This window comes from Malania oleifera, chromosome 5 (assembly GCF_029873635.1).
Source record: "Malania oleifera isolate guangnan ecotype guangnan chromosome 5, ASM2987363v1, whole genome shotgun sequence".
Classification (NCBI taxonomy): domain Eukaryota; kingdom Viridiplantae; phylum Streptophyta; class Magnoliopsida; order Santalales; family Ximeniaceae; genus Malania; species Malania oleifera.
Genome location: NC_080421.1, coordinates 39,752,866 through 39,824,954, shown reverse-complemented (window position 1 = coordinate 39,824,954; position 72,089 = coordinate 39,752,866). Strand labels below are relative to the sequence as shown.

The 72,089-nt window shown below is 37.2% G+C and overlaps 1 long non-coding RNA gene and 2 pseudogenes across 1 annotated transcript; 2 read left to right on the top strand and 1 right to left on the bottom strand.

Moving 5' to 3' along the window:
• Positions 1 to 12,881: 12,881 nt before the first annotated feature.
• Positions 12,882 to 39,931, top strand: LOC131155935 (serine/threonine-protein kinase BRI1-like 1; annotated as a pseudogene).
• Positions 39,932 to 58,972: 19,041 nt separating this feature from the next.
• Positions 58,973 to 61,899, top strand: LOC131155934 (serine/threonine-protein kinase BRI1-like 1; annotated as a pseudogene).
• An 8,240-nt stretch (positions 61,900 to 70,139) lies between these two features.
• Positions 70,140 to 70,760, bottom strand: LOC131155131 (uncharacterized). The gene is made up of 2 exons (XR_009136750.1): positions 70,612 to 70,760; positions 70,140 to 70,501 (listed from the first exon to the last, which is right to left on the bottom strand). It is a non-coding gene; the product is annotated as an uncharacterized LOC131155131 (long non-coding RNA).
• Between the last annotated feature and the right edge of the window lie 1,329 nt (positions 70,761 to 72,089).

Sequence of the window (72,089 nt, the reverse complement as noted above, 5' to 3'; positions counted from 1 at the left end):
TCAAGTCTCTCAACATAGAAACGAAAAAATCGATGGATTTACCATGGTTTTCTTGAAATCATCATTCCCGGAAAAGCATAGAAGACCGTCGAAGGAAATCCCACCTCTAAGCACCAGACTAAAACTCGACTAACTCTCTAACTCTATCTTATTACAACCAATATTCTAGTAATTTACTTACTCACCGTCAAAGTCTACAAAACCTGGAAAACCTAAGCTCTGATACCACTTGTAATGCTCCGGTCCCAACTTACGGCCCGAGTGTTATTGTAGTGACGTTTGTATACCTGTTATACTTCTCAACAAATATATACGTAGCGAAAAACATAAACATCCATCAAACTATTACCAAAGTCTTAACTGTCTGATAGATACATACAACTATTCCAACATTCATATACAATAGTGTATGATACTCAACGCATCCTCTTGTCTTATAACATTTTACAAGTTCTGAAAACCTATAACATAACCTACAAAAATCAAGCTCGTGGAGATGCTCACTCAAAAACAGATCGCTACCCTGCCCTAGTCCTTGCTAATCTTAACCTGGATATGGACTTGAAAAGACAGTTTATATGATAGGGTGAGACACCTCTCAGTAAGAGACGATTAAGCTAATAATAGTGTGTGGCCAGCATGCTTTAAGTGTTTAACAAAAACATGAACGTATATATTCATCATTTCCATAATTGTAAATACGTAGTGTAACGACCCCAAAAATAAATGCATGGAAATGTAAAATAATAATAATAATAATAATAATAATAATAATAATAATAAATAAATAAATAAAAATAAAAATAAAAATAAATGTATAGATATATATTAATTATTAATTAATTAATATTATTAAACTAAATTAATTAATTAAACATTATTAAATTGAATTTATTAAATAAATAAATAAAATGATAAACGTACATAAATGTATGTATATATATATATGGATAAAGGTAATACAAATATAAATAAATAAATATATATATATATATATATATATATATATATATATATATATATGTTTAACATTTTATAATATTATAACTATTATAATAGTTAACATATATATGTTAGTCATCTGGAAGTCTGAGACTTCCAGAGGACCAAATTCATTTGGGATTTCAATCCCAGCACCAAGCTTCTCACAGTCTCTCTCCTTGTTTCCTTCCCACTCTCTTCAATTTCTTTTCCAATATTCGGTCGATCGGAAAACTAAAGATCTCGTTGGATTCTTAGCTCCGCCACCGACATTTCTACCGGAGCGGATTTGTCGTGGGAGCGGCGCAGGCACCACTCCTGGGAAAAGATAAACCATCACTTTTTACTCAATTTCTCCTTAGATCTTCAGCTAAAATGACGATCATACACCATCACGGGGTCCTAGTCTTGATTGTCGTCATTTTGGCCAGAGTAAAATTTCAATTTGGGTATCTTAGGCACCACTTCAAAGCGAGAGTGGGATTTGAGGGATTAAGTAAATTGGATATATTTGGAAGTTTAAATATTTATTGGGAATTTATGGGCCTAAGAAATGTTAAAACAATATTTTATTTAGGTTTGATTTGATTAAATTAGGGTTATTGAATTCAAGGTTCGAGTGAGCGCCGCGGGTATAATTTTGGGATCTCTCTAGGCGTAGTTTAGGAAACCAAGTAAGAGTATTATTTGGGTATTTTTGGATTGATTATTAATTTATTGAAGGTATAAGTTTAGATATGAATGTATTTTTGAGGTTAAATTGAGAAATTGAGATTTTATGCAATTCAGGGTTGGTACATACACGACAGGCAGGCTAGGTTTTTAGTGGGTGTTCCTAGGAATACAAGTAAGAAAATGAATAGTTTATAATTCAGGAAAGGTGAGTATGAGATTATTCTAAGAATTTAGTCATTTCACAGGAATATATATACATATATATATATATGTATATATGTGTGTGTGTGTGTGCGCGCGCGCGCGCGCGCGTGTGTGTGCGTGTGTGCATGTATGATATTTTCAGGGAAATAGAGTTATGAACAACGTGGGCATGAGTTAGAATCGATAGACGAGTTTAGTTAGCCATGATAAGGGAAATATGCTAAGTTAGGAAATTCAAGAAATTTAACAGTAAAATATGGTATTTTTTTAACAAGGTATAGAATATTAATTATATTGCTTTATGGATCTCAGAACATGTGTTTTATTAATTATGTGACCTGAGTAGACATTTTTTTAGTATAGAGTTTATATAATTTTTCATAATACCATGGCTTATAAGTATTTATGCACAGAAATATGTTTTATCAGATTTTACAAAACTATAAATTACAGTGTATATATATAGACAGATATTTTATAGATAGATATTTTACAAATATTTTACACATAGATATTTTATAGCATTTACAAAATTCCATGATTTCCAAAACCATAACACTCAGACATTACAGATTATTCAATTAGATATTAAAGATTATTCAATCAGATATTTCAGTTAGATATTACAGTTATTTCAGTCAAATATTTCAATATTTCAAATCATATTTATAGGGATTAAATCATGACATACAGATTTTTAGGAATATTTCTCAATTATATATATATATATATATATATATATAGATTTATAAAAGAACAACAGATATATATTATATTCTTACCAGTATGGATAAATAGGAAACTTAGATAATACAATTGTATTTTAAGCCATGTAGGTGTAAGTTGCACAGTATTTACATGATATCTCAGTTCGGTTATTTATCAGTAAATTATTTATTAACTTAGTTACCACACACTAGTAATAGCATATTTCTTCTTAATAGGCGTTGTCTCATCACAGTAAATTAACATTTTTCAGGTGATCCAACTAGGCGAGCGGATTAGGCTCGCAGGTAGAGACGTCGTCTACACTACCCTGTCTAAAGGGTAAGTGTTATAAAGGGATTGTATTTTTGAGTAGTATTCAGGAGTGTTGGGGTAGAAGGTGCTAGGATGATGTATGATTATGTATGTATGCTTTTGGTTAATACTGGATTCTAGTATTGTAATTTTGGATGTATGACTTTATGTTTTCTGTTATATAGGTGATTTCAGGGGTATTAGAGTAAAATCATTACTAGTATATTTTATATATTATAAAAAAAAAGGTTGTATGGAATTTCAGGTCGTTACATTTTGGTATCAGAGCTTAGGTTGTTAGGTTCTACAGACTTTAGTAAATAGTGGAATACAATACCAGTGTATAGGAATGGATTGTGAGGAGAATAGGAAATTAGTAGATTGAGATATGAGTCACCTGTTGTTAGAGGATAAGATTGGAGTTTAGGGTTCTATCTTGCATCTTGGAGGCAGGAAATTCTGTGATTGTTTCTATGATTTTCCTGGGGTGACGACTTCAGAAAAACCATAGTAAACTATCGTTGGGTCTTATTTCTGAGGGGTAGGACTGAATCTTAAATTAGGATTGAGGATGATAAAATAAATGGTCATAGAAGATTATCTTTGGATCCTAGAGTGTTAAGTGTATTAGTGGTATTACGTAGCGTCACCTAACAGGTGATAGCAAAAATGGCTAGGACTTTAGGGGAACGGAGCTGTATGATTAAGCAGTTCACGCGTATAAAGCCTCGTCATTTTTTGGAGGGGCCTACTCATTAGTAGCCGAGAATTGGGTTTAGGATATTGAGGACATATTGGCATTGCTCCCTCGTATTGAGGAGCAGAAATTGTCCTTTGCTGCATTCAAGTTGACTGGGGAAGCAAATGCTGGTGGAGATCAGTGAGACTAGTAGAGGAGCAGAGACCTAAGCCTGTAGTGGTGACCTGGAGACGCTTAAGGGAGTTTTTTTTTTAGCGATACTTCCCCGTTACCATTGGAAATGTGAAGGTGATAGAATTTTGCATTTGATGTAGGGCTATATGACGGTATAATAGCAAGCAACTGGATTTATCAAGTTGTTTGGGTTTGTCCCGCCCTTAGTGCCAGATAAGGAAAGAAGGAGAGGAAGTTTGGGGAGGGCTTAAGTTAGGGATTTTATAAGCAGGTTGTAGGCTTCTAGGCCCAGACTTTTTAGAGATAGTTGGTAGAGCCATAGTGATTGAGAGTGGCCTATAGACAGGTGCTGTGACATAGAGTTAGAGGAAGAGACCCACACCTCCAGATTTTCAGGTAGGGTCCAGTCGGGGGGCTATGGAGAAAGTAGGATAGCAGAAGAGGCCAGAGACAAAGGATGGGAGGTCAAGTTGTATGAGATATACCAAAGCCCCCCTCTTTGTTCCATATGCTATAGTAGACACCTGGAACAGTGTCGGGTCATAGAGATGGCATGTTATCGATGCTATCAACCTAGCCACATGGCAAGATATTGCCAAGCACCGCTAGTTTTGTGCCTGCTTCTAGACCATACTGAGGAGGTTGTCAAGCACCTCAAGGCAGACAGCAGAGGAATACCGCCTTAGCATGAGTCTATGCGCTGATACCAGGAGATGTTGAGGTGGCAGAAGATGTTGTGATAGGAACTGTCTAGTTTGAATTTAGGGGAGGTCTTTACTAGCTAATTTGGTAATTTTAGATATATATGAGTTCAAGGTAATTCTAGGGGGATGGACAGGCTAGCTGTTAACTACACCAATATGGACTGTTATCAAAGAGAGATAGTATTTAGACCTCCAGGAGGACAGGAGTATAGATTTGTGGGATCATGTATGCACACCCCACCACAATTGTTACCCACCATTCAGACGAGGGTGTTGTTGCTAGAGGATTGCTAGGGATATTTGGATTGTGTGAAGGCGGTATTAGAAAGAGAGCTGAGGATAAAGGATATCCTAGTAGTGAGAGATTTTCTTGATGTATTCCCTGAGGATTTTCCGAGACTACCTTCTAAATGTGAGATAGAATTGACTATTGATCTAATTCCAAGGATAGCGCTGAATTCTAAAGCATCATATGGAATGACACCGGTAGAACTAAAAGAGTTGAAGGAATAGTTGTAGGAATTGTTGGATAAGGAGTTTATCGGGCCTAGTGTGTCACCCTGGGGGGCGCCACAATTATTTGGGGAAAAGAAAGATGGGTTGATAAGAATGTGCATTGGCTCGGTTGGGGAATTGATTTGTATACAACTTAATGTTAAATCTTTTGTGGTTGGTTGTAATTGATTGTGGCTTTTGAAGTCATCTCCAGAATCTAATCCTTCTACCATTAGTGACTCTCTAGTACAAATAAATGTCACTCTTTCCTTCTTGGTCCATTTTACACAAGATTTATGCTGCCACACAATGTTCAATCATCGACCATAGCTGACTAAACAACTTCAGTAGTGTTGTATTCTGTACCAAAAATCAAGACACATGTGTATTGCATATTTTTCCAGCCACTGAAGCAAGATCAAGGTTGGCTTGAGTTAATATAGTAGGACGTAGATTTGCCATAATTGTAGTCCATGTTTTTCATTGAGGATATTTTCAAACTATACTTTGATATTCAATGTTTACCAACATAGGCTAGAAGTTGAATCTTAAAACTGTTGGAAGAAAGAAAAATCCAGGAACAAATTTGGTAGGAAAATGATACCATACCCTGATTTAAAAGTGTAAGCCTGTGTATTAGTTTGGTATTGAAAGGAATTAGATGATTATAATTCCAGGGAATGCTTGGGAGTTCATATAATTTTTACGCAAACAAATCACAAGTTATGATGAGAGTGTGAAGTGTCTTTTATACAATTGATCTAATGGGTAAATGATTACACATTATGGGTTGAAATGTCCCAGTAGGTATGGCCTTTGAGGAGTATGAGTCATTATTACAAGTTCTCTGTTTAAAGATGAGGCTAACCATTGGTGGTTATCTATTGATTATACACCTAGTTGTTAGTTTTTAAAAGAAAATAGTACTCAGAAATCCAAATGGAGTAAGGCTTTTCTTTCTAACTAATAAGCTCTTATGTTTGACATCTTGAGTGCTTGTGAAAGGATAGAATTTGGGCGCATATATGAGGTTTGTAGTAGCAATGAAAGAAATATACGAGTTAACGAATTCCAAGATGAATTTTTAGATTTTCTTTCCGGATGATTTATCAGGGCTTTCTCCAAGAGGAGATTGAATTTAATATTGATTTGGTGCTAAGAACAGAGCCTATGTCAACTGCTTTATATAGAATGACACTAATTGAACTAAGGTAACATAGGGTGCAATTAGAAGATTTCCTTGACAAGGAATCTGTTCGACCTAGTATATCATTATAGGTTGCACCTGTGTTATTCACTAAGAGACATAATGGGGCCTTGAGGTTATGCATTGATCATTGGAAGTTGAATCACATTACAGTAGGAATTGGTATCGACTTCTAGGGATTGGTAGATTATTAGATTAATTGGTAAATCCCAACATTTTTGAAGATTAATTTGCAATTAAATTATCACTAATTAAGATTTGGGAATTACATATCCTAAAGATAAAATTGAGTACATAGTAGGATCGCTTTAAGTTTCTAGTGTTACCAATTAGGGTTATCAATGCACCTCGCATTTGTATGGATATGATAAATCAAGTAATTCAACCATACTTGGATCAATTCATTATAATTTTATGGATGATTTTTGGGGTATTCAAAGACTCAAGAAGAGCATAAACAACATTTGTGATTAATTTTTCAAATGGTATGAGAGCATCAATTACATGCTAAATAGGAAATGTGGGTTTTGGACAACTAATATGAAATTTTTGGGTCCTGTCATAATTAAAGGATAGTTATCCATTGATTATTCTGAAGTTATGTTAGTGTTAAATCTTTGGAAGACTGGAAATGAAAATTGAAGTTGTTGAGTATTAGTGCTGAAGCAAGGTGTATTAGGACAGGATGTATAATCCATCGATTTATGTTAGTCATCGGTTCTAATAGACTTGCTTAAAAGATTAACTCAAAAGTTGTTAGGTTAACGATGAATTTTATTGGGATTGTATTCAACAAATTTCGAGGACAAAATTTTTATGAGGAGAGAATGTAACAACCCCAAAAATAATATGCATGGAAATATAATAATAATAATAATAATAATAATAATAATAATAATAATAATAATAATAAATAAATAAATAAATAAATAAAAATAAATCTATCTATATATATTAATTATTAATTAATTAATATCATTAAACTGAATTAATTAATTAAACATTATTATATTAAATTTATTACATAAATAAATAAAAAGATAAACATACATAAATGTGTATATATATATATATGTGTGTGTGTGTGTGTGTGTGTGTATACATATATATATATATATATATATTATTAACATTATATAATATTATAACTATTATAATAGTTAACAATATACAATTTAGGGTTGGTATATACATGGCAGGCAAGCTACGTTTTTAGTGGGTGCTCCCAAGAATCCATGTAAGAAAATGAATAGTTTATAATTCGGGAAAGGTGAGTATGGGATTATTTTGGGAATTCAATTATTTGACAGGAATATATATATATATATATATATATATATATATATATATATATCTATGTGTGTGTGTGTGTGTGTGTGTGTGTGTGTGTGTGTGTGATATTTTCAAGGAAATTGAATTATGAAAGTCGTGGGCATGAGTTAGAATCGGTAGATGAGTTCAATTAGCCAAGGTAAGGGAAATATGTTATGCTAGGAAATTCAGGAATTTTATCAGTAAAATGTGGTATTTGTTTAACAAGGTATATAATATTAATTACATAGCTTTATGGATTTCTAAACATGTGGTTTATTAATTGTGTGGCTTGAGTAGATATTTGTTCAGTATAGAGTTTATACAGTTTTTTCAGAATACCATGACTTATCAGTATTTATGCACAAAAATATGTTTTATCAGATTTTACAAAATTATAAATTACAGTGTATATATATAGACAAATATTTTACAGATAGATATTTTACACAGATATTTTACAGCATTTACAGAATTTCATGATTTCCAAAATCATAACACTCAGACATTATAAATTATTCAGTTAGATATTACAAATTATTCAATAAGCTATTTCAGTCGGATATTACAATTATTTTAGTAAGATTTTCAACATTTCAAATCAGATTTATAGTGTAATGATTATTTTGGAATCATGATGAAACAACAAGATAATTATATATATTAGTAGTATACAGTATTAGATCACTCATGAATTATTTCAGACAGATTTAGTCAACAAAGTATGGTACCGTTGCTATTTTTAGATCAGAGTGCAACCACATATCTCAGATAGTGTGTGGATTTTGTCAACCGTGCCTATGGAGAGATTGCAATCTCCCCAGTATTCTGGGTTGAGGAGGCCGGTTCGACAAGGTAGATACCAGTACCGTGCCTTTGGAGAGATTACAGTAAAGTTCGGACTAAGGATTGGTAGAGTATTTAGGTGACTTATCCTGGTAGGCCAACCAGAGTTAAGTCCAGCCTACGGGCTGCATAACCCTATCATAAGGGGTTAAATCATGACATACAAATTTTTAGGGATATTTCTCAGTTATATATATATATACAGATTTACAAAAGAACAGTAGATATATTATATTCTTATCAATATGGATAAATAGAAAACTTAGATAAGACAATTGTATTTTAAGCCATGTAGGTGTGAGTTGCACATTATTTACATGATATCTTAGTTTAGTTATTTATCAGTAAATTATTTATGTAGACTCAGTTGCCACACACTAGTAATAGCATTATTCTTCTTATTGAGCGTTGTCTCATCCCAGTAAATTAACATTTTTCAAGTGATCCAATTAGATGAGCGGATCGGGAGGTAGAAAGGTCGTTTACACTACCCTGTCTAAAGGGTAAGTGTTATGAGGGGATTGTATTTTTGAGTAGTATTCAGGAGTGTTGGGTAGAAGGTGCTGGGATGATGTATGATTATGCATGTATGCTTTGGGTTAATACTAGATTCTAGTATTGTAATTATGGACGTATGACTTTATGTTTTCCATTGTATAGGTGATTTCAGGGGTATCAAAGTAAAATGATTATCAGTATATTTTATATATTATAAAAAAAATGGTATGGAATTTCAGGTCATTACACGTAGCCCATTTTCATCATATGAACATCCCTATAGTATATAACAACAATTCCATAAATATACAGATATGCAGGATAGGACACACCTTCAAACTCTATACCATGTATAAATCCCCATAATCGGGGTTGACCGCCCCTACTGTCTCAATACAGTTTGGGTACACGATCAAGAGGTAAACTCACACTAAGACCGTCCGTATTGTCTCAATACAGCCTGGGTTCATATAGATTAAAAGTATGGTGCCCTCACTGGCAACGGATTCATGCCTACACTATCAGTCCCAAGGGTTCCTAAAGCATATCGTGCAATTTAAGTAATTTAAACACTCTTTCGAAATCATTTCAAAAAAACACATCATTATGTGAAATCAGGCCCGTAGTCGTCAAATAAACTTCCTGCATTTTCACAACGGTTCTAGTGTTGCACAACATCAATACCTGTCACACAGTTTTCCACATTTGAAAACAACCCAAAAGTAAATATGAACAATTAATATCACAATACGAGTTTTAAACAATGAAAACAACATTTTCAACTGGTGAAAAGGTCCAGAATGACAAGTACAACATTCTAAAAATATAACTTTTGAATTTGACCGATTGGTTTTGAAAATAAAGTCGGTTTACTGAACTGAGACCTGAAAACCCTAAAATGTCGTAACTCAATATCTAAAAGTTATTTCAACATTTCAATCGATTCATATTGTATAAATCATTGTATTAACATAACCCCCTTACTTGCGTGTGAATTGGAGTCTAAAACGACCCAAAACTTAAGTCGTAGCTTTCCGAACCCTAAACCTGAATGGTTCAAAACAACGGCACAAAAACCCTGAAACTTAATACTCAAAGAACAACACTTCAGTATAATCTCGTATACTACAGATCTACCAGAACAAAAGCAAAAGCTGACCCTTACCTCGATTTTCAGAAAAAACTCGAAAATCTCTGAAATGAAATTCTGATCCGTAGAACTTGTAGAGATTCCTTTCATGATCCACGTAGCGGCGTCGGATCATCGATTCTGGCAACACACAACCCGAAATCTTAGAGAGAGAGAGAGAGAGATTATAAAGAAAAACCTAACTTAGCCTTTAAGTAATCAAAATAAATATCTCCTCTAAGATATTTATAAATAAATATCTCAAAATATCTCCTCCAAAATATTTATTTATTTATTTATTTATTTATTTATTATTATTATTACTTTTTTTTTGTGATCAGGTTACTACACCACAAGCCATGTGGGGCCCAATGGAGATATGTGGGATCCACAAGTCACGTGAGGGTTATACAAAGATGTGTGGGGTCTACAAGCAGTATGGGACCTACAAAGATGTGTGGGGTCCGCAAGCAACGCAGGAGAGGGTTTGACATGAGGTCTCCTCGGAAAGGCTTGGTTAAAATTGAGGCGTCTACACCCACATTGAAAAATTTGAGTAGATGATGGGTGCTAATATACCGGTTGGACCCAAGACCCACTAAACTTAAACTTTTGGGTCAAGTTGGTGTTCACTCATGTGTATCAAGCCAACCCATAAACTACTCTGATCCTAAGAAGTGGTATCGGAGCCGATGGTCAATGGTAAGGTCCACTTGAGCAACTGTTGGTAAGTTGGGCTTACTTCCACGAGGGAGATGGTTTCTATTCAAGGGGAAGCAATTGAAACTCACAAGTGAGGGGGAGATTGTTGTGAATTCCACTTGTGAGTTTGTCCTACATTAGAAAAATTGAATGGATGATGGGTGCCTAAAAAATAAAATAAATAAAAAAAAAAAAAAAAAAAGGTGGATGATGGGTGCCCTATATACATGGTTGGATTCAAAACCTAATAGGCTTAAACTTTTGAGTCAAGTTAGTGTTTACTCATATGTATCAAGCTCACTTATGGACTCCTCCTGTCCTAACAAGTTAAATGAATATAGAATAATAATAATAAGTGATAAATTTAATTTTGGCCGATTCCATGTTTAGTTTGCAGATGAAATGGGAGTAGGAAAATAATGGAACGAAAATTTGAACGTAAAGTACAATGAAATCAAGTGATAAATTTGATTATATTCCCTTCAATTTCATTCCATCCCTATGCTCAATTCCTTTCAACGATACATGTAGAAAATGGAAAAAGCAACACTGCTTAGTTAAAATGTGATTTTATCTTCAAAAGCAAACATGATAGGAATGAGGGCCTGAATTTTGATTCTATTGCAGCCCTAACTCCAAACACCATACACTATTTAATTCTTATCATACAATCATAAGAAAGCATTATCTTGAATTCTTGATTCTAATCAGCAATCCAACTATGCTACTTAATAACAACAATAGTCATTAATTATTTAAAAAAACAGCAGTATTTTGAATGGACCCAACTATGATACTTAATAACATCAATAGTCATTAATTATATATTAAAAAAAATCCAGCAGTATTTTGAGTGGACTGTCTCCCATAAATAATATTAATGCTGCCATTGTGGTTTCCATGTCTTCCGAGTTGTGAAAGATGACTCCGCTTCCCTCAGAAAGGCAATGACCATGTGATTCCCCACCACCCCAATTTTGAGAAGTTGACCAGGTGATGAATGAGTTGGTTTACATATAAAATAGACGAGTAGGCGAAAGTGTGCTGAGTAATTTGAAATATTAAAAAAAAAAGGTGTTGACTGAGAACAGGTAAACAGAAAATGTTATATATTGGAGATGAGCTTTAGTTATTATTTATTATGTCAACTCTTGTGCCGTCAGCTGCAATTTGGTAGTTATATTTTTAGGCTTTCAAGGAGACAATAACATAGACAATACTGACTTGGATATCTTTTTTCTTTTTTGATCAAAATGGGGTAAAATATATTGATCAAAAGAATACTTACAAATACACTGGGCATTCCCAAGCCAAATAATATATATCATAATTCGGGCATACCCGGAGACCAATCATGGCCAATCCTTTGTAGCTAACAAAATCAATCCTAATACAATACTCCAAGCAAATCAAACAAGAAACATATCAAATTTATCGAAAACAGCCCTATAAATATATTTTTTTTATCACAATTACCAACTCTATAGGGGAGATTACATGATTTTCAAATCTATATCTATTCCTAAAGTGCCATATAAAGTACACCGTCATAGCAAGAGCAATTCTTTTTCCCGCCGCATGGACACCATTACCTGTCACTTATTTATGGATCCATTTGGTGGCAGCCTTAATGGTAGACATAGATCGCCTTAGGCCCATCCACCCTTTAATTTCTCTTCACACTTCTTCCAAAAATTTACATTTGAAGAACAAGTGATCCTGTGTCTCCAACTCTTCCTTATAAAACACATAACTCTGCTCAATTCCTTCACTGGTAGTCTATCACAAGTAGGTAGTTTTCCTTTAACTTCAAGCCAAAGACAAAAGGCATGTTTAGGTAAGCTCCCATTGAACCACACCCCTTTCACCCATGGAACTCTATGGTTTTTTTCCCTCTAGAACTCAGATTTTTTTTTGCATTATTTCACCATTTGTTCATCAATTCAATAGCTAGATCAATGCTACCAGCTATCAGCACAATTTAGTTTTTCAACTCCATTATCTTCTTGAAAAGGCATGAATCTCCTTTGTTTGGAGAGACATCCGAGATCTCGGTTTCCTTCAAATAGTGGTGGTGCACCCATTTTGTCTACAAGCTATCCTTTTTTGAGTGAATATTCCAAAGAGTCTTTGTTAAGAGGGTGCACATAACCCAGAAAGCATCCTATCTCATTACTCTGTAATGGAGAATGCACTGCATGTGGTAGTTGTAGTAGCAGCACAGTAAAAGGAGAGATGGGATGCTTTTGGTCTATACTGCTCACACAGCTGCTTTTTGGCCTTTGTCTGGCGGCTTTGGACAGCAGAGAATTGCCTGCTTCAGGGAAAAACCAACAGCCACAAAGCAAAGAGGATGTGGGAAGATTGGTGACCTTCAAGCAGTTGTCTATTGTGGCTGACCCAAATGACTTTTTGTGGGGTTGGAATGCAGCTTCTACCAGCCCATGCTCTTGGCTAGGCGTCTCGTGCTCTTCCAAGGGACGAGTCACAGCCCTCAACCTCAGCAGCTTTGAGCTCACAGGCCACCTCCATCTCACCCCGCTCTTGGCATTTCCCTATCTTCGCCATCTCGATCTGCACAACAATTCCTTCTCCGATGGTGGTGATGTCTCCGCTAACTCTAGCCTTGGATCATGCAGTCTCGAGACCGTGGACTTGTCTTCCAATGACCTCTCAAACCCTCTAGACACAACACCCATTATAGTACTGTTGCTATCCTGCAATGGCCTTTCTTCCCTTAACCTCTCCGGGAACTCAATCACGGGTGGCTCTCTCAACTTCAGCTCATCTCTCCAACAACTCGACCTTTCTCATAATGACTTCTCCACCAAGTTTTCCAGCCTTGAGTTTGGCGAGTGCAGTAGGCTCAAGTTGCTTAACTTATCTAATAATGGCCTCTCAGGAACTGGGTTCCCAACAGGCTTGACAAAATGTGACAACCTTGAGACACTCGACCTCTCTCACAATAAGCTCCAGTACAAAATCCCTGGAGCCTTGTAGGGGAACCTTAAAAATTTGCGTTGGTTGTCTCTCGCTTATAACCAGTTTTCAGAAGAGATCCCACCCGCGTTAGGATGGACTTGTGGGACTCTTGAAGAGCTTGGCCTCTCTGCAAATGTACTCAATGGTGGGCTACCTTTGACATTTACTGCATGCTCACTTTTGCGGTGCCTCAATCTAGGAAACAATATGCTTTCAGGGGATTTTCTTAATACAGTAATCAGTACTCTTCCAAGTCTAAGGTACCTCTACGTACCTTTTAACAACATCACTGGTTCGGTACCGTTATCTCTGACTAATTGCACTCGACTTCAAGTGCTTGACCTCAGTTCTAATGCCCTTGAAGGGAATATTCCTCTCGGATTTTGCTCAACACCTTCTCCAAACCAATCACTTCCTGCCCTTGAAAATATACTATTGCCCAACAATTTTCTATCTGGAACAGTGCCTCTAGACCTTGCAAACTGCAAGAATCTAAGGACCATTGATCTTAGTCTCAATAACCTAAGTGGCCCAATTCCATCCCTAATTTGGACCCTCCCAAATCTTTCAAGCTTGTTAATGTGGGGAAACAACCTCTCTGGTGAAATTCCCGAGGGTATTTGCAGTAATGGAGGAAATCTGGAGACTTTAGTTCTAAACAACAATCTCATCTCCGGAAAAATTCCATCATCTCTTGCTAACTGCACTAACTTGGCCTGGTTGTCACTTTCCAGCAACAAACTAACTGGAGAAATCCCGTCTGGTCTTGGTAATCTCCACAATCTCACCATTCTCCAACTGGATAACAATATGCTAACTGGTCAGATACCACAGGAGTTGCATCAATGCAAAAGCCTTTTCTGGGTCGACTTAAACAGCAACCATCTAACAGGACCCATACCATCAGAAGTTGCCAAGAAAGATGGAGCGCCCATCCCCGGACGTATCTCCAGCCAGCAGTTTGCAGTCTTGAGAAGTCGGCATGGCACCACCTGCAAGGGTGATGGAGCACTCATCGACTCTAAAGGGATCCGGGAAGAGGCGCTGGTAAATTCCCCTATAATTGTCTCTTGCCCCACAGCAGGAATCTACCCTGCTGACAAGATTTTCCTTTTCACAGCCAATGGAAGCACAGTCTACCTCGACTTATCCTACAATTCCTTATCTGGGACTATCCCAGAAAGCTTTGGTTCAATAAAATGTTTGCGTGTCTTGAATTTGGGACACAACAGATTAAGTGGGAACATTCCCAATAGTTTTGAAAGTTTAATTGAGATTGAAATTTTAGATCTCTCTCACAACTATCTTCAAGGGTACATCCCAGGGTCACTAGAGAAACTTTCGTTTCTTAGTTTCCTTGATGTGTCTGACAACAATCTCACAGGCTCCATACCGTTCGGCCGCCAATTAGCCACTTTTCCAGCGTCCAATTTCGCGAACAACCCTGGCCTTTGTGGGCTTCCCTTACCCCCTTGTGGCTCCAGCCCGTGTCCATCTCCACATTTTAATGGATGTGGTTCAGCATTTACATACCCGAAAGATCATGACTCCGGATTTGAAATCAACAGTTTTATCTGGATAGCAGTGCTAATGGGATATGGATGTGGGGTAGTGATTGGTGTAGCTGTTGGAAATTGCATCATCCAAAGGAAAGAGGAACGGTTTATGAAAATTTTTCATGTGGGACAGCAGCATATGAGAACAAAGAAAGAAAGAAGGCAATTTCGACAAAGATGATCTTCAAAGCAAGGTAAACATAATTAGATAAGCTTCCTTGTGACGCAAATAAGTAGAAAGATGCGGCAAGTTTCCTCCCCACTCTAGCCATCTGTTTGGAAAATAACATGTAATGCATGTAAGTCTTTGATCTCTCTCTCTCTCTCTCCACACGGATGCAAGTGCATATACCATGTCTTTATTCCCATAATCATGAGGCAATCACTATATTTAGATTGCTACAGATTGAAAGTTCAATCACCAGAAACAGCATAACTAAAGAAGAAACGAGTGTCCAATCCCACATGAGAATTCTAATAAACTTTGTCACAACAACAAGAAGCTTTAAGACCTATTTGGTGGGGTTGGCAAAACTATTACAACAAGCAATGGTGATTTTAAATCTTTCCAACAGCCTAAAGAATATGTTCAATACATGCGTAAATCAAATTTGGTAATTGTTATTAAAATTCATATAAAGTAGAAGACTCTCACACCGTCTATAAGGTAGGATATAAGTGAATCAAGCCCACTCAAAAGCTATTCAGTCTCAACTTATCGTGTTGCTCAGCTCAAAACCGCTTTATTCGAGTTCAAGCTACTCAAGTAGCATGACAAATCGAGTTCAAATTTCACAATAATATACACGAGCATAATCCAGCAGAATGTAACATTTTTATTTTAGTATTTCTTAAAATTATCTAAGTTATATATCATATATTTTAAATTTATGTACGTTATATATTTATTTAATTAATTTTATAGACAGATCGAGCTTATTTGAGTTAAACTTGAGTTTTAAAAACTCACAAGCCGAGTTAGAGTTCAACGATCATAAGATGGACCAAGTTTAAGTTGAGTTTCAATTTTAAAATTTCTTAGTCAAGTTCGAGTACCCCTATTTGAAAGCATAAAATTCAAGTTTTGATTTGGAATCATGTGTTGGGCAATGTGCAATTTGAAGAAACTGCATTGTACAGAAAATTCCACACTAATAGGACTACTGTAATGGCTAATGCAACCATTGTCGAGTAGAAGTGTCAAGGAATATGTAGGTAAATAGCTGCCTCTGAGTACTTAACTTTTTTGCTTTTTTTCTTTTTTCTTTTTTTGGTATAGGAGACTCAAGAGTTGGATCCAAAGTGGAAATAGTCATTCTATATAATATAATGGTAATTTTACATTAGGAAGAGAGAATGACAAATCCTCAACAATATTTTATAATATTCCTACACATGAAGAAAACACAAGCCTGCCTTCGGACTTATACTTGCACTTAAATATAAAGTATACTTTGATTTTAACTCATACAATATTGTTTGATTGAGACCACTCCAAAAATTCCTAATTACGGAGAAAATTTAGGATAATTAGGCTGTAACTAATTTAGTTGATATATTTTAGTTTATATTTAGATTGTATATAGCAGAAAATTAGGCTGTAAATATTGCTGAAAATCTGGCAGCATTTAGGTGCCGAAAATGTGCTGAAAATCGGGTAACAACTATATAAATCTCTTCTATATATAATGAAAGCAAACCTGATGGAAAGGGCATTTAGACCAAAATTAACATGGTATTAGAGCCCCTCTTCTGATTATGTCGTTTTGGTCTTAATTACAGGATGCGATTCTCATCGCCGCTTTTAAAAAATAAAAAATAAAAAAATATATTTGTTTTAGCAAGTTCTTTCTTGCTTTTCGTGGGCGTCGACCTTCACTATGGTGTCCACTTTAGTGGTTTTGAGTTTTGTTGGGGGCTGCCGGAATTTTTTATAGCTGCACACGCTATCCTTGGTTGCGGACTACTCATTTCGGTGTTTTTCTCGTGGTTGCTGGGCATTTTGTGGCTGTCGGTAGTTTCTATGGTGGTCAGCAGCTTCGACTCCTCCTGGTGTGATCGACGAAGGTGTTGTGTTTCTTCCTCTACTGTGTCGTTTTTCACACAGGACAGGTATTTCGAGTTAGGCTTCTGTGTTTTGACAGGCCTTCCATGTTTTATCTAGGCTTTTTATTTCTGCAAGGCTTTTGTAATCTGGTTGTGTCTATGGACCTCTTATTATTTGGCTTTGGACCTGATTTAAGTTAGGCTTGCCTTTATTTAGTTGATTGTTTGGCCTTTTTTTTTTTAGTGCCTTTCATCATATGACTGGTAATATGACGGGTCCCCATGGTGTTTGTAAGTATAGAAGCATGCAAAATATTTAAATTGCTTATGGCAATACTCTTCCAATTACTGTTGTTGGTAATTTGAGTTATTCATTGCGTGATGTTTTTGTCTCTCCTGGATTGTCTACCAATTTGATTTCTATTGGACAACTGGTAGATAATAATTGTGATGTTCATTTTTCTTGTGGTGGTTGTCTTGTGCAGGATCAGGTGTCGTAGACGGTGATCGCGAAGGGGCCTAAAGTGGGATGTTTATTTCCTTTACAGTTTTCTATTCCTAATGTTGTTTGTAATAACCTCGAAAATGGTTATATAAGATTAGTGGAGTGATTTCAAAAATAAATAAATAAAATTAATTAAATTAAATAATTATTTATTTTATTTTTATTTTTATTTTATTAATTAAATAAATTAATATTAATATTAATTAAATAGTATAATATTATATTAATATATATGTTATATCCTTGAAGCTTCAGGATTTCAGATTATAGAGAAGGAATGCCCCTTTGGTCTCTCGCACTTTCTCTCTCACTCCTCTGTCTCTCTCTCCCACTCTTTTCAATTTTTCGACTGATATTCGCCCATTGAAAATCAAAAAATACCGCTGGACTTCATTCTCTGACACCGACATTTCTACTGGAGTGGATTTGTCGTAGGAGTAGCATAGGCATATCTCTTAGGGTAAGCTAAATTCTTACTCTTACCTCAATTTCTCGTAAATCTTAAGCCCAATTGACGATCAGACACCACCACGAGAATTTAGGGATAATTTTCTACAAGTCTAGCGGAGTGGATTTCTCGTGGAGTCGTCGTAGGCATAACCCTAAAATTAGGATAAGGGGGTTATTAAGGGGCTAATTATTATTTAATTAATGTAGACTTAAAAATGTTAGAATATTGGGCATTCTGAGGTTGAATTTGAGTTATTGAATTCAGGGCTTGGGTAAGCACCACAGGTGTAATTTTTGGGACCCTGTAGGCATAGTTTAGAAAACCAAGTAAGGGTGTTAAATATTAGTTTAAATGTTAATTTTGAGGAAATGAAACCCACGGAAGGTTATATGGGTATTATTTTAGGAAATTAGTTAATTAAGCTGGGAAAAACGTGAATTGTAGGATTTGAGTTTCAAGCGCCGAGGCGTAGGATTTGGGTTTTAATGAGACTCTTAGTAAGTCAGGTAAGGAGAATAAATTATGGCTGTATTTTGATATTATTGATTGAATGAATATGTGGAAAATAAAGTTATGGTATTTTCCCTATAAAATTAATATATTATGAATATTAGATGAAAACTGTGTGGCATATGATATATACTAAAAAATGTAAGACATAATGATGGGTAATTTCTGAGAAAATAATGAAATGAGAATTATTGATATGTTAGTGGAAAATGAAGAAATGTGGTATTTATATGTGAATAGAAATGATTTCTATGAAAACGAGAATTTGTGAATTACTGATATGGGTATTTTGAGAAATGATGAACTATGTGAAAATGATATATACTATTACGAGGTGATGAAATGTGCACAGAAAAATGATGAGAATATTTTTATTGAGATGAATAGAGATATGCTGATATGAGATTAATTGTGTATATTGATATGAAAATATTGAAACATTAAAATGAAAACATGAATTCTGAAATGTTTATACTAGAATGTGAATATGAGAAATATGAAATGCAATATGAAAATTGAAATGTTATGATTGAAATGAGAATATTGATTGTGAATACTTGGAAAATGTGAATATTGCAAAGTGCAAAAGTTGTAATGAGATCATTGATATATGATTGATGAAATGTCAATACCGCAAAATGATTGCGGGTATGTGGTAATGATAACTGTGATGGATGGATATAGAAACCCTAATGATGGGTTGTGATATTAAGCACGGTACCGTTGCTAGTAGTGTTAGTACAACCACATGAACACGTGGAGCGTGTGGTGTGATAGTCGACTGAACTGTATAGTAGAGTTGTTGTGCCTCCTGAGTCCGGATCAGGGCTATAGGTCGGCCAGTCGTACTATCGATATGTGTTATGATATTTTGATCTAACCAAGTCAGCCAACTGCGGTTAGATCTAACCTTCAGGCCGCACAACCTTGACCATGGAGGGAAGCATGGGATAGTGAATATTCTCAAGGCAACCATGAGTTATAGACATGGGTATAATTGTTACCGAAGACACTCATAAGCTAGATGGAAATGGAAAGGAAATGAAATGAAAACAGAAATGAGAAAGAAAATGAGAAATGAAATTGTGTGAGTTAATAACATAAATAATTAAAGCGAAGTAAAACACACCGCCTAGGGCCTTATTGAGTAAGGTGAGTGTCATGATAAGTATCAATTGTGGTCGAACCCGAGTTCTTTGGGTAAGAATAAAGACGATGTCATGGCAGAGGGAAGCTGCTTATATGGGCGGGTAAGCTTCCCTATCCTAAGGAACTTCGCTGGTAAACAAAAGTTGTGTATGAATGGTTATGGAAACAAAATTAAAAGCTTTTGAAAGCTTGTGTTGTATATCTATATGACTGTATATATGGAATGGTGTATTTTCTAAGAAAATACAATCAATGATATGTTGATATATTATGGTATAAGGAAACTCATACTGCCACACACTATAAATAATTTATTTTGTCTTACTGAGATGTGTCTCACCTAAATTATCAAAACTTTTCAAGGAACAAAGATAGGCCAAGTAAAAGAGCTCTAAGATAGTAGGGAGCTTAGACCTTGATACATAGGGTGAGTTCTTGGACTAGGGAGGTGTAATTTCCCTAGGGTTGTATTGTTTTTGGGTATGAGATGGTAATGTATATATATATATATATATATATATATATATATATGTATGTATGTATGTTGATACTCTAGGTATTGTATTTTAGTTGTTATGTATATACTGTCTTTTGCTGTTAGGTTGTAAAAATGAAATAACTATTTATCCAGTACACAATGTGGGTCGAGTCATATGGGTGGTAACAGGGTTGTTGATGTGGCTGATTTGTGAATATTGTTGATGACATGTGAATATTTATTATTTTTTATATAAAAAATTGGTACGAAAATTAGAGCGTCATAGTTTGGTATTAAAGTCTAGCTTGCTAGGTTCTGCAGACTTTAGTAGATAGCTAAATACAATGTCACGCCCCGAACCTCGAAATGGGACCCAAGGGTGAAAAGGTAATTGACCTGTCCCTCTATCTGATAAAACATCCAAGGATACAGTACAATGGATGAGGGTCCGACCTCGTGGGGTTCCCAAGCACCCAAATCACATCCAAACACAACATATACGCAGTGGAAAAAGGTCATCTATATACACATATCCAGTACCATACCAGAGTCTATACAAGAGCAGAACATGGCTCTAGCAAAACGTACAAACTGGGTGCCCAAATACATCTCAAAATTGCAACCCACCAAAATTATAGTCCTAGCACTTACCCAAGTGCTAAATGCAGTACACCGGCCACTACGCTCCCTACACCAAGATGCTAGTTCTTGTTACTCAAAGGACTTGTAAAAATGTACGTATAGTAGGGGTGAGACACCTCTCAGTAAGGAAGAACACAGGTTATATCGGTGTGTGACATTTGAGTGTTATCATGATACAACATACACGTAGTTAAATGCATTCCAATACTAATTTCCACAGTGCATACACGCACACATACACATATACATGATCAACAATCTCAGTTTCGTCACACCCTTTGGCCCGAAGCCGGTCTGCGATAATCCGACGTTGGCCCGTAGCCAACCCGCGAAGCATGGTGCCACCGGCACATGGTTAGTCCCCGACTCCCATGACATCATACCAGCGCTAAACTGGTGGATCCACACCCTTTGGCTTGATCTGCTAATATAGGCTCATGCCCTTGGATATAGAGTCAGACACTCTTGCTTATGTGCCAGGCGATAAACACACGCCCTCGGATATAGAGCCGGACACTCTCAGTACATGGACAATTCGGAACCCCGTTTCTACAAGCCATTTAACATATCACATACACATGCATGCTTATATAACCAAACAGACCACACCCATTTGGTAATCTATGTCATGGTTTTCCAAACAAATACAATTTAAACAAGTCAAGGCACGACCATCCCAATATCATAGTATAAATCAACATATACCCACGATTTTCAACAAAACTAGGGATGCAGCCCGTCGTTCCCTTTTTCCTAAAACTGTAATAATGAAAAACCTATAGTTTTCCCCGTTAAATCCCCCCAAATGAGTGGCCAAAACATACACAAGACAGTGAACCACAGTTCCACCAAGTCCGATTTCAAAAATAACCAATATAAACATAGCTCCCCTTACGTTTTTCCAAAATAACAAATCCCGAATTCCAAGGCCCTTAAACAGCGAACCAAGTTCCAAAACCTACAAATCATAGTACAAAATATACTCACAAGACTATTAACTACAAAACTACCATATCAAAATTGAAAACCGAGTCTTACCTCGATTTTACACTGAAATGCGAAAATCTCCGAAACGAGATTCCAATCCATAGAAGTTGTGGAGAATCCTTCTACGATCCTCGTGGTAACTTCAGATTTTCGATTTCATCAACAATCGGCGAAGAAATCTAGAGAAAGAGAGAGAGATAGTAGGGAGAGGTTTAGAGAGAGAGAGAGAGAGAGAAATATTTGAAGTTTCTTAATGAAGAAGATATGAAATTTCCTATTTATAGCCCTTTGACCCGGTCTAATTCTTCGACGAAATGGTGCCTTCGTCGACGAATCTTCCACTATCTTTGTCGACGAATCGGTGGCCTTGTCGACGAATCGGTGGCCTCGTCGACGAATAAGAGATCACCGATTTTTCCGAGACTCCTTGGCGTCTCCTCGTCGAAGAGTCTTTTAATTTCGTCGACGAGAAGAACAAAGGCTTCGTCAACGAAATCTGGCTTCGTCGACAAAATCTGCCAAATTCCCAATTTGCCCCTCTCTTATTTATTTAAACCCAGTTATCACGGTTTGAGTTCTTACAATCTCCCCTCCTTACAAAAATTCCGTCCTCAAAATTTGTCATCTCTCCTTCCCAAATTCATACATACAATCGAACCCATATACCAACTACCAACAAGAAACTGGCGACCACTACAGCGTAGCCCCATCATACATATACACATACATACCCTTACTTATGGCAGAGGAATACCGTGGTTACATATACAACCGTCTCAAGAGTTCACACACACACACACACACTCCCGACAATTAACCACCTATCCCAACCCACAGTAGGACCATGTACAAGTGCTTAAAACAACTATGGATACTTCCGGAGTATTTTCGTTTCTAGTTTCGAAGAAGCTTCCTCAACCTTGTGGTTTCGCCACAATACCTTCACTAACGGTATCTCTTTGGTACGAAACTTTTGAACTTTATAGTCCAGAACTTGAACAGGTATCTCCTCATATGCTAAAGTATCCTCAATTTCCAACTCATCATAACTAATAACATGCGAAGGATCCAACACGTACCTCCTCAACATGGAAACGTGAAACACATTGTGGACCCTCGAAAGTGCTGGAGGTAATGCAATCCTGTAGGCTACTGGACCCACTCGCTCAAGTACCTCGAATGGTCCGATATACCTCGGGCTCAGCTTGCCCTTCCTGCTGAATCTCATCACCCTTTTCATCGGAGCAATACGCAGGAATATCTTACCTTCCACTTCAACTCTAACTCACGACGACGAATAGCTGCATAACTCTTCTGCCGACTCTAAGCTGATCTAATCCTCTACCGGATCAAACCCACTTTCTCAGACGCCTGCTGCATAAGTTCAGGTCCTAAGACCTGACGTTCATCAACCTCATCCCAACACAAAGGAGATCAACACCTCCGACCATACAAAGCCTCGAACGGTGTCATCCCGATACTAGACTGGAAGCTGTTATTATAAGCGAACTCCATAAGTGGCATAAAATGTATCCAGCTACCACCAAAGTCTAACACACAAGCTCACAACATATCTTCCAATATCTGTATCGTCCTCTCCGACTGTCCATCAATCTGGGGGTGGAAGGCTGTACTGAAAGTAAGTTTCGTCCCCAGTGCCTCCTATAAGCTCGTCTAGAATCGAGAAGTAAACCTCGAATCTCGATTTGACACAATGGACACTGGTACCCCGTGCATTCTCACAATCTTACGCACATACAACTCAGCTAGCCTACTTAAAGGATAGCTAACTTTCATCGGTATGAAATGAGCAGATTTCGTCAATCTACCCACAATCACCCAAATAGCATTCTACCCGTGAAGTACTGGTGGCAATCCGATCACAAAATTCATAAAAATATGCTCCAATTTCCACATTAGAATAGGCAAAGGCTCTAACGGCCCTGTCGGCCTCTGATGTTCAGCTTTCACCTGTTGACACGTCAAACACTGCTCCATGAACTAAGCAATCTGCCTCTTCATAGCAGACCACCAGAAGGTCTCGCGCAAGTCCCGATACATCTTTGTACTAACAGGATGTACCATATACAAGGAACGATGTGCCTCCTCTAAAATCGTCCTTCTGATCTCATCATTGTTCGGAACACATAGTCTGGTCCCAAACCTCAACACACCTCCCTTATAGATGTTAAACTCCATACCCAGTCCCTGCTGTACCTTTTCCCTAACCTCTGCCAACTCTACATCACTAGCCTGCGCAGCTTTGATATGCTCAAATAAAGTCGGTTGAACCACCAAACCAGCAAGATAATCCTGATGATCACCAACTACCAACTCTATACCTGAGATCTCCAAATCCCATCTAATGTGACATTGAGTTACGATTGCAGATACAGTCGTAAGTCCTGACTTCCAACTCAACGCATCAACCACCACATTAGCTTTCCCCAGGTGATAACTGATCATGCAATTGTAGTCTTTAATCAACTCTAGCCAACGCCTCTACCTCATGGTCAACTCCTTCTGCGTAAAGAAATACCTGAGGCTCTTATGGTCAGTGAAGATCTCACACTACACCCCGTACAGATAGTGTCGCTAGATCTTCAGTGCATATACCATAGCAACCAATTCCAGATCATATATAGGGTAATTCTTCTTGTACTCTTTCAATTGTTGAGAAGCATACGCCACTACCTTACCTTGCTACATAAGCACACATCCCAAGCCTTTTAGAGACTCGTCGCTATAAATCACAAATTCATCATCCCCCGAAGGAATGGTCAACACTGGAGCAGTAACCAGCCAGTCCTTCAACTCCTGAAAGCACTACTCGCAATCACTGGTCCACTCAAATTGGACTCCCTTCCTAGTCAATCATGTTAGAGGTCTAGACAGTTTAGAGAAACCCTCCACGAACCGACAATAGTAACTCGCCAATCCTAGAAAACTCCGAACCTCCTGGAGATTCTTCGGCCTTACCCAGTTGACCACAACTTCAATCTTGCTAGGATCAACTAATATACCATCCCCAGTAATAACATGGCCTAAGAACGCAATCTGACTCAACCAGAATTCACATTTCTTCAGTTTAGCATATAACTTTTTCTCCCGCAGAATCTGTAACACTAACCTCAAATGTTCCAAGTGCTCTTCCGTACTCCTCAAGTATACCAGAATATCATCAATGAATACCACTACGAATCGATCTAGGTACGCATGAAAAATCCTGTTCATCAGATCCATGAACACCGCCAGAGCATTCGTCAACCCAAATGGCATGACCAAGAACTCGTAGTGGCCAAATCTGTTTCGGAAAGTTGTCTTCGCTACATCCTCCGCGCTAACCCTCACCTAATGATATCCTGACCGCAAATCGATCTTCGAAAAGACACGCGTTCCCTACAACTGGTCAAAGAGATCATCTATACACGGTAAAGGATGGCGATTCTTCACAATCACCTTATTAATCTCATGGTAATCAATTCACATCCGCATCAACCTGTCCTTCTTCTTCACAAACAATACTGGAGCCCCCCAAGGTGAAACACTAGGTCAAATGAATCCCCTGTCCAGTAATTCCTACAACTGCTCCTTCAACTCTCGAAGTTCTTCGAGAACCATTCGGTACGGAGCTTTAAAGATCGGTGCCTTACCAGGCAGCAACTCTATCGTAAACTCCACCTAACGATCTGGAGGTAAACTGGGTAAATCATCTGGAAACACATCTGGGAACTCACTGACAACCCAAATGTCCTCGAGTCTCAACTCATCCCGCGGTAGTTCCTTCATAAAAGCTAGGTACCCCTCATATCCATCCAAGAGTAGCCTCCTCGCCTGTAGAACCGACAGAATCTGTGGCACCGAACACACACACGATCCCACGAATTCATACTCCTGCTTCCTAGGAGGTCTGAAAACTACCACCTTCCTACGACAGTCGATCACAACATAACTAGAGAACAACCAATCCATCCCCATAATAACATCAAACCCCGACATGTCATATACAATAAAATTTACTGATAGCAGCTTTCCCCGAATCACCACTGGGCAGTCTTCCAACATCTTCCTACAAAAAGATACACTCCCAGATGGCATAGTAACAGATAATACCTCATTCATATCTCGGGTCTTAACCCCACATAGTCCCAAAAAATTCACAGATACAAAGGAATGGGTTGCACCTGAATCAAACAAAATAGAAGCTTTATTCAAAAACAATAATAAGGTTCTTGTCACCACGTTACCTACATGCTCAGCGTCCGCTGGAGTAAGAGAGTATACTCTAACCAAAGCTGTATTCATCTGAGCAGTTCCCGAGGTATCTAATTGCTCCCTCGGTCCCCACTAAATGTAGGCACATCTCGCCTCAGTGCACGACAATCATAAGCTATGTGACCAGGTCGATCACAGTTACAGCAGTTACCATCAAAATACGGACACTCACCCTCGTGCTGTCTGAAGCACCTGGTACAACGACCACCAATCTGGCTCATCTGAGAATCCTGGCGCTCGGTATTCTGACGATAACCCGAGCCATTGCTCCTTTTCTTCCACAATTCCTGACGAGATCCTGTCTGAGAACCAGAAGGTACTGTCCTCTTCCTCGATTCTTGATCCACCTCGTCCTCTCAGATACCGGTCTCAATCATCGTGGCCTTATACACCAGTACCGAGAACTCGCGGATCTGAAGCATACCCACTAGTCTACGAATATCCTTCCTTAAACCTCCGAGTCTTCTCACACTTACTCGAGATCATGCATGGTGCAAAGCGGGACTGCTCTATGTATTGAGCCGCATACCCTTGCATCGTCAAACTCCCCTGAGTCAGCGCAGAAAACTCATCTGCCTTCGCATCACGCACGGAAGCTGGGAAGTATCTGTCGAAGAACGCCTCCTTGAAACAGCTCCACGTCATCTTCTCAGGACCAGCTCTCTGCCTCTCCAGTAGACTCACCGCAGTCCACCATCGTCCTGCCTCCCCAAACAGCTGGAAGGTGGCATAAAGGACTCGTTGCCTATCCGTGCAGTGCAGGACCTCCAAGATCCTCTCAGTCTTCTCCACCCAATCCTCTACTATCGTCAGGTCAAGTCCTCCAGAGAACGTCGGAGGATGCATGCATGTGAACCTATCAATGGTGCACCTCGTAGCAGTAGGAGAGCGCTCGCGTCTTCTCACACTCCGCCCGATCTCCCGCAACACCTGCCTCATCAAACCTCGAGGCACAGAAGGGGATTCATCGCTCGCAGTCTCCTCGGAGCCACTTCCCAAGTTATTATCCTTGGGCTCCATGTTGCAACACAATAGGAATATATCAGTATCCCTACAACCCATACAGTTAACACAATGATCTACACTAATCGTGTTAACTACTTCCTGCCAGGTCCGTCTGTCCTATCACACCGACACGAAAGTCATCAATGATCTGCCCTGCTTTTACTGGAATCATCATCCCAGGAAAAACACGGAATATTGTCGACAAATCCTAATCTAGCAATCGAACAACCGTCAACCAAACTGGTTAGCTCTCACACAAGATCTAGTAACCTGGTTAGCTCTAATACCAAGCTGTCATGCCTTGAACCCCGAAATGGGACCCAAAGGTGAAAATGTAATTGACCTATCCCTGTATCCAATAAAACATCCAAGGATACAATACAATGGATGAGGGTCTGACCTTGTGGGGTTCCCAGGTACCCTAATCACATCCAAACACAACATATACGTAGCGAAAAAAGGTCATCTATATACACATATGTAGTACCATACTAAAGTCTATACAAAAGCAGAACATGACTCTATCAAAACGTACAAACTGGGTGCCCAAATACATCTTAAAATTGCAACCCACCAAAATTACAGTCCTAGCACTTACCTAAGCGTTAAACACAGTACACCGGCCACTACACTCCCTACACCAGGACGCTAGTTCGAGTTACTCGAAGGATCTATAAAAATGTACGTACAATAGGGGTGAGACACCTCTTAGTAAGGAAAAACACAGGTTATATCGGCGTGTGACATTTTAGTGTTATCATGATACAACATACAAGCAATTAAATGCATTCCAGTACTAATTTCCATAGTGCATACACGCACACATACACATACACAAGATCAGCAATCTTGGTGTCGTCACACCCTTCGGCCTGAAGTCGGTCCGCGACAATTCAGCGTTGGCCGGTAGCCAGCCGACACATGGCTAGTCCCTGACTCTGATGGCATCGTACCGGCGCTAAACTGGTGGATCCATACCCTTCGGCCTGATCTGCCGATATAGGCTCACACCCTCAAATATAGAGCCAGATACTCTTGCCTACGTGCCAGACGATAAACACACACCCTCGGATATAGAGCCGGACACTCTCAGTACCTGAACAATTTGGAACCCCGTTCCTACTAGCCATTTAACATATCACACACATATGCATGCTCATATAACCAAACAAACCACACCCATTTGGCAATCTAAATCATGGTTTTCCAAAAAAATACAGTTTAAACAAGTCAAGGCATGGCCATCCCAATATCACAGTATAAATGAACATATACCCACGGCTTTCAACAAAACAAGGGATGCAGCCTGTCGCCCCCTTTTTCCCAAAACTGTAATAATGAAAAACCTATTGTTTTTCCCTTTAGATCCCCCCAAATGAGTAGCCAAAACATACACAGGACCATGAACCACAGTTCCACCAAGTCCGATTTCAAAAATAACCAATATAAACATAGTTCCCTTACCTTTTCCCCGAATAACGAATCCCGAACTCCAAGACCCCTAAACAGCGAACCGAGTTCCAAAACCTACAAATCACAGTACAAAATATACTCAAAATACTGTTAACTACAAAATTACAGGATCAGAATTGAAAACTGAGCCTTACCTCGATTCTACGTCAAAACTCGAGAATCTCCGAAACAAGATTCCGATCCGTAGAAGTTGTAGAAAATCCTTCCACGATCCTTATGGTAACTTCAGATTTTTGATTCCATCAACGATCAGCAAAGAAATCTAGAGAGAGAGAGAGAGTAGGGAGAGGTTTAGAGAGAGAGAGAGAGAGAGAGAGAGAAATACTTGAAGTTTCTTAATGAAGAAGAAATGAAATTTCCTATTTATAGCCCTTTGACCCGGCCCAATTCGTCGACGAAATGGTGCCTTTGTCGATGAATCGGTGGCCTCGTCGATGAATCAGAGATCATCGATTTTTCCAAGACTCCTTGGCTTCTTTTCGTCAACGAGTCTCTGAATTTCGTCAACGAGAAGAACAAAGGCTTTGTCAACGAAATATGCCAAATTCCCAATTTTCCCCTCTCTTATTTATTTAAACCCAGTTATCACGGTTCGGGTTCTTACATACAATACCAGAGTATAGGAATGAATTTTGAGGAAAATAGGAGACAGGTAGATTGAAATGTGAGTTAGTGATTGTTAGAGGATGAGGTGAGAATTTAGGATTCTATCTTGCAGCCTAGAGACAGCAGCACCAGGGTTGTTTCTATGTTTTTCTTGGGGTGATGTTTTCAGGAAAACCATGGATACTATCATTGGGTCTTGTTTCTGAGTGGTAGGACTAAATCTTAAATGGGGATTGAGGATGTGGAGATAAATGGTCGTATAGTAATTTATGAGTTATAGTTGTGTATTAGTTGGGTGATAGTAATTGTATGCTAAGACTGGTTGTTCCCTTTGCAGGATGGATTCGGGGAATAGTAACATGAGTGCGGGAGGTGATGGAGTCGGACCTTCTAGCATGGGTGGCAGAGACCTTGACAAAGTATTGCTTAGAGTCACCCAGTAGGTGATGGCTGAGATGGTCAGGAGCTTGGGGGGCAGAGCTACATGATCGAACAGTTCAAGCGTATGCAAGCCCCATCATTTGCTGGAGGAGAGGATCCACTAGTAGCAGAGAACTGGGTCCAGAACATAGAAGAGATACTTGCAGTCCTCTCATGTACAAATGAGCATAGGGTGTTATTTGCTACATTTAAATTGATTGGGGAAGCAAAGCGCTGGTGGAGGTCGGTGAGACTACTGGAGGAGCAGAGGCCTGACCCTATAGTAATGACGTGGAGTTGCTTCAGGGATATTTTCTTCGAGCAGTACTTTTCCACTACTGTTAAGAGTGCAATGGTATTAGAGTTTTTGTATCTAATAATGGGATCTTTGACAGTGCAACAATATGCAGTGAGTTCATTGAGCTATCCTAATTTGCCCCATATCTGGTGCTAGATGAGGAAAAGAAGGCGAGGAAGTTTGAGGAGGGCTTGAGGCAAAACCCTTATGAGTAGGTGGTAGGCTTCTAGGTTCAGACCTTCTTAAAGATAGTAGATAAAGTTGTAGTGATTATGAGAGACCTATAGAGAGGCGTAGCAGCACAGAGCCAAGGAAAGAGACCCTTGCCTCCCGATTTTCAGGGAGGGTCCAATCGAGGGCCGTGGAAGAGATATGATAGCAAAGGGGAACGATGATAGGGAGGAGGAGAATAAGCAGTATAGGGTAGAAAAATGTCCCCTCCTTGTCTCAAATGCTACAAGAGACACTCGGGAGAGTGCCGAGTGAGGGAGGTTATCTATTATCAATGCCACCAGTCAGAACATATCGCGAGAAACTATCAGGCATCGCCAGCGATAGCGACTGCTCCTCGGCCATATAGAGGAGGCTACCAGGCACCTCGAGGTGGACAGTAAAGGAATACTGCTCTGGCTTGAGTTTATACACTAGTGCCGAAAGATGCTGAGGCGGCGGGAGATGTGATCACAGGTACTGTTTCAATATTGTCATTTAAAGCTACTTCCTTATTTGATTTAGAGGTGACTGATTCTTTTATCGCCCGAGAATATGTTAAGTTGTGTGGGTTTGAACCTCAGTAGTTAGATATTAGTTTGTCTGTTACTATGCCAACTAGGACTGTAGGGATATGCAGAAAGGTACTTAGAGACTGTCCAATGGGTTTTCAGGGGAGCTCTTTGTCAACTAATCTGGTGGTTTTATATATGCATGGATTTAAGGTAATCTTGGGGATGGACTAGCTAGCTGCCCACTATGCCAACATTGACTACCATCAGAGAGAGGTAGTGTGCAGACCTCTAAAGGGACAGGAGTACAAATTCGTGGGATCATGTGTGCGCACCCCACCTCAGTTACTATCTGCCATTCAGGTGAGGAGATTGCTGCTATAAGGTTGTCATGGATTCTTGGCCTATGTGAAGGAAGTATCAAAAGGGGAGTTGAGAGTAGAGGATATCCCAATGGTGAGGGATTTTCCTGATGTATTCCCCAAGGATTTTTCGAGACTACCTCCTGATTGTGAGGTTGAGTTTGTTATTGATCTGGTTCCAGGGACCACCGATTTCGAAGGCGCCGTACAGAATGGCACCGGCAGAGAGCTAAAAGAATTGAAGGAACAATTGTAGGAACTGATAGATAAGGGGTTCATTTGGTCCAGTGTGTCGCCTTAGGGAGCGCCAGTTTTGTTTGTGAGGAAGAAGGATGGGTCGATGAGGTTGTGCATCAACTACAGGAAAATAAATAAAGTAACTATCCGGAATAAATACCTGCTCCCTTATATTGATGATTTGTTTGATCAGTTACAAGGGACATAGATCTTTTCAAAGATAGACTTACGCTCCGGGTACCATCAGGTGAAAGTTAGGGTGAAAGATGTTCTGAAGATGGCATTTAGAACACGATATAGCCACTATGAATTTCTGGTTATGCCTTTTGGTTTGACGAATGCTCCTACAGTGTTTATGGATTTGATGAATAGGGTCTTCCACTATTATTTAGACCAGTTTGTGGTAGTACTTATTGATGATATACTGGTGTATTCGAAGAGTTCATAGAAGCATAAGGGACATCTGAGGATAGTGCTTCAAGTTCTAAGATAAAGAAAGTTGTATGCTAAGATCAAGAAGTGCAAGTTATGGCTGGAACATGTTACCTTCCTTGGACACCTTATATTTAGGGATGGTATTTTTTTTTATCCGAGTAAAATTGAGGTGATAGTAGACTGCGTATGACTAAAGAATGTGCATGAGATTAGGAGTTTCCTGGGATTGGCTGGGTACTACCGCAGGTTTGTTGAGTGTTTCTCTAAACTGTCAGACTCATTGACCAGATTGACTAGGAAGGCAGTGCAGTTTAAGTGGTCTGACGAATGTGAACAGAGCGTCCAAGAGTTGAAGTAGTGACTTATCACTGCGCTTGTGTTGACGATTCCTTTAGGTGAAGAGGGATTCATAATTTATAGTGATGCATCCCATAAAGGGCTCGGATGCATGTTGATGCAGCGGGGGAGAGTGATAGCCTACGCCTCACGACATCTGAAAGAATATGAAAAGAACTACCCTACCCATGATCTAGAGTTAGCAGTAGTTGTCTATGCGTTGAAAATTTGGTGACACTATCTTTATGGGGGTTGGTGCGAGATTTTTACTGACCATAAGAGTTTAAAATACTTTTTCATGTAGAAAGAGTTAAACATGAGACAGGGGAGATGGCAGAAGCTGATAAAGGATTTTGATTGCACTATCAGCTGCCACCTGGGAAAGGCTAATGTGGTCGCTGATGCTTCGAGCCGAAAATTAATAGATTCATCTGTATCTGTAGTGAAGATTCAGCATATGATCCAAATGGATCTAGAGAGGCTCGGGGTGGAGCTAGTAGAGGGTGATCACCAAACATTTATTGCTAACCTGGTTTTGCAGCCAACTTTACAAAAAAGAATTAAAGCAACTCAAAGGAATGATGCAGAACTAGTAGAACTTATGGAAAAGGTATAAGATGGTCAGGAGATAGAGTTCAGCATTTCAGATGATGGAGCCTTGAGGTTCTTTACCAGATTATGCGTTCCTTCCGACCCTGAGATCAAGAGGATTATTTTTTAGGAAGCACATAGATCCCTGTATACTGTACATCTAGGTGGCAGTAAAATGTATAGGGATCTCTAAGAGTCTTTTTGGTGGAGCAACATGAAAAGGGAGATAACCCAGTATGTGGATCAGTGTTTGATATGCCAGCATGTGAAAGTTGAGCATTAGAGACCGACATGATCATTGCAGTCACTCCACATTCCAGAGTGGAAATGGCTGCATATAGCGATAGATTTCTTCACAAGATTACCGCCAACGTTGCATAGACAGGATACTATTTGGGTAGTTGTGGATCAAATGACAAGGATTGCCCACTTTTTGCCATCATAGTTAACTACTCCATAGACTGATTGGCTGAGTTATATATCCAGGAGATAGTTAGACTCCATGGCATCCCAATGTCCATAGTTTCAGACAGAGACCCACGATTAACATGTCATTTTTGGAGGATTTTTTCAAAAGGCCATGGGTTTTCAGTTTTCGTTCAGCATAACTTTTCATCCTCAGAAATATGGGCAGATAAAGAGGACAATATTGATTCTGGAGGATATGTTGCGAGCATGTGTGCTAGACTTTTGAGGTCGTTGGATGCAGTATTTGCCACTAATCGAGTTTGCATATAACAATAGCTACCAGACTAGCATTGGGATTACACCATATGAGGCATTATATTGCAGGAGGTGTCGATTCCCGTTACACTGGGAGGAGATTGGTGAGAGATAAATTTTGGGGCCAGAGTTGTTACAGCAGACTTAGGATAAAGTCAGACTCATCAGAGACAACATCAGAATAGCACAGAGTCGGCAAAAGAGATGCGCAAATATTCACCGGCAGGAGTTGGAGTTTGACGCAGGAGATATCATATTTTTTAAAGTGGCACTATTGAAGGGACTTATGAGGTTCGGGAAGAAGAGTAAGCTAAGCCCTAAGTATATTGGACCATTCGAGATTCTTGAACGGGTGGGTCCAGTTGCCTATAGGTTGGCATTGCCACCAGTCCTATCTAGGATCCATGACGTATTTCACGTTACTATGTTGAGGAAATACGTCCCAAATCCTTCACATGTGATCAGCTACGAAGTACTGGAGCTGGGTGATACCTTGACTTATGAATAGCAATTTCGATGACGAAATTTTTATGAAGGGAGAATGTAATAACCTTGAAAATGCTTATACAAGATTAGTGGAGTGATTTCAAAAAATAAATAAATTATATAAATAAAAAATTTAATTAATTAATTAAATTTTTTTTATTTTTTATTAATTAAATAATTTATTATTAATACTAATTAAATAGTATAATATTATATTAATATATATGTTATATCCTTACCTGAAGCTTCAAAGAAGCTTCAGGACTTCAGATTACAGAGAAGGAACGCCCCTTTAGTCTCTCGCACTTTCTCTCTCACTGCTCTGTCTCTCTCTCCCACTCTCTTCAATTTTTCGACTGATATTCGCCTGATTGAAAATCAAAAAATCTTACTGGACTCCATTCTCTGCCACCGACATTTCTAACGGAGTGAATTTGTCGTAGGAGTGACGTAGGTATATCTCCTAGGCTAAGTTAAATTCTCACTCTTACCTCATTTTTTTGTAAATCTTAAGCCCAATTGACGATTGGACACCACCATAAGAATCTAGGGATAATTCTCTACAAGTCTAGTGGAGTGGATTTCTCGTGGGGTCATCACAGGCATAACCCCAAAATTAGGATAAGGGATTATTAAAGGGCTACTTATTATTTAATTAATGTAGATTTAGAAATGCTAGAATATTGGGCATTCTGAGGTTGAATTTGAGTTATTGAATTCAGGGCTTGGGTAAGCACCGCGAGTGTAATTTTTGGGACCCTGCAGGCATAGTTCAGAAAACCAGGTAAGGGTGTTAAATATTAGTTTAAATGTTAATTTTGAGTAAATGAAACCCATGGAAGGTTATATGGGTATTATTTTAGGAAATTAGTTAATTAATCTGGGGAAAACGTGAATTATAAGATTTGAGTTTCAGGCGCCGGGGCGTAGGATATTGGTTTTAACGAGACTCCTAGTAAGCTAGGAAAAAGGAATAAATTATAGCAGTACTTTGATATTATTGATTGAATGAATATGTGGAAAATAAAGCTATGGTATTTTTCCCTGTGAAATTAATATATTATGAATATTAGATAAAAACTCTGTGGCATATGACATATACTGAAAAATGTAAAATATAATGATGGGTAATTTCTAAGAAAATAATGAAATGAGAATTATTGACATGTTAGTGGAAAATGATGAAATTTGGTATTTATATATGAATAGAAATAATTTCTATGAAAAGGTGAATGTGTGAATTACTGATATGGGTATTTTGAGAAATGTTGAAATACATGAAACATGATATATACTATTATGAGGTGATGAAATGTGCATGGAAAATTATTTGAGAATATTTTTTTTGAGATGAATTGAGATATGTTGATATGAGATTAATAGTGTATATTGATATGAAAATATTGAAATGTGGAAATGAAAATGTGAATTCTGAAATGTGTATACTAGAATGTGAATATGGGAAATATGAAATGCAATATGGAAATTAAAATGTATGATTGAAATGTGAATACTGATTATGAATATTGGGGAAATGTGAACATTACAAAGTGTGAAAGCTGCAATGGAATCATTGAGATATGATTGATGAAATACCAATACCACATAATGATTCTAGGTATGTGGTAATGATAACCCTAATGGATAGATATAGAAACCCTAATGATTGTAATATTGAGCATGGTATCTGTTAACTCTATGAGTCCAATCCTGTTTTAATAATGACAAATCACTTGGTATTTGATCTGTACATTGAGTTTGTGAACATGAACTATATTAAGCATGCACGGAAGGATATCAAGTCATGGAACCCATAAAGAATAAAGCATACATATCTGGGCACAACCCATGGAACTCAAAGAGTACTAAAATGAAGATGCAAGCAACAAGTTCAAGAACGTCATGAGAATGGGTACTTAGAACTTATGTATTTACATTTTCATATGATTTAATTTGAGGTTCAACATATACCCTAGAATGACCTTAGGACTCATGCATCTCATGAATGTAATTAGGGGACATTTATGGACTTAGAAATATTTTTAAAACCCCGAAAAATATTTTTATGAAAGAGCCAAGAAAGAGAGTAAAGCAGATTTTTTGAATCAAAAAGAAAAAACTAGAAATAGGTTACTTCAGTAGCCTAAAGTTAACCTCAGTCGCCTGAAGAATTTCTTCAGGAGACCGAAATGGTGAAACACAGAACCTAGCCGAAGCACTTTAGTTGCCTAAACTTGTCACTTCAGGCGCTTGAACTCGACACTTCAAAAGCCTGAACCCCACTTCAGTCACTTGACACTGTATCCAAGCTAATTTTTCGAAGCTCTAAGGAACTTCAGTTGCTTGGGCCTTTAACCTCAGTCGCCTAAACTTGCAGGAAAACTTAAAAATCTAATATTTTAATAAGAGAATTCTTGAGATATTTTTTTATCCAATGGTCAAGATTAATTCTAAGGACAAGATACCTATATATACATCATCTAAACCATGGTACTAAAGTCAAGATCAATGAGAATAGCAGAGAACAAACCTTTAGCATTCGCTTGAGGATATTGCTTTTAGCTCAATTGGAACATACTACTAAAACTTTAGGTTGGGATTTCATAGTTCTAACATCGAATCTGAGCTAAGGCACCTCGATTTACAAAAGACAATCTAACAATCATTATGCACTCCGTTTGGTATTAAGGTTTGGTGATTCAATCTGCACGGTAATATTTATTCTCATAAGAGTTTTTCATCTATACTAATTTTCTGATTGATATATATTTTTCAAAGAGCTTTTCATTGCAAAATTCATTTTTGAATATGTGTTAAGAGGTTGATCTTGAGTGTACATATATTAGATCATTTTGATAAGATTACCACTTGAGAAAAGCTTTTGTCATTGATTAAATATTCTCGAGTCAATTGAGTTTTCATTCAAAGACTTGATATTTTTAATATCATAAGATTATTTGTTTGAATATCCATAGAGTTCATAATGATATATTATTGAGGGATATTTTTCTAAAAGATATTACATTGGGTTTTTGATCTTTGGAATACATATCGTATATATAGATATATATACATATTACAAAGATCATTGTGTGATTGAATATTTGAAAGCAAGTTGTTGATTTTGATTGATCTAATATTCAAGATAAAGTTTTTGAATAAGTTTATATTAGATATATGTGTGCATTTCGCAAAGTGAACTAGAACTTTAATATTCTCCAAAGCTTTCACATAAATCATTACTTGGGAGATTTGATAAAAGGGAAATAGGTTGAAGCATTTCATTCATAAAACGATTGTATCATTTCATTCATACTGAGCTTCAAGTTTGATCATATGATTATGTATTAGGAATTTCAATTGTACTCACTAACTTTGTAAAAAGCAACATTGAGTGTTTTGCAGATTTGAGATTTGATTGTAATCACGGTCTGGGTTGTGAACTGAGTTTAACGAGAGAGTTGTATCTCTTGTAAATAGCGGAGTGGGAGGGGGCTGTACCTCTATAAGTAGCAGATGTAAGGAAAGCTTTGTCCCAATTTAAGGAGCAGGGATTATAGTTGAATCCTTGAGTGAGTTGCTCATGGTAAGGAAGTAGGCCAAGTTGGCGGAATCTCATAAAATCACGTTTGCATTCTCTCTTCCCTTTATCTCTTTACTTTCCGCACTACATTTCATTAATCATATTGCATGTGTATGTTGAATAACTCTACATGCACTTAATTGGGTAAAAAGAACTCATTGTTAAAATAAATTTAATTTGTCGCGGCATCCCGGGAGCGCGTGTGCCCCGGGCGGCGAAATAAAAACCAATTTTAATATTTTCATGAAAAAACATGGATGTTGGAGTCACCACTAACCTTCAGTGCGGTTAGAACACATGATTACTACCCCGTTAGGGGTAGAATCGGTCTACATTACCAGAGTTGGGGTCGGGAGTTCGGTTACGCGAGGGGAAAGTACAAGCACCCCCTACGCGCCCGTTCTTACGAACGGTACCTAATTAATTTTAAATTATCCCTATTTAATCTAATAAGTCTTTAAACTACTCCTTTTATGGATTAATAAACACACATGAAAAATGAATAAATAAATAAATATATACGTATATTCCCTCAGAACTTAAGGTACGTGATGCCCAAAGGCTCATACCCCCGCAATAAAATCATAGGGAAATAAATCAAGAAAATATTTTATAAAATAATTGCTATAGTGCATATAAGGCCAAATAACAAAAATACTAAAAATAGTGATAATAATATAAATAATGATAGAAATGATAATATTGATAAATAATACTAGTGATAATAATACTAATATTAGGAGTAATAATAATAAATACCATAGTGATAACAACAATAGTAATGATGATAATAATAATAAATAATACAATAATGATAATAATAGTAATAATAACAATATGGTTAATAAATAATAATAATAATAATAATAATAACAATAGGGATAATGATAACAATATTAGTAAAATAATAATAATAATAATAATAATAATAATAATAATAATAATGATAATATGCATATTTTTATAATAGGACACTCACCTTAATATGAACACACAATCAATACATATAGAAACAAAATTATCAAAAATAAGGAAACAATCTACTCATCAAATTATGGAAACCAAGTAGCCCTAAAATCAAGAGGTAACTATACAAGGGTAAGCAAACAGATAAATTATGGAAACAGTCTAAAAGCTAACACTAATATGTAAATATTTAACAAGACCACTAAATGGGAAATCGCGGAAATAAATCAAACCAAAAATTGGTGTACAACCCTAAAAATTAATATGCTACATAAACATTGCCTTTTTAATAATACTATACTAATATTACAATGATGATAATAATAACATACAAATTATAATAATATAGATGATAATAACATAAATATTCTTATAATATGATAACAATTTAAGGAATAATGTACAAACTATATAATACTAATATAATCCATATGATAACCAGGCCAATAATAGACAAACAATAGAATATCAATACTAATAAAATCAACATGATAATCACAATACTAATAACAATGTTCAAATAATATAGTAGTTTTTACAAATAATTAAATACAAACAATGTAATAAAATGTAAATAATGATATTAATACTACTAATAATATAGGAACAGCAATAATAATATAATCAATGTAAAATACATAGGTATATATATGTACATATATATTAACACTAACACTAAAATAAATATATATATATATATATATATATATATATAGGTATGTGTGTGTGTGTGTGTGTGTGTGTGAGTGTTGTGTGTGCAGGAATCTCACAGTGGGGGGTACCGGAGGGAGGCCGGGAGAAAGCTAGCAGTGGTGGTTGCTGCCTGGGTAGGTGGTCGTGACGGTGGTCTGGAGTTGTCGAGTTTTGCAGAGGACCTGCTGTAGACTTCTGCTTGAATAGAGGGCTGGTGCTGGCAGCAAAGGCAGAGACAGAGACGACGGCGAGCAGTGTTGGCGACGACCACGGCTAGGGACAGGTGGCCACGGCGGCGGCGACGTCTTGTTGGTTCGTCAGGTGAGTGGAGAAAAGGGGTTTCGAGAAGTTGCAGGGAATGGAGCAGAGAGAGAGAGAGTTAACGACGCCGTGGAGTGTTGCCAAAAGTGGTGGCCGGAGATGAGGCTGGGCTCGGCTGGTGTGTGTAGAGAGGCTGTGGGGGCTGGAGTTGCTGGCAGCAAGTTGACGGCAATAGCAGGGGAGACTCAGAAAGTGGCTAAAAGCAGAGGCGACTGGCGGTGCTGGTCGGAGATTGAGAATCTGCGGGCGACGGCCTCGGGGGATGACGACGGTGGTGGCACAGCGGGTTGGCAGCAGGTTGCTGGAGAACCTCCGGCGATTGTAGAAGAGTTGCAGAGTGGCCTGGTGAGTCTCGGGTGTTCTGGTCCTCCACGGTGGCTACAGGAAACGACGGTGATGCAGAGTTGCAGCAGAGGTTGGGAGATGGAATCTGCTGGTCTGTCGTGAAAGAATGGCCGCTCGGTGGTGACGCCGGAGCTGTGCGGCTGGTGGATGGTTTCCCAATTTCCGGAACTGGGCGAGGTCAGAAGCGGGAGAGGTATTGGAGGGAGGCGGGGGTGAGGTTGGGCCGCTCCTGCTGTGTGTGGAGATGGAGGCTCGGTGTGGAAGTTGCCGGGAAGGAGAAGATGGAGCAGAGGAAGAGGTGATGGCTGAGGATGAAGGGAGGCGCCGCTGCTGTTTGCAGCAGGAGAGAGAGATTCGACAGAAGTGGGGAGAATCAGATGATAGGTTGAGGGTTTTTTTGTTTGGCTCTCTGTGCCTCCGGCTGTGGCTGTGCGCCCCCCCCTTTTTCCAGCGCCCCCGGCTCCCTTCTTATAAAAATAATTTTGAAGAAACCCTAAAAACATTTCCTTTTTCGGTTTTTGGTATTTTTCTTTTTTTGGAAATAATATATACTACTATTATGGTTATAAGGAAATAATAAATAATAATAATAATAATAATAATAATAATAATAATAATAATAATAAACAATATAAATAAAAATAAAAATAAAAGTAATAATAATAATACTAATGAAAAATAATAATAATAGTAATAAATAAGATAAAGGTAATAATAGTAATAAAAATACTAATAATAATGATAATAAAAATAATAAAAATAATAATGAAAATAATAAATAATAATAATAATAAAATAGACATAAAAAAATAAAAGTAAAAGTAATAATACTAATACTAATGAAAAATAATAATAATAAAGAAAATAATAATAATAATAATAATAATAATAATAATAAGATTAGTGAAAATTAATAATAATAATAATAATAATAATAATAATAAGAATAAATAAAATAATAATAATAATAATAATATTGGGCCTGGGTAAAAATGGGGTGTCTACATAATTCTCTCTTAAATCCTTGCAATTGGTTTGTTAAATACACACATAGGGATTAAGTGGTAAATAGTTTCAAAGAATTTTAAAATACCCAATTCACCCCCTTCTTGGGATTACACCTAAATCAACATTTGGTATCAGCGGGTTTACATAGACTTAACAGTTCATTTGTAAAAGGATCACATGACACACATCATAATTCCATTCGGTGAGGGACACTCATCCACTAGACCACCAATTTTCTGTGGTGTAAATTACACCTATTGGAAACATAGGATGAGCATCTACTTGTTAAATGTAGATGGAAGGTATGGAAAATAGTGACTGAGGGTAATCATGTTCCCATGAAAGTAATTGATAAAGTTGATGTACCTAAATCTAAAGATGAGTATAGAGAGGAAGACAGGAAACCAGTGAAAATAAATGCTATTACGATGAACTTGCTCTTCTGTGCATTAGGTGTAAATGAATTTAATAGGGTAATAACATGTAACTCTACTAAAGAAATTTGGAAAAAAATTAGAAGCCATATATGAAGGAACTAAGGAAGTAAAAGATTGTAGAATAGACATGCTCACTAGTGAATATGAAGCATTTAAAATGACTGCTGATGAATCTATACAATCCATGTACACTAGATTCACACACATGATTAATTATTTAAATGCACTTGGAAAAACTTACCCTACTTATGAGTTGATCAAGAAAATACTCAGGGGACTACCTCCAGCATGGGAAGCAAAAGCTACGACAATAGCAGAAGGGAGAAACCTCAAGGAGATGTCTGTTGATGAACTCATTAGATAGCTCATCACCTATGCGCTTGCAATAAATGAGAGGAAAAATTAGCAGAATAAGGCAAAGAAAACCACAGCACTTAAGGCATTATCAAGCTACTCAAGTGGAGGAAGTGATTCCAATACAGATGATGACATGGCCTTGCTAACAGAGAAGTTCCAGAAGTTCTTGAAGAAGAATAAGAAGTTCAACAAAAAATTCTGGAACTCAATATCAGAAAGAGGAGAGTCAAGCATGAAGAAAAAGAAGGAAGATCCACCAACATGCTACAACTGCAGAGAGGTTGGACACATCAAGCCTGAGTGTCCCAAACTAGTGTAAGCCTCAAAGAAAAAGAAGAAGACGCTAAAAGTCGATCGGGATACGCACAGCACAAGCTATTCAAAATCTGAATCCAGTGATGACGAGATTGCCAATCTGTGTCTAATGGCACATGATGACCTCGAGTCATGTCAAAGTACTAAGGAGATATGGGAAGAAATCGATAGGAGATTCGAGGAGACCAAAGGAAATAAGTCACCTACTTGGGAAGATTCATGCTCAAATGATCAGATAGTAGAAAATTGTGGCCTAGTTGCATTAGTTGATGAAGAGGTACACTTTACTCATTCTACTTCTCATTCAAATTCTCAAAATGATTCATGCAATGACTGTGATACATCTTGTGATAATTCTGATAGTGAATATTTTGATGAATCTGATAATGATAACATACCATTTTATGAGGAACTATAAAAGGAATTTGCTAAGGCTTATAAAATGTTAACAAAGATGACCAAAAAGAAAATAATGTTGGAAAGTGAAAATAAAGACTTAGCAAAATAGTTAGAAGAGTTTCGAGGGTCGCATACTTCTTGAGAAAAAGAAAAGATTGAAAAAGAATTAGAAATTAAGAGATTAGAAACCAAGAATGAGGCATCACTAAAAGATCTAGAATCAAAAATTAGTGTTCAAAAAGACAAGGACTTGAAAATCATAATATTAGAAAACAAGAATGATATGATGGCGAAAGAGCTGAAGGAGTTAAGATCCAAGATTTCGAGTGATAATGCAAAAGATCTTAAAATATCTGAACTTGAATGTAAAGCAAAAAAAATGACCGACGAATTGGTAAAGTTACAAGATGTTTGCAAAGGCTTAAAGAATTTAAAAATTCAAGACCTAGAAAGGAAGATAGAGGAACAAGCTAAGATCATCCACACATTTACTAAGGGAAAAGAAAATTTTGACAAGCTCTTAGGCTCTCACAAGATGACCTTAGACAAAGAAGGTATAGGTTACAATGGAATTGAAAATAGGAGAAGAAAGAACCTATACATGGGGTATTTTGTTAAAGCATCAATATTATATGCTAGTACCTCCTCCGGTCCGTATGCTCAAACCACCTGCGTATTATATAAAAATGAAGAACACATTAAATTTGATTGTCCATTTAAAAGGAAAGGTGTGAAGCTCAAATAGGTTTGGTGAGTCAAAGAAAAATGAGTGCCAAACAAACCCCAAAAACTCCTCTTTAGACTTTAGGATTGAGAAATTAGTGAAGTTAGCCACAAACAAAAGAGGGTCGGATGACTAATAGGCTTGGGAATAGTATATGCTTAAAATGTAAATCTTAGTATATGTATCTACTACACTATTATTATACTAAGAATCCTACAAGAAAGTTAAGTCAATATGATTCCTTTAAGCAATATATCCAATCTAACTATCTAATGCTTTTATATCATGTTAGCTTTGGTGCAATCCCAAGAGGGGGGGGGTGAATTGGGTATTTAAAAATTATCACCTAGGTTAAACCAGATAAGCAGTATTACTTAACCTAGGGTCTATCTATGCAAATGTAAATCTAATCATTTACAATATAACATACAAGTGCAGTAAGTAAATTGAGGAAATGTAAAGAACATGCACGATATGTTATCGGGGTTCGGCCAACTGTGCCTACGTCCCCGCCTCTAGCTCGTAAGCAGGAGGATTCCACTAATAGCTCACTTAAGGGTGGAGCGGCACCGTTTATAACCAGGTCAAATTAACACAACGCTGACCTCAACCTTAACCAGGTCAATTAGCGGGGTTGACCTCAACCTACACGCCTTAACAGGACGACGCACCTAGCTTTCCTAACTGGGTCTAAGCCAATCCAGGACTATTCCAGGGCTAGTCTCCCTCTTCAGGCCCGTGCCTGGAAATACAACAAATGTGTATAAAATTTGTACACGAAAATATGCTTCTAGAAAAGCAGATGTGTGCACCAATACAGCTCAATCAATAAAGCAAGCACGAATGATATGTAGATATGCTCAGTGCTCTAATGTGTGCTAAACACTCAATCAAGTATGATAATCAATCAAGATCTAGAGTGTGTATCTAAGCAAGATTTGAAACACAATATTCGAATATCACAAAATCATATTAGGGTTTCAAATATGCTAAGCAAGATAGATCAAACAAACTCAATATGATATTTCAATTTCTAAAGCACAATGGAGTTGTTTGAAAGATTAGCTTTTCACAAAAGGATTTTTGCACACAAAATCTAGGTTTAGGTATCTTGCAACAACAATGCAAGAACCACAACCCTCAAAGTCTTCCCACACAAGATTTATCAAATGAAATCCGTGGAAGAACTTTAGGCTATACTCTCAAATAAAATCAATCAACCTTTATATCAAAAGAGAGTATTAGCTAGAAAGATTACGCACAATAGCCTTATAGAAATACTCACAATGCTTAGAGAAATAAAGATTGAAGTTTTTGGCTAATATAGGGTTTTAAGAGTTGAGAGAGTTTTGCCCTAATCAAGTTTTCTAATCCTTGCTAATAATGATAAATGAATGGGTATATATAGGCAAGGAGGTATTTTTGACCGTTGGGGACGTATTGGGTATTATTAAGAAAGATTAATGATGTTTAAAGCATTTTAACCCTATTTAAAAAATATTAACTGTGGTAAAAAATCAAGGCAACCCGAGAGCTCCGGTCAACCAGAAATGGTTCGGTCGACCAGGACTCAAATGGCTCGGTCGACCAGGGGACTTTTGAATTGAAAGGCTCGGTCAACCGGAGAGGGCGATTTCCCAATTTTCTGAGTTTTGGTTGACCAGGGCATTTTGAACTGCCTGGTTCGGTCGACCAGACCGCTGGGAATTCTCCCGAGTACCTTCCGGTCGACCAGGTAGTTTTAGTTCAAAAGCTCTCGGTTGACCGAATGGTTAACTGTTGACCCAGGAGGGTTTCGGTCAACCAGGGCCTTTTGAACTACAAGTTTCGATCGACCGGGTAGTTAAAATGTTGACCAAAAGGAGTTTTGGTCGACCGTAGTGAAGGCTCGATCAACCGGGGCTGAAATCAGCGTGTTTCAGTCGACCGTAGTGAAGGCTCGGTCGACTGGCCTCTACTTTTCTACACAGACACTATTCAGTGTTTTGGCCATACCTTTTTCTATACAACTCCAAATTGGATGTTTTTGATACCAATAGAAAGGTAAGAGAAAATACCACAACTTTCATGTTGAATACATTTTAAGATAATGACTTTTGGCTTAAGAAAAATGTCCATCAATGAGACGGAAGAAACATGAAGGGAGTTTTTCTCTTACTGACACGTTTTAGTGTTTTGGCCATAACGTTTTCTGTGCAACTCCAATTTGGACGTTCTTGGTATCAAACTCAAGCTATGGTAAAATGCCACAATTTTCATTTTGAACATGATTTGATATGACATCCAATTGAGTAAGAAAATTGTTCATTTCTAACATTCGGTCGACTAGCCGGTTGACCGACCCCTTTAAAAATTTTAGTTTTTGCCTTCTTTTAACTTTAAAACCATTTAAAAACCTTTGTATAAGTTAGGCATTTTGTGACAAAAGTTTTTCATGTTATTTGGAGGTCCTATGGTCAATCTAAGGTCAATTTGAGCATATCTACCTATCATGCATGATGCAAATTATTACAAGTCATATGAGTGTACAGTCCATAATAAAATTACATCCTAGAATGAAGAAACTGAAAAATAAATATAAATGCAGCACAAGGTTCTTCATTCATCGACACGAACACCGCACGCCATCATAATAAGTCTTTTAGTCCTGAAGCGCGCACAAGGTGAACCTGCATGCAGTTCTTAGTACAACCATTAGTACCAAGAGTATTTGTCATTATCAAAACAGGGCGTGACCAATCAGGTCAGCATATCATAATGATTGGGTAAAATGTTAAAATAGTGAATAGCAAGCAAATCTTGATGTATTCAAAGTGAAGGTTGAGAGATTAATTGTTAAAATATCAAGAACCTAATATCCTTGCAATGAGTAACAAAAATCATAACATTGAAGAACAAATCCACTTCCAAATGGATTAAAGCATTATTGTTTAACAAATAATTCTTATTGCTTAATCCAGGCTTAAATATTAAAATCCAAAGTTAAGCAAATCATGTCCATTGCCTAAAACTGAGCCTTAGGAATAAATCATATATTGAAAATCATCTAATCCTAAACTCACTCTTGGAGCCTCAAATGGTTAAATCAACCATCATTCTAGCCATAAGCACTAATAATCATAAATTCCATATCTATCAAGTGCTTATTAAAATATATCCTTTTATAATCAAATTGGTAGAATTATCTAAGGGATGAAATTGTGAACAAAGACATTTTTAATAAATATTCCCATTGTTCTTAAAATGTAAAAATTTCTAAGTTTTCTCTAAGGGATGAAATTGTGAACAAAGACATTTTTAATAAATATTCCCATTGTTCTTAAAATGTAAAAATTTCTAAGTTTGATATACGATTAGGCAATATCCTCCACAAGAAATCTTTACCATACCATGATCATATCCAGTAAAGACTCATCTATTATAAGGTCGTACCCTTACTTAAAATTGAAGACATACTTATAAGGTACCATCCAATGATTGGATAATTAGAAATACTCAAAGAGCAGTATTCAAAAATTAATATTCTCCCATAATTGCTCTTTTCCTAAGTAGTTGGATATATTCACTTCCACGAAAATATTTTGAATATTGTCCACTCATAATGAATATTCTTCTGAACTTAATGATAATTAAATTGTTAAGAGTATCTACAAAATTTCACTTCACAAGCTTTCAAACTTCAAGTCAAATCTATTAGAAGATTCTGAATATGTCAAATGGCTAAGTTATATGTGATTGGTCTCACTCTATGTGATAATGCAAATAATTATGAAACCTATGCGTTGAGATCCATAAGAAAAGAAGCAATATAGGCTTGTGACCCTAAAGTAAAATTGTTCATGACTTTGTGGTCCTCTAAGCTAAAGCAGGTAAAGTCAAGTATAAATCATTCAATATCTTAGAACACTCAGCTAAACTGGTGAAGAATGATTACATTGAAAAGACATAAGAATATGATAAGTGTATTTCTGAAGGAGAGCATCTTGAAATTATTTCCTATTTTGTTATGCTTACCAATATTGTTAGCTTTGGTGCAATCCCAAGAAGGGGGGTGAATTGGCATTTAAAATTTATTGCCTTTGGTCAATCTACTAACAACAGTATTACACAAGCCTAAGGTCAATCTAGTGCATGTAAAATAAATCAATGTAAATATACAATGGAATTTAAACTGCAATAAACGTTTAACCAAGCATGCACAATAAAGTAGTAAAGGAGATGACACCCAGAAATGTTATCGAGGTTTAGCCAAATTACCTACGTCCCTGCCTTGGCTAAAAAGCATAAGGATTACCACTATAGGCTCACTTAAAGGGTGAAGCGGCACCTAAACAACCAGATCAATTAGCACAAGGCTGACCTCAACCTTTACAACCAGGTCAATTAAGGGGCTGACCTCAACCAACACGCCTTACCAGGATGGTGCACCTAGCTTTCCTAACCGAGTCTAAGCCAGTCCGGGACTATTTCAAAGGGTTAGTCTCCCTCTTCATACTCGTGCCTGGAAATACAATAGATTTGAAATACAATCTAATGGTACAGTGATTGTGCTTTCGTGTAAAGCAAATATGTATCAATACACACAATATAACTAGTGCACTACTGAAAGATAGGATATGATAAGCTCGGTGTAGTCTAAGTGTCTACTCTCAAATATTTATGCAAATATAGTAATTAGTGCATGAGAGTGTAAATGATAGGATCTTTGTGTCAAAATAATATTTCAATCACAATGCACAACCAAAAATCATAAGCACACTTCAAATATCTCAACAAATAATATTTCTCAATATAAGCCACAAGAGATATTCATATTTAATTTATAAAGTAATTTGATCTTTGTGTTCAAGAGGATAAAATCAATCAAAGGCTATTTCAACAAAGATCTTTTTGCGTATGTACAAATATCTCAACAAAATATTTCTCAAAGTAAATCACACGAGATATTTGAAATCAATTTGCAAAAATTTATTTCACAAACAGAAAGCAATACAAACTCTTGAGTATTGCAATGATGATGCAAAACTTACAAGCTCTACAAAGTTTTCCTACGGAAGACTTATTAATGAAGTCTTCTAGAAAAACTTCAAGCTTACTCTCGGATAAAAATATATATCAATCAACTAGAACAAATGAGAGTGTAAGCTTAACTAGATACTCACAATAGCACTCTTACTTAACAAGATTTGCAATGAAGATGAGTAAGAATGAAGAAATAAGGCTTGGATGTGAGAAATAGAGCTTTTGAGAATTAGGGGATTTTTGCTAATTGTTTTTCTAATCTTGTTACTAATTATTCCAAATGAAGGGGTATTTATAGACAACCCCTAAAATATAACCATTAGGGACCTATTGGAAATAACTAGGAAAGTTTTAAATCATTTTAAAATAATTAACCCTGTTTAAAATATTTAACCACGGTAAAAAATTTAGGGCAACCCGAGAGGTTCAGTTGACCAAAAATAATTTCGGTCAACCCAAGTTCATATGGTTCGGTCGACCAAGCCAAAAATGAACTGTGGACACGGTCAACCGGATATATGTGTCAAGGGCAATTTTTTGAGACTCGGTCAACCAGGAGAAAAATGAACTATGGTCTTGGTCGACCGTAAAGGTTGATTTTTCCAAATAGTTTGTTCGGTCAACCAACAAGATTTGAACTAGATGGTTCGGCTGACCAAACCGTTGGGACATCTCCTGAGGACCCTTGGTCGACCAGAAAGTTGGAAGTCATTTTGGGCTCGATCAACGAGGTGGTCAACAAGTTGACTCGAAGAGAGTTTGGTCGACCGAGCATAAATGAATTATATTAGTTCGGTCGACCGGACTCTGGTCAAACTATTGACCTAGTCCGGATTCGGTCGATCGGGCATATTTGTACATGGAAGTACAGTCGACCGAAAGTACCTATTTAAAGCATTTCAGTCGTGTTTAAGCATGCAAACACTCCATTCAAATGACCATTCATATATATGCATAAGTGAGTGTCCTGGGGTTATTTCTAGGACCTTTTTAGTTTGAGAATACCGAAAAAATCCGGTGTAGGTCGACCGAAGGGTGTTCCCTAAGGTCCATCTATGGTCTTGAGCTTATCCATCCTACCATGCAGGTAAGGCATTAATTATTACAGACCATGTTCCCTAAGTTACTATGACAGACCCAAATAATATAAATTACAACAAGAAAAAGTTCTTCAGGGTCTTCGGTCTTTAAGTTTTCACGTGCCATCAAATGATCTTGTTATTATGAACCTGCACACAAACTTGACAGACATCAAATACCAGAGTATTTGTCAAAATCAAAACAAGGTATAACCCATAGGGTCAACAAATATTTCTTGTGCTTAGATGTGCAATAAACTTTCTATAGCATGCACTCAATTATATTGATTCTATTGAATATGTTAAATGAAAAATATACTACTTTGCCACAAATTCCTTGAGTTAACCATATGATCGTGTTTTTGAAATGCATTGATATAATTAGGATCTGTATAGTTAGTCCTTCTGGTCATAATCCTTTTCAAAATGTACTTAAAGCAAATATCTATAACACAACTTGTTTTGAAGATTCAAGAGGTGAGAGATATATATTAGAGTAAATTTTTTATGAGAACTAAAGTGAGAGAGATTTTTTATTGCATAATCTACAATGTGAATGAGCTTAAATAAATCAAACAGGGGAGAGCTTTTCTGAGCTAAAATAAATATTGTTGCCTAGAATTATATTAGATGACATAATTCAGTGGGAGCAACATAACTTAATTTTCTCAATTCGGCTCGTTTGTTCCCACTCAGTATCATATTAGTAAACATTTGGTATCAACATTTGGTACTGCATTTTAAAGATGTAACCTTTTGGTATCACATTAATTAACATTTGGTATCCTCACAAAGTCTTTGAAATTTGGCACAGCGTGTATGTTCACAATGCAATTTAAATTCCACAACACAGATTTACGCATTAGCAAGGGAGATGGTTGATGTCCAAAGGGGGAGAAGAAATTTTTTTAATCTAATGGATGAACAAGTTTAAAACTTTAAGATTTCAAAAGGGAGAAGAACATAAGGTTATGTCCACTCATATATTCTTATTATACACTTTTTTGTTGATGTCAAAAGGGGGAGAAAAATCAGGAGCAAAAAGCAAAAATTGTGGACAAATCGAGAGCAAAGATTTGTTGGCAAAACTAATTGTGTAAAGGAGAAGAATAGAAAAAATTGTTGGCAACACTAGTTGTGTAACGGGGGAGAAAATTCAAGTTATAAGAGAAGAATCGGGCTAAACTACTTGTGTATGAACATAAGAATATTTCATTTGGAATCAGGCTAAACAACGTGTGTATGAACATGAGCATATTTCATTTGGCATGAGCATATTTCACTTACTGAAATTTTGATGCATTAATTGAGGGGGAGCCTTATTAGGCATAACCCATTTTATTCTATATTTTTGGTTGTGTATTTGTCATCATCAAAACGGGGAAGATTGTTGACTCTACGAGTCCAATCCGGTTTTGATAATGACTAATCACTTGGTATTTGATCTGCGCATTGAGTTTGTGAACAAGAAATATATTAAGCATGCACGGAAGGATATCAAGTCATGGAACCCATAAAGAATAAAGCATACATATTTGGGCACAATCAATGGACTTCAAAGAGTATAAAAATGAAGATGCAAGCAACAAGTTCAAGAACGTCATGGGAATGGGTACTTAGAACTTATGTATTTACATTTTCATATTATTTAATTTGAGGCTCAACATATACCCTAGAATGACCTTAGGACTCATGCATCTCATGAACGTAATTAGGGGACATTTATGGACTTAGAAATATTTTTAAAATCCCAGAAAATATTTTTATGAAAGAGCCAAGAAAGAGAGTAAAGCAGATTTTTTGAATCAAAAAGAAAAAACCAGAAATAGGTTACTTCAGTAGCCTGAAGTTAACCTCAGTTGCCTGAAGAATTTTTTCAAGAGATCGAAGATTAAGTTAAGCTGCCTGAAGAATTAATTGTGAAACACAGAACCTGGCCGAAGCACTTTAGTCGCTTGAACTCGTCACTTCAGGCACCTGAACTCGACACTTCAGAAGCCTGAACCCTACTTCAGTCGCCTGACCCTGTATCCAAGTTAATTTTTCGAAGCTTTAAGGAATTTCAGCCGCCTGGGCCTTTAACCTCAGTCGCCTAAACTTGCGGGAAAACTTAAAAATCTAATTTTTTAATAAGAGAACTAGCGAGATATTTTTTATCCAATGGTCAAGATTAATTTTAAGGGCAAGATACCTACATATACATCATCTAAACCCTAGTGCTAAAGTCAAGATCAACAAGAATAGAAGAGAACAAACCTTTAGCATTTTCTTGAGGAGATTACACGTTTAGCTCAATTGGAACATACTACTAAAACTTTAGATTGGGATTTCAAATTTCTTACGTCGAATCTAAGCTAAGGCCACCTTGATTTACAAAAGATAATCTAGCAATCATTGTGCACTCTGTTTGGTATTGAGGTTTGGTAAATCAATCTGCACGATAATATTTATTCTTATAAGAGTTTTTCATCTATACTAATTTGCTGATTGATATATATTTTTCAAAAAGCTTTTCATGGCAAAATTCATTTTTGAATATGTGTTAAGAGGTTGATCTTGAGTGTACATATATTAGATCATTTTGATAAGATTACCACTTGAGAAAAGCTTTTGTCATTGATTAAATATTCTTGAGTCAAGTGAGTTTTCATTCAAAGACTTTATATTTTTAATATTATAAGACTATTTGTTTGAATATCCATATAGTTCATAACGATATATTATTGAGAGATATTTTTCTAAAAGATATTACATTGAGTTTTTTATCTTTGGAATACATATCGTGTGTGTGTGTGTGTGTGTGTGTATATATATATATATATATATATATATTTGCATATTACAAAGATCATTGTGTGATTGAATATTTGAAAGAAAGTTGTTGATTTTGATTGATCTAATATTCAAGACAAAGTTTTTGAATAAGTTCACATTAAATATATTTGTGCATTTTCGCAAAGTGAACTAGAACTCTAATATTCTCCAAAACTTTCATATAAATCATTACTTGGGAGATTTGATATAAGAGAAATAGGTTGAAGCATTTCATTCATAAAACGATTGTATCATTTCATTCATACTGAGCTTCAAGTTTGATCATCTGATTATGTCTTAAGAATTTCAATTGTACTCACTAACTTTGTAAGAAGCAACATTGAGTGTTTTGCATATTTTAGATTTGATTGTAATCACGGTTCGGGTTACGAACCGGGTTTGAGGAGAGAGTTGTATCTCTTATAAACAGCGGAGTAGGAGGGAGTTGTACCTCTTGTAAGCAGCGGATGTAAGGGAAGCTTCGTCCCAATTTAAAGAGCAGAGATTATAATAGAATCCTTAAGTGGGTTGCTCAAGGCGAGGACGTAGGCCGGGTTGGCTGAACCTTGTAAAGTCGCGTTTGCATTCTCTCTTCCCTTTATCTCTTTACTTTCCACACTACATTTCATTAATCGTATTGCATGTGTATGTTGAATAAATTTACACGCACTTAATTGGGTAAAAAGAACTCATTGTTAAAATAAATTTAATTCATTCTTAAATCCCTGCAATTAGTTTGTTAAATACACACATAGGGATTAAGTAGTAAATAGTTTCAAAGAATTTTAAAATACCCAATTCACCCCATCTTGGGATTACACCTAAATCAACAGTTCCATTGCTAATGGTGTTAATGCAACCACATGGACTCGTGGAGTATGTGGCGTGACAGTTGACTGAGTTGTATAATAGAGTTGTTGTGCCCCCTAAGTCTGGATCAGGGTTATAGGCCAACTAGTCATACTACAAAGACGAGATATATGATATGATATTTTGATCTAACCGAGTCGACCACCTGCGGTTAGATCTAGCCTTTGGGCTGCACAACCCTGACCATGGGGGGAAGCATGACGTAGTGAATATCCTCAGGGCAGCCATGAGTTATAGACATGGGTATAATGGTTACCAAAGACACTCATGAGCTAGATGGAAATGGAAAAGTAATGAAAATGGAAATGAAATGAAAACAAAAATGAGAAAGAAAATGAGAAATGAAATTGCGTGAGTTAATAATATAAATAATTAAAATGAAGTAAAACACACCGCCTGAGGGCTTATTGAGTAAGGTGAGTACCCTAATAAGCATTAGTTGTGGCTGAACCCGAGTTATTTGGGTAAGAATAAAAACGATGTCAGGGGCAGAGGGAAGCTGCTTATATGGGCGGGCAAGCTTTCCTATTCTGAGGAATTTCACTGGTAAACATGAGTTGTGTATGAATGGTTTTGGAAATGAAATTAAAATCTTTTGAAAGCTTGTGTTCTATATCTATATGACAGTATAAATGGAATGGTGTTTTTTCTCAGAAGATACAACCACTAATATGTTGATATATTATGGTATAAAGAAACTCATATTGCCACCCACTTTAAATAATTTATTCTATCTTACTGGAATGTGTCTCACTTAAATTATTTAAACTTTTCAGGGAACAAAGATAGGCGAGGTGAAAAAGCTTCGAGATAGTAAAAAGTTGAGACCTTGATACACAGGGTGAATTCTTGGACTAGGGAGGTGTAATTTCCCTAGGGTTGTGTTGTTTTTGGGTATGAGATGGTAATGTATATATATATGTATGTATGTTGATACTATGGGTATTGTATTCTGGTTGTTATGTATATACTGTCTTCCGTTGTTAGGTTGTAAAAATGAAATGACTATTTACCCGGTATCCAATGCGAGTCAAATCATATGGGTTGTAATAGGGTTGTTGACGTGGTTGATTTGTGAATATTGTTGATGACGTGTGAATATTTATAATTGTTTATATAAAAAATTTTGGTGCGAAAATCGGGGCATCACATTATTTCTCTTACTTGTATGGCTACTACCAATAATAATGAAGTATGGTATAAGAAATTAGGTCATCCTAATTCTGTTGTCTTGACTCATCTTATGAAACATGGTTTTTTGGGCAATAAAGATTCCTTTTCTTCTTCTCCTGTATCTTTTGATTGCACTACTTGTCATCTTGGTAAAAGTAAAACTTTACCTTTTCCTATGCATGGTATTCGTGCTTCTAATTGCTTTAAGATTGTGCATGCTGATATTTAGGGTAGGAGTCCTATTATTTCTCATGGTCAGTATCATTATTTTGTGACATTTATTGATGATTATAGTTGATTCACTTGGATATATTTTCTCCACTCTAAACCTAACGTATTTTTTGTCTTTCAAAAAATTTGTTGCATTTGTCAAGACATAGTTCAGTTTTTGTATCAAAACTTTACGCTCTGAATCAGAGGGAGGGGGGGGGGGAGGAGGAGTACATGTCTCATTCTCTTCAAACTTTTCTTCGGTAAAAGGGGATCATTTTCCAACATTCTTTTCCTTATACCCCTCAATAAAATGGAGTCGTTGAGCATAAGAATTGTCATCTCTTAGATGTTGTTCATTTTTTTTTTTTTTTGGATTGATTCTTCTATATCATCTAAGTTCTGGGTAGACGCTTTATCTACTGCTATCTATTTGATCAATTGTTTGACTACTGCCACTCTAAATTATGATTCTCCCTACTTTCTATTATTTGGCATATCTCCTGAGTATCAATCCTTTCATACTTTTGGGTGCGTTTGTTTTGTTCATCTACCACCTGTTGAGCGTCACAAGCTTGCTGCCCAGTCTGTCATGGGTGCCTTTATGGGATATAGTCCTACTCAGAAAGGATATGTTTGTTATGATGCTAATGCAAACAAGTTTTGAATTTTCATAGAATGTGATTTTCTTAGAAAATCAATATTTCTTTTAGTCTCAAGGTAGTTCTGATACTCCTATTACTTTTCTTCCTACTTTTTATGATGTTTCTTCTTCTATTAAGCGATTTAAACCAAGTATGGTGTATCATCGATGTCCTCCTCCTTCTTCAATGCCCCTTCCAGACACTGATCCGTCATATGATTCTACGGTTCCTCAGCGCTCCACCCAAGCATGTTGGCAATTGGCCATACAAGAAGAAATCCAAGCTCTTCAAGATAATCACACTTGGGATCTTGTGAGTTGTCCCTCTGGTATCAAACCTATTGGTTGTAAATGGGTGTACTCAGTCAACTTTCGGCCTGATGGGTCACTGGACAAATGTAAGGCCCGTCTCGCGGCTCTTGGGAACTGGCAGGAGTATGGTATTGATTATGAAGAGACCTTTGCACCTGTTGCAAAAATGACTACTGTGCGGACTATCTTGGCACTTGCTGCGTCGCAGAGGTGGTCTCTCCGGCAGAAGGATGTGAAGAATGTTTTTCTACATGAAGATTTGCAGGAAGAAATCTATATGTCTCCACCTCCTAGCATGTTTGTTACACCTTCCTTAGAGGTTTGTTGGCTATGCCAATCCTTGTATGGGATGAAATAGGCTCCGCGTGCATGGTTTGATAAATTTCACTCTACGATGCTTGCTTTTCATTTTACTTAAAGTCGATGTTATTTCTCTCTTTTTCTTCACAAGACTTCTGGAGGAATTGTATTGCTTCTAGTATATGTTGATGACATTGTGATTACTGTCTCTAATATTGAGTTAATTAAGCAATTACAACAGCATCTCAAGGCCTCTTTTCACATGATCGCCTGCAGTACTTTCTTGGCGTTGAGGTGCAGCTTACTCCGATTGGTATGTTGTTACACTAACACAAATACACGCACGAAGTGATTTTATTGGCTGGTCTCCAATCGGGTAACTTTGTTCTTACTCCCTTGGAGGTAAATCTTAAGCTTCGTCAGGAGGAAGGTGAGCTTCTATCATATACATCCTTGTATCGGCAGCTTGTTGGGAGTTTGAACTACATAACGATTACTCGACTGCGCAACAAGTTAGTCAATTTATGCAGGCTCCCCGACATTTTCATTTAGTCGCTATCCGCCACATTATCCAACATCTAAAGGACACCTCTACAGGCGGTTTGTTATTTCCTAAGCAATCTTTGTTACAATTGGTGGGGTATAGTGATGCTGATTGGACTGGATGTGCAAATACTCGTCGCACTATTACTAGCTGGTGCATATTGTTAGGCAATGCACTCATTTCTTGGAAGTGTAAGAAGCAAGACAGAGTTTCCAAGTCCTCCATTGAGTATAAGTATCGTGCTATGTCTTCTGCATGCTCTAAGATCACATGGCTTCGTGGGTTATTGGGTGAACTTAGTTTTTCTCAGCTTCATTCCACTCCTCTTCATGCTGATAATGCCAGAGCTATTCAGATCACCGCTAATCATGTCTTCCATGAACATACAAAACATATCGAATTCGATCGTCATTCCATACATGAATCCTTTGAAAAACAAGTGATTACTCTTCCTTATATTTCCACCAAACATCAAACTGTAGACATATTTACTAAAGCTCTTCCTTGGCATCAGCATCAGTTCTTGGTTGACAAATTGATGGTTCTTGATCTACCAGCATCAATTTGAGGGGGGATGTTACGGAGACAATTTTGGATAATTAGGCTATAAGTAATTTAGTTGAAATGTTTTAGTTTATATTTGGATTGTATATAGCATAAAATTAGACTATAAATAATGCTGAAAATCTGGCAGCATTTAGGCATTGAAAATGTGCTGAAAGTCGGGCAACAACTACATAAATCTCTTCTATATATAATGAAAGCAAACCCAATGGAAAGGACATTTAGACCAAAATTAACAGTAATGGTCATCTCTTATTTATGAAGAAATTCTCCCTGAGATCTCTCATCTTTATTTTTTTTAGTATTTGGGAGTTTAGTATTCAAATCTTTGATATAAATTTGTGTGAATCCAAGTAACACATAATACAAAATTATAGAATTTTGTACAAGCTAACACAAAGTCAAATTCAAAGCTTGAGATCTAATGCTCTTAAGCACAAGCTTGATGCATTCACATTTCAAAAATACTTCACTGCTTTTCCAACATTATTTGTGAGGGTATTTTTTTTTTTGGGGGGATTCTCACTGGCTCTGGACTGGGATTTATGCCACAATTGTTATGCTCGGAAGGCCTTCTACAGAACTTGGAGGGCAAGTCAACTAAAACCAATTATTAAGCTGAACCTAGGTGCATTTAACTATTGTCAGAATGACCATTTCAACCATCAACTAGAAATTATTCACACCATCCCATTTAAACCTCTGAAAAGGTTAGTTTCGGATAGTGTAAATGAGCTGTAATAGAAAAATCAATAAGCAAAACAACTCTAATTGATGACACAAACCGCACATACTTTGACAGCATCCACAGACATATAATACTGTCCCAAACATTTAATGACACGAGCATGTTAACGTGCTTGTCAGCAGGTTTTGTAAGTACTCAAAATAAAGGGTCAGAGTAGGGCTTTCTGTCAAAGACCATACGACTATTTTGCCTACTATCTATTTCCTTCTTTTTTATTTGAAGCATTTCCCTGCCTACTACAAGTTAATCTATCTAATGAGAAGAAGAACCCCTTTCTCCTGCTGGCATGTACTTTGTACTTGCGCCAAATCTAATTGCAGTGGCACCTATTGATTAATCTGATACAGAAATCTTGAAACAATTGATTATTGTTATGTTGAAATAAGGGACTAATTAACTAATGTTATGTTGAAATCTCGGGCCACTTTATTAATGTCATGTTGAAAGCTTCAACTGTAGCTTCAAGGAAAATCCTGCGCATTCAGTTTTATTTGAACTGCATACTCACATTTTCTGTTCAATTCTATGTTGTTATAATCAAAGTAGTTAATTTTAATTTTTTATGTAAAGGAGTATTTTAATTATTATGCCGATAAATAAGAAAAAATCAATGGGCATCAAGCCGTTTATGCATGGAATATGAAAAGAGACGGTGAAGATGAAGAGTGACCGCGCAGGGAGAGAGAGGTTTATCTCTATCTCTCTCAGAAAATAAAAAAATGTGACACCTGAAATATTGCCTCCTAAAACCACTAATTCAGCGCTTAAGAAAGATAAATGATATGTGATCAAATAACATAAGAGTGGCAGATTGGAACTAGGATATTTGTATGAACAAGTTTTTTTGTACAATCAAGTTTTTGTTTTCATTTTTCTAATTTCAAAGAATACCACCCTGTTTTTAAATATTTTAATGTTATACGGAGAAATTAGAAAATAAAAAAAATTATTTTTCATGTTTTAGAAAGATGATTTCTGACAAAGTTCCAAAGCAAATGTGGAAAAAAAAAATGGTGTTTTGGTAATACCACAACTAAACAAGCACTAAAATATGCTGGTTTTCACAAATGTCAAAGAGGCTTCATCCTAAAAAGCTATCAAAAAAATAAAAAATAAAAGAAGAAGAAGAAGAAGAAGAAGAAAATTACGCAATTTTAATCTAGAAAAAATTCAAATTTAATATGAAAGAACATTCAATCCTGTGAACAGTGAACAATATATAGGCTGTAAGTAGTCCTAGACGGTGCTGCCACTCAAACTTACCCACGATAATTACCCCCCGTAATTATGTAATTAAGTAATTCGTCACTGCAAAGCTTTCATCTATAAATCAAGTATTCTCATCTTGTACTTAGATTGCCCATTCCCATACTGAACAGTTGGTGTACCCCATTGAAATGGACAAGGTCTCCCGAACAAAACGACAGTAACATTTTTCTATCCCTAAACTATGGTTCTCTTACCTCACTAGGATGATGAAAATCTCTTTCAATATTTTGTAAGTGGCTCTGCACATCTTAGATTATGATGTTGAAATGTCAAGGGCCTTCTTAGATTTGGTTGGAAAAGTAGGGACAGGAGTGATTCATATTATTTTACCATGATTTGACCGAGTTTGGAGGAAATGGGGATGAGACAACTTGGTTCTGCATTTATGTTTGATCTCCAAAGCTCTGATGGTGGTGTGAATGATGGACAGAAGATACACCAGAGGTTGACTTCAATTGGTAAATGTGGTGGTTAACTGCATTTTTATAAGCATATTATGTTTTTACGGTGGTTGAGAAAAGGGAGGGGGGGTGGGGGGGGGGGGGGGTGGTGCCTTTTGCCATAGTGAATGTAGATTTAGTAGAGAGTGGAATTATCATCAAAACAAAGGATGAGTTTTTTGGGGTCTTTGGTGCTTCTCTTGCAACTAATTTGTCGTCATTTTTTGGCTTTGGAGGATACAGAAATGCTCGTTTCACAGCCAAAAAAGCAATGGTGAGGTGGCAAGGTTGATGGCCTTCAAGAGGTCATCTGTTGCTGCTGATCCAAGTCATTTCTTAGGCAACTGGATTGCCAGCTCTACCAGTCCGTGCACTTGGCAAGGAATCACATGCTCTTCCGGAGGACGTGTTACAGCCATCAACCTTAACAACGCCAGCCTCTCAGGACACCTGCACCTCATCCATTTGCTGGCGTTGCCCTTTCTCCATTATCTCAACCTGCATGGCAATTCCTTCTCTAATGGTGGAGATCCCTTAGCCTTCATGAATTCTAGCCACACACCTTGCAGCCTTGAGAATTTGGACTTACCCTCTAATAACTTGTCAGACCCTCTTGACAGACCGTCCTTTTCGTTGCTGCTATCCTGCAATCAACTCTCTTCTCTCAACCTGTCCTGCAACTCGATCCCTGGTGGCTATCTTAACTTCAGCCCTTCTCTTCTACAACTAGACCTCTCTCAAAATCAGATTTCTGATTCTGCCATCTTGACCTACTCTCCCTCCAAATGTCAGAATCTGAATCTCCTCAATCTCTCCAACAACAAGCTCTCAAGTGAACTTTGGGTGACTTCTTTGTCCTCTTCTTCTTGCGAGAGTCTCCACTCTTGACCTCTCTCATAATCTATTGTCTGGAGAAATATCCAGGGACCTTGTGGCAAACTCATTGCCATCCATCAGCTATCTAGATCTCTCCCACAATAATTTTTCGGGAGATTTTTCCAGACTTGAATTTGGTGATTGTGCAAAGCTCATGTTGCTCAGCTTGTCCCACAATAGCCTCTCAGGGGCAGGGTTCCCAACAAGCTTAACAAATTGCCAACTTCTTGAGACACTTGACCTCTCTTACAATGACCTCCAGTACAAAATCCCAGGATTCTGGTTGGGGAAGCTTAAGAATTTGCGCCGGCTCTCCCTAGCCCATAACCAGCTTTCAGGAGTGATCCCACATGAGTTGGGACTAACTTGTCAGACTTTGGTGGAGCTTGACCTTCATGCAAACAGACTTTCTGGTGGGCTTCCCTCAACTTTCACCTCCTGCTCATCTTCGCACAGCCTTAACCTTGGCGAAAATATGCTTTCAGGAGATTTTCTTGATACAGTTATCAGTACTCTCCCAAGTTTGAGGTATCTCTATGTACCCTTCAACAACATTACTGCTTTGGTGCCACTGTCTTTAGCCAATTGCATTCAATTGCAAGTCCTTGATCTCAGTTCTAATGCCTTTTTTGGGAATATTCCTTATGGGTTCTGCTCATCCCCCTCCTCAAACTATTCATCTTCAGCCCTCGAGAAGCTACTTTTACCCAATAGTTTTCTCTCAGGATCAGTGCCTCTAGAGCTTGCAAAGTGCACAAATTTGAGGACAGTTGATCTTAGTCTCAATAAAATAAGCGGCCCAATTCCATCGGGAATTTGGAGCCTCCCAATCTATCCAACTTGATTATGTGGGCAAACAACCTCAAAGGCGAACTTCCCAACAGCATATGCATTAATGGAGGAAATTTTGAGACTTTGATTCTAAACAATAATCTAATCACCGGAACCATTCCTCCATCAGTTGGTAACTGCACCAACTTGATATGGTTGTCACTTTCAAGCAACCAGCTTACTGGAGAAATTCCTGCCAGTACTGGAAATCTACCATATCTCACCATTCTCCAATTGAATAACAATATGCTAACCGGCCAGATACCATTGGAGTTGAGCAAGTGCCAAAGCCTCATTTGGCTCAAGTTAAATAACAACAACATATCGGTTCATATCCCATCAAAGTTTGCCAGTCAAGCCAGCTTCAAACCTAGACTCATCTCTGGGAAGAAATTTGCATTCGTGAGAAATGATGCTGGAATCACTTGTAGAGGTACTGGAGGACTCATTGAATTCAGGGGAATCCGAGAAGAGACAATGGTAAGTCTTCCAATGATTCGCTCTTGTCCTATATCAACTAGAATCTACTCTGACCAAACAATTTTCTCTTTCAAAAGCAACAGCAGCATGCTTTACATTGACCTATCCAGCAATTTCTTGTCTGGAACAATTCCAGAAAGCTTTGGCTCAATAATCCATTTACAAGTCCTAAAACTGGGATACAACAGATTAACTGGAAACATTCCTAACAGTTTTGGAAATTTTAAGGATGTTGCTGTCCTGGATCTCTCTCATAATAATCTTCAGGGATTTATCCCTGGGTCATTAGAGACTTTCTTTTCTCAGCTTTTTTGATGTGTCAAACAACCACCTAACAGGCCCCATCCCTTCTGGACGTCAACTAATCACTTTTCCCTCATCTAACTATGAGAATAATTCTGGCCTTTGTGGACTACCCTTGCACCCTTGTGGCTCAAGCCTTTGTGGATTTACATCATCAATGAAATGTGGTTCAGCAGACCAACAAGACTTCAATCCCAAGCTTGAAATCAGCAGCATTGACTGGAAAGCAGCGGTTGCAGGATATGGATGTGGAATGATACTTGGTGTGTTAGTTGGAAATTGCATAATCCAAAGAAAGGAAAAACGGCTAGTAACAAATTGCATAATCCAAAGGGAGGAAAAAGGCTTGTAAAAATTTTTCGTTGGGTAAACCATAAAGAGGAAGCATGGAGGAAGACAAGATTCGGGTCCAGGCACATGTAACTAGAAAATGTATATTGTAATACAAGGAACAGTTGTAGGCGAACCACCTCTCTGTGCCAGATAGGTTGCATGAACCACAGTGCATACCAGCAGAGACAAATTTCATTCCAAGCTTCAAGAAAGTATTTCGACCCAATAGCTATTAGGGGGAGCTCATAACATTTTAACTCGAGCCCTCCAATTTTATGGTTGTTTTTTTTTTCCATAGTTTTCTAACTATTTTCACATTTTAAAACTCTTTTTTGATAGAAAAAGAAGAGATATTTCAATGTAGAGGAGAGAATGCACAAAGAGGAGAATGAGACATCCCACAATGGAAAAAAGAAACCAAAAAAGACTAGAACACATTTTAAAACTTAAGTTGGAAATTAAGCATTCTTTATGGGACAAAAAGTAAAAACATAAGGAAAAAAGCATCATATTGATTAATGCAGTGACCCTAATCTATGTTTTTTTTCTTTCATTTTTGGATGAAACTTGGGTTTGTATCTTTTTTCATCAAAACAAGGTGGAATATTTTCACTCTAATATCCATATATAATCACTTTAGGAAGCCCTACTTTTGCTACCTAATGATTTAGAACCACCATCACCATACACTTCCCATATATTTATCTAAATTATCTGTTGATTATAATTTATAATTGCTAAACTGAAAATAAATGACAATCAATTTGAAAAAAAGAAAATAGAAAAAGAAAGAAAAACTTTAATATCATGTGACTACATTCATTCTGTCCTAGAAACAAGCTTCAGGTTTTCTGAGTGCCTTATTTTCTTGGCAAATTACTGTGAGGGCTCCATTTCAAACTTACAGCATTTCTATTACATTACATATTTTTTTCTTTAGAGAAAATATTTTAAATGCTTGTGCAATTAATGCATGACATTATTCCTGGAATTCTCCATTCGTGTTCACAATTGTTACAAAACCTGCCTAAAATCAAATATTATAAAGCAATACCAGTATCAACTATAAAAGTTCTACCCAACTTGATCGACAAAGGAGGGTGGATTTTCAAAATTTATAAGCATTTGACAGCATGAAGTTTCAGCCTTGGGATTGAAACTATAATGAAATTGGATACATGTTCCATTTTGACATTGTCAAACTCAAGACTTGAGCACCAAGTTCCAAAGCAGTGTCATGGAATTTCAGTTGACTCAATGCGATTGTGCATGTCCGAGCCAGTTTTGATTTCATTGATAGTTCTTTCGTTTACACAGAATAGCTGGACATGGTATTAGGAGAGTGAAAAATATTTACAACGGCACAATGCAGTGGCAGACAATTAATGTCACTATGAACCAAATCCAACTTACTAACAGCGACCTGAATAAATCCTGATTAGGAAAATCTATTTATCATCAGTATCAAGTACTCTTCTAATGCTGTTTGTTGTGAAAAAAATCGTATTTGCATAGCAGAATATAAACGCAACAATCAATGAAGGAAAAATATAGTACATACACGCAGTATATCTGAAAGCAAGAACAAACAACACGAAAATTTACGTGGTTCGGTGTCACGATCCAACTATTTTCACACCCTTGTGAAGGGCTGTGCGGCGCTAGCTAAAGCACTCTTGTTCAACTAGTCAGCCTATCGTTTACCAACATTCATCCACAAAGCACTTTTATTAGCATTCATTCAAATAGCAGCGGAAATAGTAATCAATTCATAAAAGTCATGGCAAGCAAGCAGTAAACATTGAAGCAAACGTAATTCATTAACAACACCTCCGTTAACATCGTGTGTTTAGCGAGGGAGGCAAGTAGGCTAAACATGTTGACAATAGCTAGTGAGTTTTATAATGACTGATGAACACTCAACCTCCCCTAAAGAGCTTTCTAGGCCATTCCCACTTTAAAACTAGGAAACATCAAAGTGACCGAGGAGTCATACTGCCTTATTTGGCATACAGAGACACTACTAGCAGAAAATAACCCTACACTAGTATTTACATGATGGAAACTCATCCCAAGTACACGAGATAAGCGGTCACAGGCAAGCATAATGCCCTGAACAAGCTTAACTCGTGACATTCTCCCCCACTTATGCGGTCGACGTCCTCATAGACTTTGGCGGTAGATGCACTTCAAGTTTATCCACGAACGGTTGAATATCTTCTGCAGAAATCCAGCTGATTTCTTTGTTATCAAGGCATTTCCACTTCACTAGGAACTTTTGCCGCTTCTTCCTTGAGGATATGAAATTTCTATCTGCAAGGATCTCTTTAACTTCACGTCTATCAGGTTGCACTGTCTTCAACTCTGCTCTGTTGAACTGACTTCTACTTAGGTCATTGGTGTTGGCGTTGAACGGCTTGAGGTAGCTGACATGAAACTGCAGTCTTCTCCCCTTATCTGCCCACTTCTTCATCTGCTTAGAAGCTTTCTCCAGATAGGCTCGGGCAAGCTCTACATTCTGTCTCCATTCTCTGGTGAAGATGTATGCCCTAGGACTCTTTCGTCTATACGGCTCGCCCACTATGTGAGGTAATAGCTAAAGCTGGCCTGTAACAAGCTCAAAAGTGATCTTGTTGGTTGTTGAGCTCCTTTGGGAATTGCCACCGAACGGAGCCACATCAAGTAGTTGCATGCCATTCTTCTGGTTGTCGTTGACAAAATGGCACAAGTACTCTTTCAGTAGCTCTTTGAATCTCTTCATCTGTCCGTCTGTCTGTTGGTGATAACTCGAAGAGATGTCAAGATGTGACCTGAATATCCTGAAAAATTTTGTCAAAAAGTTGTTAGTGAACATTAAGTCTCGGTCACAAACAATAACATGGGGAAAACCCCAATATCTCACAATAGTTACAAAGAACGATTGTATCGTCTCCTTTTCCGAACAGTACTTTGGTGCGGCAATGAAAGTGCCATACTTCTTCCGCTCCCCCCTTGTGTTGTTGGCAAAAGAGACAAGTTTTGGCATAATCAACCACATCATCTCGCGTGTGCGGCCAATAATACCTCCCCAGTAGTCCTGTCATTGGAGTCATTCTCCGCGAATACCCCTCAACGAACTTCCTGTGATATCTAGTAAGGCCAAGAAAAAAACGCAACTCCTTCACTGTCGTGGGGATCTTCCATTCTTGAATCATCCTTACCTTCTCCATACCCCTCCGGATACGACCTTGTTCAACCACCTGACCAAGGAATTGGTTGCTCCGCTGAGTGAAAGAGAAATTCCCTTTCTTCATATACACACTGTTTCCCCTCAGCCTATCGAACACCTTCCGTTAATGCTCTTCATGTTTCCTCTAAAAAAACACCGATGCTCCCAACGGTGTTTTGGAAGGGCGAACACATCCCGCTTCCAATTCATCAAGCTGTTTCCCCAACTCTACTATCTCAAGAGGTGCAATCCGACATGGCCCTTTAGCGGGTGGTTTCACTCCTAATAACAACTCGATCTCATGCTCCACACTCCGTCGTGAAGGCAAATTGTGAGGCATCTTATCCGGCAACACCTCCTTGTACTCATCCAACACCGCTTGGATGGTCGTAGGCTCCAGCGCTTGGCCTACTTCTTTGTCTACCACCACTATGGCTAGACGTGTCTGCTCATCCTGACCCAATCCCTCATTGAGTTGTATGGCTGAAAGGGACTTCTCGTCGTCTCCTTTCGTTGCAACGACTTGCACCATGCACGAGTGATCTCCCATCGGACACAGGGAACCAGCCGAAGGCATTAGCACTGCCCTCGTCCCCCTTAGGTACTCCATTCCTAGAATGACTGAGAAGTCATCCAATGTCACAGCTGTGAAATTCGCATGACCTTCCCACTGTCCAAGCTTTACAGCTGCTTGCTTGGCTACTCCCAAAGTAGGTGGCTACAGAGTTAACTACTTTCATGCATCCTATAACCTTCTCTAAGGATACGTTGAGTCTCCATTCTTGTAACTATGAAACAAAATTATAAGTAGCCCCCGTATCCACCATAGCACAGGTACTCTTCCCATTTATCCTCAAGTCCACAAACATCAACCCTTTTGCTCGTGCAACTTTCGGTGTTTTTGCCTGCTTTTTCAATGCGCTCGCCAGCCGCACTGAACCTACCCTCGGGGCATCATCCTCTTCCTCCTCGCTTTCCACCACTTTTCCCAAAGTGGAAGTTTGTAAACATGGTTCAAAATCGTGGTAGTGGGTAACATCGTGTAATGGTCGCGAGACGTGGGAGACGCGGGTGTTATGTAACGGGAAGCGGGCGTAATGGCTGTGAATCTTTTTCACGCATGCACAACCATGCCAAAATCGAAAAATAAGCATGAAATCCATTAATGCATGATTTTTAATGAATTTTGACAACCTTCATTCAACCTACAAATGCTTTTTAATAGGCATTATGATTTTTATATTAATTTTAGTGCGCTGCTTACAAAAAAAGGCATATTTTTTAAAAGTTTGCATTAGTTTAATGGGTAAAAAAGATGTAGAAATGTAATTAAAATGAAGAATCAATTGATTAAAGACATAAAGTTACTTAAAATGAGTCAATAGACCCAATAATTTATATTACAATACAATAATTTATATTACAATTTACAATTTAAAAAAATAAATATGGAATTGTAAATCTTACAATTTAATTATTTAAATGGTAGTTTACTTGAGTCACTTGAGACTTGACTAATTGTGTAGAAATTAGGATTTATTATAAATTTTAGATCTAATATTAAATTATTAATAGTTAAGGTATTTTAAAAAATAATTATGTAGAATATTAATTAATAACTTTTTACTAAATCTGTACTCTAACTCTCTAAGTAACTTTATAAATTTTATGTTTTAATAATTTTATACGAATTTTTTTATTTTAATTAATAAATTCTACTTATATAATCATTTATAAATTTGCATACTAATTAAATAATAAATATAAACTGAAATTATAAAATAAACTAAATTATTAATTTAGAATAAATTGGTAATTTACAATTACATTAACCAATGAAGTAGAAGAACTGAAGAAACATACCCACTCCCAAGTCCCGAGTCCCCACCGAAGCTGCGAGAGAGCTGCAACCTTCAAGATTTTTGGAGCTGCGACTGCGAGCCTGCGAATGGAGGTGACTTGCAAAGCACAGCTCCTTCAAGCAACAAATCAAAGATTGGAAGCTGATTTTTGGGTTCTTACATTGGACAAAGGAGACAAACTGACGAAAAGGGAAAAATCGAAACACCTTCAAGGGAAAAATCAAACACCTTCAAGACGAACTTCCAGTCAGCTGACCTGCGATGGCTGTGAACTGCGAAGAACATCTTCAAGGCAAAAATCGAAGCTGATTTTGGGGATTTTGAAGCTTCAGATCAGTAGATTGAAGCTGTACGAAAGAGATGAAGAGTGAAAGAGGGAACAACACAACAAATCAAATCTTCAAAACTGCTTTTGTTTCTTTGGAGGCTTCAAATGAAGAGATCTAAGCTAGATGATGGAGAGAAACACACAAAATGGACAGATTTGAGGAGATAAGGAAGGTACGCAGTAGTGTAAGGGGCTATCGGTTGTAATGTGTCGTAACGGACGTTACGGGTCGTAACGTTAGTGTTATGGTTTTGTAACGGCCGTTATGGGCCGTTATGGTTCTGTAACAGCCGTTACGCACATGAATTTTCTGCTCACCGCTAATGCGGGCTGTAACAGTATCGGAGAGATGATTTTCCGTTACATAACGGCCGTTAGGCTACGTAATGGCCATTATTTAATACCATGCTTGTAAAGCATTGAGTAATCCCTTGTGTTGACACTCACTCACTCTGTAAGATCCACCACACAAGTAGCACGAAATTTTACTCTTTCTCTTTCCATTGGATGTGTTAAACCCTTGAGACGACGAAACTTCATTTGGGGTTGATGATTTAGAGTCGGCTCCCCCACTCTTGGGTTTGCCTTTCTTGAAAAACTTTCCACTGTTTCCCTCTCTGCCAAACCATTTGATCGAAGTGGTATCATCACCAACGTAGTCAGTCAAGCGTTCTATAGCAGCTTGTGTAGCTGACAAGTCTTGAACCCTTTGCCTATGAAGTTCAGTTCTTGCCCATGGTTTCATCCCTTTTAGAAAATAGAACAACTTGTCCTTCTCCGACATATCCCAAATATCCAACGTCAAAGTAGAAAATTGTTTCACATATTGCCTGATCGACCCCGTATGCCTAAGATCTCTCAGTTTTCTCCTTGCATTATACTCAACATTCTCTGGAAAGAATTGGGCCTTGAGCTTTCTCTTCAAGTCTGCCCAACTATCGATTACACAGCTTCCATTTTCAATTTCTCTGTACTTGGTACGCCACCACAGTCGAGCATCACCAACCAAGTACATGGTCTCACTATTAACCTTTGCCTGTTCTGAGGCCATCCTCACAGTGCGAAAGTATTGCTCCACATCAAACAAGAATTTCTCTAACTCCTTGGCATCTTGGGCACCCCCATACATCTTGGGTTTAGGTACCTTGGTCTTGCTAACTCCCGAAGTGTTGGAGTTCCCCATAGCAAGAACCATCAAATTCACCTTTGCATCAAGATCAGCCATCCGCAACTGCAAAGTTTCAACTATATGGAAAAAGTCCTCTGACATGTCGCCTATCAAACCTGCTTGATGTTTTTTTTATCCCATAAACTTCATTAACAAGGTCTCTCATCTGAGCCACCTCCATGCCCATAGTATTGTTTGTTGCCTCAACCTGTACTTCCAGCACGCTGATCCTCTCAGCATTGTTTGGTGTCATGGTAACTTACCAAAGCTTTCCAGATCCCACAACAAAGGCAATCGAATTCACTTAGCAACTCAACCTTGGGCTCTAATACCGAGTGTCATGGTCCAACTATTTTCACACCCTTGTGAAAGGACCGTGCGGCGCAAGCTAAAGCACTCTTATTCAACTATCTAGCCTATCGTTTACCAACATTCATCCACGAAACACTTTCATTAGCATTCAATCAAATGGCAGCGGAAACAGTAATCAATTCATGAAAGCCGTGGCAAGCAAGCAGTAAACATTGAAGCAAACCTAATTCATTAACAACACCTCCGTTGACATCGTGTGTTTAGCGAGGGAGGCAAGTAGGCTAAACACGTTGACAATAGCTAGTGAGTTTTACAATGACTGATGAACACTCACCCTCCCTTAAAGAGCTTTCTAGGCCATTCCCACTCTAACACTAGGAAACATCAAAATGACCGAGGAGTCATACTGCCTTATTTGGCATACAAAGAAACTACTAACAGAAAATAACCCTACACTAGTATTTATATGATGGAAACCCATCCCAAGCACACGAGATAAGCGGTCACAGGAAAGCATAATGCCCTAAACAAGCTTAGCTCGTGACATTCGGCAATGCCTACATCCACAGGAGCAATCGGCAAAGGTTTTCACTATGTAATTGTCAAATGAGTCAATACAATACAATTTACAAAGATCTTCTTATCTCAATACACTCAGACAAGTGTATAACTAAAGTTTCCTTTGGAGGTTTCCCCCCAAAACCCAACCAACTTAACATTTAAATTCAATTTTTGAATTCAGCCTCACTGCCCAAAACAAAACCGTTGACAGTTTTTGACAGAATAAAATACTAAGAACAGATTTCTGAAATTTCTGAAATTTCAATAAAACCGTCGAGGGTTTCAGAAAACCGTCGATGGCTTTCCCCAGAATGCTGATATTAACTATGTTCTCCTCCTTGTATACGTTTACCATTCCAAGAAATGAGCCACCAAACACAACACTACTTTGTGCATATGTACATTTGTGCATACATATGTGTGTGTGGGTGTGTGTGTGTGTGTGTGTGTGAGAGAGAGAGAGAGAGAGAGAGAGAGAGAGAAAGAGAGAGTATAGTTTTGTAACAAACCTAAATGTACCTTATTACTAGTTGCTTCTGTAATGGACAGTATGCCAAGATCTTGGGTCATCAGCTTCATAACAAAAGTGTAACCAATTTTGAGTAACATTATACGATTAGATGTTAACAAATCTATGGCGAAGAAAAAGTTATTGTAGAAAATCTAAAAACCATCAAGAAGTAGAACAAATAAACAAACAAAATACCAAGCAAAACAACTGAAAACACTGCATTAAATGCCTCTGAGGTCTGCAAATGTAGCCTGCAAGTTCCACTTCAACAATCTAATAAAAAAAAAAGTGCACCATTCAACTCAAGAGTTTTGTGAGGCAACAAGAAACAAATTTATTGCATACCAGAAGTATATTACAGAGGAAAAGTGGGGAACAGTAACAGGAACAGCCCATAACCAAGTCAACCAACAGCTAGCAACCAAAAACAATCTAAAACACCTAATCCCCAATACACAGCACACGAGTCTAGATGGAGCTTCATTCAAACTCTTCAACATCATCCAGCATACTCAATTCTTAAAAGCTTTAACGATCGGCATACCAACATTGGAAATGTAGAAGGCCCTATTATTGATTTCCTCCCAAATACTCCACACTCCCACCAAATTGCCGCCAGCGCAGTCTCTTCCATATATTTGATTTGAACTAATAACTGCAATCCTCCATTGCTGAAGACATATAAAAAAAAAATTGTGAAAAAAAAAAACCAACACGCTCAATCTATTGAAAAGCCACAACCAAACATTCTCGCCAAAAGAACAACGAAGAGATAAATGACCTAGACTCCTCAGCACAAGCATCAAAAACAGCAATTGAGAAAATGCCACCCCTCCATTTTAGTTTATTTTCACAAAAGAAGAATTTATCGAGAGAAGAAACAGAGAATGCAAAAAAGGAAGATAGATAGAAAAAGGATAAAAGCAAAAAACTGAAGGTTTGATTGTTCTGTTTCTGCTCTTGTTTCCTATTTTCATTTCAATAGTAAAAAAATAAATTATAAGAATACATTTTTTTAAGTAGTCAATTTTTTTAATATTTAAAAAAAATAAAAAATTAGATTTTATGGTTTACAATTATTTTGACAACTTATTACTAAAATATTTTAATATCTAGAATAAATTTTTTAAATTAAATCATTCATTTTATACATATTTTTTAATTAAAATTATTGAATTAAATCATTCATTTTATACATATATTTTATTATAATTAAAATAAAATGATCACATAAATTTAAAATATTATTAAAACAAAATTGTCCATTAAAATTTAAAAAACAATTAAAAATAATAATAAGCATCATTTACAAAATACTTTTACTATTTTTCAACTATGATGTACAAATATTGTTCTTGTAAAGTAAATTTTGAAATAAAATAATTAATTTAAAAATTATGATAATGTTTATCTTTATCATAGTATTTTTTATTATTATTTTGAAACTTTATTATTTTAATCATATTCAAATAGTTATCTAATTCGAGGATGAAAACAAGCTTTTTGGTTAATCAAGTTTTTATTTTGTATTTGTTTTTGTTTTAAAAATATTAACTAAACAAGTTGTTAGTTTTTTATTTTTAATTTCCTTCTATTTTTTAGTTTTTGTTTCTATTTTCTGGTTTCATAATTTTTAACAATGATATAAAACAACTCTTGAGCAACAACAACACTTGCTGCAAGTCAGTTAAAAGATACTCCTTCAAAGAAGCCATTGAAAGAGCACCAACACCAAGGAAGAAAGACCACCCTACTCCAAACCATATCATAGAAGCAAATTAATCATTCGAAATTCTAGCATCCAATCCAACCAACTAAACTAGAAAAAAAAAAAAAAAAAATGTGTCCCTAGGTGTCACAGTCCCACATCGGTTGTGTGTTAGGAAAACTTGTGTTTGTAAGAATGGTTTCAGCTCCAACTATGTGAGACACCTTTTATAGGAGTAAACCATTAGATTGATAGTGGGCTAAAGCAAAGAATACCTTACTGGAGTTGCACCCAAGACTATTACACCAGGCGACAGGGCTTCCTACTTTGCAATAGTAGGGGAGAGTCGTCATAGTGTACACAGTCTTATCCATACTTCTATGCAAAGAGGTTGTTTCCTTAGAATCAAACCCATGACAACTGGTGACAAAGGAGCTACCTAACCTATGGCCATATAACTACAAAAAATAAAAAAATAAAAAAAAATCAAAAAATCCTTCCTTTTTTTTTTTTTTTTTCTTATTCCTAAACTCCTTAAAATGAAAGTGACA